The 72,089-nt window shown below is 34.5% G+C and overlaps 1 protein-coding gene across 1 annotated transcript; it reads left to right on the top strand.

The window, feature by feature from the left end:
- The first annotated feature begins 18,448 nt into the window (after positions 1-18,448).
- COL3A1 (collagen type III alpha 1 chain) lies at positions 18,449-57,047 on the top strand. The gene is made up of 51 exons (XM_032292673.1): positions 18,449-18,739; positions 28,686-28,888; positions 29,121-29,171; positions 29,595-29,708; positions 30,953-31,033; positions 32,796-32,849; positions 33,317-33,370; positions 34,189-34,242; positions 34,919-34,972; positions 35,130-35,183; positions 35,828-35,881; positions 36,303-36,347; positions 36,486-36,539; positions 36,997-37,041; positions 37,684-37,737; positions 38,136-38,234; positions 38,768-38,812; positions 38,962-39,060; positions 39,264-39,317; positions 39,434-39,541; positions 39,775-39,828; positions 40,411-40,509; positions 40,836-40,889; positions 41,010-41,108; positions 41,364-41,417; positions 41,535-41,588; positions 41,896-41,949; positions 42,459-42,512; positions 42,824-42,868; positions 43,440-43,538; positions 43,625-43,732; positions 43,997-44,050; positions 45,569-45,622; positions 45,708-45,761; positions 46,471-46,524; positions 47,126-47,233; positions 47,586-47,639; positions 47,925-47,978; positions 48,169-48,330; positions 48,446-48,553; positions 49,510-49,617; positions 50,374-50,427; positions 50,513-50,620; positions 51,100-51,153; positions 51,598-51,705; positions 51,988-52,041; positions 52,139-52,246; positions 53,043-53,337; positions 54,289-54,476; positions 54,939-55,181; positions 55,919-57,047. Exons 1-51 carry the CDS (start codon positions 18,661-18,663, stop codon positions 56,063-56,065), a joined length of 4,398 nt encoding a protein of 1,465 aa, XP_032148564.1. The 5' UTR covers positions 18,449-18,660; the 3' UTR covers positions 56,066-57,047.
- The last annotated feature ends 15,042 nt before the right edge of the window (positions 57,048-72,089 follow it).

Raw genomic sequence — 72,089 nt, 5'->3', positions numbered from 1 at the left:
TCCTACATCACAAACTCGTTCAGTACTTTTTTCCATCTGAAAATTCAACTCCGACTCAACTCCTCTTCCAAGTTATATTATATGTTAATTACACATTCTTTCCCCTCACTTCTAATATCTCACTTTCATATATCAAGTTTTGTTAGTCATGTCATAAGTCTACAAATTACATTGCAGTAAATTGACAATTTTGAGGTGAATCAATATCCAACATGCTATGAAATCATTTTAGTAATTTCGGATAAAGCAGAAAAGGCAGTAAGTAACCAGTGTCAGACATTTGGATTTAAATAACAAAATTTGATTAAATTTAATTTTCTTAGCATTTTATAACTTAATGCTTCTTCCCACATATTACCCCTTTATTTAGTTAGAAAATAGTTATCTTTGTCATAGATATCTTATCTAAGCAGAACTGTAAGAAAAGCATTACATTAAAATGTGATTAGAGATATTTTGGCTGCAGCAAATAAAATTCCAGGCACAACAAAAATAAAAAACAAATAAAATGTTCCTGTGTAAACTGTATTTTTAAACTGTTTCTGTTGTCGTTGTTTTGTTTTCACTGTGTATATAATTTTGCTAATATGGTATGAAAGAGAAAGTTCTATTTACTAACATATGAGAAATTCTCATCAGCATATTTGTCTTCAGCATGAAGATTAAGTTTAGTTCTCTAATAATGCCAGATGGTCTGCTATCCTTCTATATTAGCTCATAGTCTGAGGAGAATTCTAACACGTGGCAGACTCAGTAAAGAGATGAATTCCAAATTCTTAGCAGAGATCTGAAAGATGGCAATAAAACTGACAAGGAAAATAATACACATATTCTCAGGCTCCAACTGGTTCCTCCCTCTTTCTTCACCCACGTTTCCAACTTTTTTTCAAATTGGAGTTTTGGTTTTGAGAAAAGTGCACAAACAAAAAGTCTCTTATTGGTCTACACATCCTTGAGAGTCCGCACCACCCTATCTGTATCACTCTAAGGAGCCATTTCTGTTCCATTTAAAATAGCAAATTCTTACCATCCCTCTAGCTTCTCTTTACTGCTTTATTTTTCTTTTCCCCAGTTATGACCCTTTGATATACTATCTATTTTACCTGTTTAATGTTACTGTCCTTATAAATGGAGATGTCAGGTCCATGCAGGACTTCCAGGTCCATGTGTACCAGGAATATTTGCCTCTGTTTCCTTGAAAGGCAAAAGCAAATAAGAAATTTGGGCAAACTTAAGGAAAACAAGGGGAGAGGCTAAGCCTTTGGTGGTTTGGAGTGGTTTGGGAAGTCCAAAAATATTAGAAGTATCCCAGAGAGCTTGAATAGATAGTTTTAGAACAATTGAGAACATTTATTTAACACAGTGACTGATAACTTGATTGCCCAAGAGTTGATGCTGCCTGAAGATGTAAGCAATTTAATAGTAACTCTTATAGTAAGAAAATTAAGGTAAACATACAGTTCACTTAAAATTACTTGATTAAAACATCATATTGAGACAACCTTTGAGAATCAATACATCCATTTCTAGCTATGGTGTCATTGTCAGTCTCTTGGTGAATACAAGTCTGGCTGTACCATGTTCTGGCCTGGAGGGCATTTTGAATACTCTCACTGGAATATAGTAAATGTATTGAACAAACAATCTATGTGCATTCACAGAGTTTGCCTCTATCTGTCTTTTGTATTAATTTTCAGATATTTATTTAGCACCTGTTATGGGCTAGGGAGAAAATTGGTTATTTAAACAATAGAATGACTTAAAGATAACTGTTGAAATACTCTTTGCTGCATTTTAGACATGTTTTTATTATCCAATAAAAAACTTTAAGAAAAATTATTTCCATGGGTAATCTAAGCTTACCTTCTTTTAAAACAATAAAATCTAATTCCACATCCTCCCTTCCATTCATTCTTACTCTTACTTTCTTTTCCTTTCAATAAATATCAAACACATACTAGAAGCTAGGGGCTATGCTACCTTTTAGGGATCTAGGTGTGAGTGAAACAAACAAGATGATTATCTGCTTGATTCTTAGACTCTATTACAATTAACACAGAAATCATCAATTTAAATAACATGATAACTGTTTTGACAAAATGTAGGTACTTATGGGAAACAACTGACTTTTCTATGCTTCAGAGAAAACTCACAGACTATCACCATCTGACAATGAAAAATGGTTAGGATATAGTCTGATAAAGTGGGTTGTGGGAAGCAAGTCAGGTAGAATATATTTGACAATCTGGAGATTAAGAAAGAAGGTGACTAGTTTTGAGGAACGCAAGCAGGTTCAGCATGATCAGAATGAAGACTAGCATGTTGAGACCTGAGACAAGAAAGTGAGTTGAGGAAGAATTAGGAAATTCTTCTTAAGGTGTAAGATTTTATACTATGAGTGGTGAAATGCCATTGACAATTTATGATTTGGAGAGTAGAAGGATGAGATTTGGATTTTAGGACAATTTCTCAAGAAAGTAAATAAAATAAATATTTTTTAAAAACTGGAAATAGGGCTAGAAACTTGGAGGATGTTACATAAATCTAGGCAAGAGATAGATTATAGTGATGATCTCTGGGTTAGTGATGTGCATAGATTTGAAATAATAAATAACAATGTTTAGAACATGGAATTTAAGTTGCCCATGAGATATTCAAGTGGATGTATTTAATAAACAGTTGGATATGTGGCTTAGCAAGTGGAAAAGAAATCAGAGGTGAAGTCAACGTTTGAGTTTATTTTGTGATTCATTTATTTTAAAAGTATTTGTTTATGACTTACCATGTTCCATACTGGGGACTGAAACTAGCCATTGGTGATGCAAAAGAGAAAAAAGTAAACAATGATTATAAGTTTTTACAAGCCAGCTGGAGAGAGAACAACATAAAAAAATGTTAAAATAGATAGTATATCAAAGAATCACAAGTAGTGAGAAGAAAAATAAAGCAGGACAGAGAAGGAAGAGTGCTGAAAAGAATATACTATTTTAAATGAATGAGAAAAGTACTCACTAGAATTATGTTTGAGTGAAGACCTGAAGAAGATGAGGAAGCAACCCATGAATCCATTGGGAAGGAAGAATCCAGGTAACAAACCAGCAAGTGCAAAGTCTTAGGCAGGGATATGCCCGGCAAGTGCAAAGCCCTAGGCAGGGATATGCCCAATATATACATAAGGATACACTGGTAATTAAAATAATAGGATATGGTTTCAGGTCTTAGATTTAAGTCTTTGACCCATCTTGAGTTGATTTTCGTATAAGGTTAGAGATGAGAATCCAGTATCATTCTTCTACATGTGGCTTGCCAATTATCCCAGCAACGTGTGTTGAATGAGGTGCCTTTTCCCCACTTTAGGTTTTTGTTTGCTGTTGAAGATCATTGACTGAAAGTATTTGGGTTTATTTCTGGGTTCTCTATTCTATTCCATTGGTCTATGTGCCTATTTTTATACGAATACCATGCTGTTTTGGTGACTATGGCCTTATAGTATAGTTTGAAGTCAGGTGGTGTGATGCCTTCAGACTTGTTCTTTTTGCTTAGTCTTGCTTTGGTTATCTGGGCTGTTTTTTGGTTCCATATGAATTTTAGGATTGTTTTTTCTAGTTCTCTGAGAATGATGGTGGTATTTTGATGGGAATTGCATTGAATTTGCATAATGCTTTGGCGGTATGATCATTTTCACAATATTGATTTTACCATCCATGAGCATGGGTTGTTCCATTTGTTTGTGTCATCTACTATTTCTTTCTGTAGTGTTTTGTAGTTTTCCTTGCAGAGGTCTTTCACCTCCTTGGTTAGGTATATTCGCAAGTATTTTATTTTATTTTTTGCAGCTGTTGTAGAAGGATTTGAGTTATTTATTTGATTCTTAGCTCTGTCATTGTTGGTGTATAACAGAGCTACTGATTTGCATACATTAATTTTGTATTCTGAAACTTTGGTGAATTAATTTACCAGTTCTAGGAGCTGTTTGATGAGTCTTTAGGGTTTTCTAGATATACAATCATATAATCAGCAAACAGCAGTAATTTGACTTCCTCTTTATCAATTTGGATGCCTTTGATTTCTTTCTTTTGTCTGATTGCTCTGGCTAGAACTTCCAGTACTTTGTTGAATAGAAATGGTGAAAGTGGGCAGCCTTGTCTGGTTCCAGTTCTCAACTTTATCCGCATTCAGTATAATGTTGGCTATGGGTTTGTCATAGATGGCTTTTATTACCTTAAGTTATATCCCTTCTCTGTCAATTTTGCTGAGGATTTTAATCATAAAGCATTGCTGGATTTTGTCGAATGCTTTTTTCTGCATCTACTGAGATGATCAAGTGATTTTTGTTTTTAATTCTGTTTATGTGGTGTATCACATTATTTATTGACTTGCAGATGTTAAACCATCTCTGCATCCCTGGTATGAAAACCACTTGATCTTAGTGGATTATCTTTTTGATATGCTGTTGGATTCAGTTAGCTAGTAATTTATTGAAGATTTTTGCATCAGTGTTCATCAGGGATATTGGTCTGCAGTTTTCTTTTTTTGTTATGTTTTTCTCTGATTTTGGTATTAGGGTTATAGTGGCTTCATAGAATGATTTAGGGAGGATTCCCTCTTTCCTTATCTTGTGAGATAGTGTCTTAGACAAAGACTTCATGATCAAGAACCCAAAAGCAAATGCAACAAAAACAAAGATAAAAAATAGGACTTAAGCTAAAAAGCTTATGCAAAGAAAAAGAAATAATCAGCAGAGTTAACAGACAACCCACAGAGTGGGAGAAAAATCTTCACAGTCTATAGATCAGACAAAGGACTAATATCCAGAATCTACAAAGATCTCAAATAAATCAGCAAGAAAACAAACAATCCCATCAAAAGTAGGCTAAGGATGAATAGACAATTCTCAAATGACCAAAAAGCATACGGAAGACTGCTCAACAACACTAATTATCAGGGAAATGCTAATCAAAATCACAATGCAATACCACCTCACTTCTCAAAAAACTAATAGATGTAGGCATGGATGCAGTGAAAAGGGAACACTTTGACACTGTTGGTGGGGATGTAAATTAGTACAACCACAATGCTAACCAGTGTAGAGATTCCTTAAGAAGCTAAGAGTAGATCTACCATTTGATACAGCATTCCCACTACTATCTATCCAGAGGAAAAGAAGTCATTATATGAAAAAGATACTTGCACACTCATGTTTATGGCAGCACAATTTGCAATTGCAAAAATAAGAAACCAGCCCAAATGCCCATCAATTAATGAGTGGGTAAAGAAAATGTGGCATGTACATACCATGGAATACTACTCAGCCATAAAAAGAATGGAATAATGACATTCGTAGTAACCTAGATGAAATTGGAGACTATTATTCTAAATTAAATACTCAGGAATGGAAAATCAAACATCATATGTTCTCACTCATAATTCAGAGCTAAGCTATGAGAATGCAAAGGCATAAGAATGATACAATGACTTTGGGGGCTATGGGAAAATGGTGGGAGTGGGATGAGGGATAAAGGACTACAACATTGAGTACAGTTTACACTGCTTGAGTGATGGGCGCACCAAAATCTCAGAAATTGCCACTAAAGAACTTATTTATGTAATCAAACACCACCTGTTCCCCCAAAACCTATTGAAATATAAAATTTAAAAAAAAGAAAAAAAAGTCATAGGATAATAAGGAATAGAAGAGGAAGGACAAGGAGAAGGAGGAAAGGAAGACAGGCAGGCAAGAAGGAAGGAAGGGATGGGGGAGGAAGGGAGGGAGGGACAGAGGAAGAGGAGAGGAGGGGAAAGGATGCAAGGAAAGGAAAGGCAAGGGAAGAAAACAGAAAAGGTATTCTTTACCTTAAAATAAAGGATACCTGTATTACTGCCAAAATATCCATTTAGATAAAGTCTTCTTCAAATGCATTACAAAATTGCCTGTCTCCTTTATGTCGTATATAGCATTCCACTTTTACTGGTAAACATTATTGACAGAACTGTGGGATAGGGTATAGTCAGGCTTTTGTAGATGTGCTTGCTCCAACGCTGAATGTTTTAAGGATGCTGGGATTATGATCTATACATTAAAAAAAAAAAAAAACTAGTCTGCCTTTTAGAGTGATTTTATCTATCCTATTTCCCATTTATCTCATAGACAAACTGTTCTGAAGTCCACCTAATTTTTTTCATATCAACTACTGCTGTGCAACCATATTTCTCTTCACCATATTTTTGTGCAATCAACTATTTTACAAATGCTTTTGCATTTATCTCTTATACAACTTTATTATGTTGGTATTGGTGACAATAGCCTAATAGAAAAATTTTTTCTTTTAATCTTAAGGCTATCATGCAACGTGTAGCTTTGTCATACCTACAAACTTGATATGAATTTTTGTTATATCTACTAATTATTATTTTATGGAAATATTAGAAAATAATTTCATACATCTTATTTCAATAGCATTTCACCAAGAGGTGTTCACTTACCTATCAAGGGAAAATCTGGGCTTTGCCCAAATTCACTAACATGAGCCCTGCAGTATCAGGAAGTAGGCTGAGCATCTCTGCTTAGTCTCAAACACGTAGAATTGTCCAAGCATAAGGTAGTACTTTGCAATTTATGCCCCATCATTTTTAAGTACATTCACTCTTCTTTACACAAATAAGTTTACATCATGTTTAAACTTGCCACTTTATAAGTGAGAGAATTTATACCAAGAGTGTACAAATAATCTGTTTAATATTAGCTAGATTATAATGTCTTTAAGGCTAGGGCTTATGCATTGCTTTTCTGCTTATATCCTGAAAAATTCAGTATGGTTCTTTGCATACAGTATGTATTTGAATAGCATAGTTAACTAACAGAAGGAAAAATCTGTAAAGTATACCACTATACAACCAGAGGGACTTACATGAAATGGTTGGAAAGTAATTAGGAGAAAATATGGACAAAGTGGATAATGCCCTTGAAAACCCAATAAAGTGAGAGTAAATGTCACATCTATCAAATGATTAATGGCTAAAAATAAATACTATAAAACTTGGAATTTGGTTAGCTGTCTTTATTTATTTAATGTACAAAGTCCTTCAGTTTAATTGTCATTCATGTTCTTCAACTGCTTTTTGGCACTGTATAATTTTTATATATGTGTTTATACACATATATACATAAATACACATATATACATAAATATATATATATACACACATATATACATAAATATATATTTATACATAATTTTATATATGTATATATACACATATATATATATTTATACAATATATTTTATATATGTATACATGTGTATATATACATATATAAAATTATGTATAAATATATATTTATAATTTTATAAATATATGCATATATATTTATATGTATATATATATATACACACACATATATAAAAATTATACAGTGCCAAAAAGCAGTTGAAGAACATTAATGACAGTTAAACTGAAGGACTTTGTAAATTAAATAAATAAAGACAGCTAACCAAATTCCAAGTTTTATAGTATTTAAAATATTTACATATATACATTTATGTATATACTGTATGTATACACATATATACATAAATATATATTTATACTATATATATTTATATATGTATATATATGTGTATATATACACACATAACTATATGCACATATAACAATTAAAATGTTTGAAGCAAAAACTTTTCTTTGAAGAAACGGGAATTTATCAAGCTTGAAAAAGTGATAAAGAGACGTCTAAGTTGAGAAATGTTGGAAAGTCTGCAAGAGTGTTGTAAAGAAAAACCTATGATCCTTTTGGAAATACTTGCCTAAGTATGTCATTTCAGGACAGCTCCCTGCCACATAAGTAAGTTTTGCTGGAAACTGTGTTCATTTGTGCATGGTCAGGATGGGATCATTTTGTACAGTTTACAGCATGGACAGGCCCTAAGGGGAGGGAAAGCCTAATTTTTCACTTTCTGGCTTTACTTGACTAACCTAAGCTTAATATTGACTACAGTAAAACTTGGATTATCCTAACAGATTTTTTAAAAAATAAAAAATAGGATTAAAAAATCTAGTTTAGTAGAAGGACAGGATTCTACTTATTTAGATCTTTTGTTTTCCATTGTATAGTTACAACACCTCAATTCAAAGCAACAAATTTAAAGGACCCTTCCACTGACTTTTAAATTTCATAGAGTACTGAGTTTTTCTCTTTTCTATTATTTACTTTTATTTTTGCAATCATAACAGAAAGGACATGTGTTTGACTGGATCCTCACATATTTTTCAAAAACACTTTTGGAACTATTGTATGGAATTTCCTTTAGGATCATTTTATGAAATATTCAAAAAATCAGAATCGTTTCCACACATTTATTTTTTTAATACAATGTCAAACCGCAACTTGTAACAAATTGCTTTTGTCACTAAAAAAGAATTAAGCCTGCCCTCAATGGTTCCACCAATAGAAACATGAAAATAATATGTTTTGAACAAATAAATAATTGAGAAAAAATTGAACAAAATGTAGTTATTCAAAATTATTCCATTGAAGAGGAAACCATTCATTTGAATATATAGTTTTGACATGTTTAAAAGCATATAGGGCGTGGTGGCTCACGCCTATAATCCCAGTACTTTGGGAGGCTGAGGCCAGTGAATCACCTGAAGTCATGAGTTTGAGACCAGCCTAGCCAACCTGACCAAATTCCTTCTCTACTAAAAATACCAAAAACTAGCCAGTCGTCATGGCCAGCGCCTGTAATCCCAGCTACTTGGGAGGTGAAGGCAGGAGAATTGCTTGAACCCAAGAGGCGGAGGTTGCAGTGAGCCAAGATTGCGCCATTGCACTCCCGCCTAAGCAACAGAGTAAGACTCTGTCTCAAAAAAAAAATTTTTTTTTAAAGCATGGAACTACTAAATTCACATAATATGTGGGGATTAAAAGAATGGATTCCGGAACCAGATTTCCTGGATAAACATCTTGGCTCTGTCATTTACGAAATGTGTAATCTTAGGCAAATCAGTTTGCTCATTTGTAAAACAGACATAGGTTGGACCCGGTGGCTCATGCCTGTAATCCCATGACTTTGGGAGGCCAAGGCGGGCAGATCACGAGGTCAGGAGATTGAGACCATCCTGGCCAACATGGTGAAACCCCATCTCTATTAAAATACAAAAAAACATTTAGCCAGGAGTGGTGGCATGCACGTGTAGTCCCAACTACCGAGGAGCCTGAGGCAGGGGAATCATTTGAACCAGGGAGGCTGAGGTTGCAGTGAGCCGAGTTTACTCCACTGCACTCCAGCCTGGCTATAGAGCGAGACTCCGTCAAAACAAACAAACAAAAAACAAAAAAAGTACCATATATATGAAAGCAGTACACATTCATAAGATTGTGATGAGAGTACTTTGTGTGTGTATGTCAGAGTGTGTGTGTGTGTTTGTGTGTGTGCGCGCGTGCGTGTGTGTGATACTTAGTATGCATAAGCCCTATTCTAAGACAGGCTTTATTGTTTTAATTATAAATAATCATCTACAATTATTTTTCCATAACAACTTTTTTCATACTAATAAAATCAAAATATGTAGCCCATTTCATAATTCATCATTAAACAGACATTCACTGAGCAGCAAACATGCCAGGAACTGCATCAGACATTAGATATTTAATATTTCTCAGATTTTAGTTTGAGATGATTGAAGCTCTCTGCATAACACTTTTTAGGGCTAACTACTTAAATCACAGAGTCAAAAACCATTTCTGAGACTATTTTAATTGTGAAAGACTGTCTTCCTCTTCTTTGCTCAACCCCATTTTTCCCCTTTATCTATGCAAACTAACATTTTCGAGCCAAGCTTTTTCTTACAAGCTTTTGGGAAAAAAAAAAAATTATCTCTTGGATAAGGATCCAAAATAAACAGCTCAAATAAGATAGGCTTTGGGAAAATGTTAATAAATTTGCCCCTGGCAAATTATTTGAGTTTCCTTGTATTTCTTTCACTTGGCAGGGCTTTTAATTTTGAAGTTAAAAAAAAGAAATGAAGAAAAATGTCACAAGAGGTAGTATTTTTTATTATAAAGTGACAATTTTCTCATAAAACCACAACTCAAGATTGCAAATTTGGGGGCCTTTAATTTAAACTTAAATTATATAAAATGGACTGGACAAATAATGATATTGCCAGAAAACTTTGAATCATCCATATTTGACTAGAGTCTCAGCATCTCATCAGTCAACAGGTACTTACCAAATGCCTGCCCTTTTGGACTGCTTGCTAGGTGCTAAAGAAACAGTGGCCACCAAAACAGACACAACCCTTTCCCCAAGGAGCTTCCAGTCTTGTAGGAAACATAAAGTAATAATTATAGGCAAATTATTATAACTATCAGAAAATAAATGAAGCACTTTGTGAATGTAGCCAATCAATATGATCCATATTTTGGTATTCTTCAATATTTTAAAATATCTTTACCCAAGATATTGATGCCCATTGTCCCTAAATTCTAAACTTTTGAGAAGAAGAAATGAGAAGCATTATCTTTATCTTTTCTAGTGAAGAAAAAGAAAAGTTAACTACAGCAGTGTGGTGATGGGAATAACAGTGAAGAAAGCTGACACGGTGATGGGTACGTTTAGGCACTGGAGATGCTGATTGACTGTCACTACTGCTGTTGTTTCCTCTGGTTGTCATACTTTCTTCTTAATAAGAGCTAGGGAGGATTTTGCTAACTAGTGGGCTGCAATCATTAAGGATTTGGTGCAATTCCAAAATCCACAACCCCTAGGAATTTTCCTGGATCCCCTACTTGGAGAAACATTGTAAGCAACTTGCAGCACACTAAATCAGAAAGGTTGGCCTGTAAAACCATTTATGTAATTTCCCTGCTTTTGTTTTGGGGAATCTTCCAAAAGAAGTGTCTAGAGAATCAGATATAATTTGAGCAGAGTATGCTAACGTGGCTTCAACAATGATTGTACTTTTCTTGTAATTTTGTACTCAACAATCATTTTTTCCAGTGATGTGTCATGCTGTCCCAATTGACTGTCTGGCCATATTTTGCCCTGGTGTTTGCAATAGCAAAAAGTGCAGCTATAAAATAATCTTCCTCAGCTTGATGTTAATTTCAATGAAATCTTCCAAGATGTGTACCCTCTCTCTTTTCCCATCTATATAACAAAAGATCCAACAGTTCTTGATCATATTTTGAATAGGAAATATTGGTATCTTAAATAATTCAAGACCTTTATTTTAGTTACTTATTTCTTCGTAATTAGTCATCATAACAAATAACTGGCAAATATAGTTTTGTTCTTCCCTTTCTCACCATAAAAAGTGTATCACTTATACCACTTCAAGTTAGGAAATGGGGTCAGGGAACTCTCACACAATCCTACCCAGTTTGATCACACATTACCTCCAACTGCTAGCCTTCAGCTGTTGATCTGCCACCATCAACCACACCCTAACTAAAATTTCAGAAGTCACTATTTCAGCAGGACACAAGGACACAATCAATGGAGACACAATCTGCTAAATCTAGGTCAATGTGGTTGCCCGCTTTGTAGCTAACCTCGCCCTTAACAACCAAAAATGGATGCAATTCCTATAAATAAAGGGACCACTCTAGAACACCATTACCTGCTGTGTATATACCGTTGACATGCTCAGCTAAACAGACTGAAGTTCCCACAATTCTCACGAGAATTGAAACTAATAAATGAAGCAATAAAAAATAAAGCTTTAGACATTTGTCTTACATTACATGTGGGGTGTCTGTATTTGTGGGAAGGTAAGGAATTTTCAGTATTTTAATTTGACATTTTGTCTTTTCTTTGACATTTTGCACAATTTTTTCCTTTTAAAAATTTCACTGTAAGGAAATTAAGTCAAGAAAAGTAAAAACAATTTGAACAAAAAGTGTAATAATTCCTCTTTGAAACATTTTAATCTCATGATATTCATTTTATGCCATTTTTTCTTTCTACTCTAAAATTTGAATTGAAATTATAATGCATTTTTTAGTTCGATTATTTCAGTTTATTTGAAATTAACTTTTGGCTTTTCTGTCATTCTCTTTCATATAGGAAAATTACCTGTGTTTCTTTCTATTTTATAATTTTTTTTAGTGGTCTCTCACTTGTAACACTTGTGGTGAACACAGAGTTTGACTGCTTTCAATTTATTTGCTAACTAGTTCTATTGTTTATTTTTTTCTATTTTATAAATAAATTCATAACATCTGGAAGTTTTTAAAATCCATTATAAATCCAAAGACTTCCTATGCTGGAAAGAGTAACCTTCCTTTTTGTGAGTGATGGAAATACTGGAAATAATTAACTTCTTGAAAATTACATGAGTTCTAAAGGGTACAAAGGAAATAGATTACTTCAGATGTGTTTTGCTGAATTAAGTGTTTCATATTTTAAATCACATGCCATTTGATTCTTAATTTCCTACTATGCACAAGGCCGCAAAATAGCTATGATGGCATATAAAGTGAAGGATAAATCTTAGTTTTTCCCTGGAATAGCTTTCAGCCTAGTAGAGAACATAAAAGGCTGTAAATTAAAATAAACTAAGAGGCATAGGAAAGGCAAGGTAAATTAGAGGAAGAGTAAAATGATTTTAACAGAGAGGATCAGAAAGATTTTGTAGATCAGCTGATCTTTGGGTTGAATCTTCAAAATAGATAGGATTTGAACATATAGAATGGGGAACAATTATCTTAGATAGACAGCATATGCAAAGGCATAGAAACCCATAAATATATATTAGGTATTGGAAAAAGAGAGCCATTTGATTTGGTAAGAAGGTAGTACTTGAATCAAGATGAATTGCATATTAAGAATTATGTAAAATAGTGTTTCGTCTCTTGCTGGGTTTGGATTGAGAAATGGAGAAATGGAGAGGGTGGCTGGACGTGAAATAATAGAAATCAAATTATGTTAATCTATTTAGCATCATTATGGAAAGGTTGGCACTTCAAATAATCAATATGGCATCATTTTTATGTGAGGACTTTCTACTTACAGTTATTTATTTTCATGAGTCACATGTTTTACCTTAATTACTTCATGAAATGTATTTGATATTTATAAAATAAAGAGGTGAAGGGCAGAAACTGATCCATAGTCTGGGTGCTATAATTTTTTTAAAGAAATGCTTATATTACTAAACACTGAATATTTTAAATACTATTTGATATCATTCTAATTCAGTCGTTCTCCTTTACATTCATCAGCATCTGTTATGTACAAGGGACTGTGTTTACTACTGTGCGTGATTTTTAAAAGCGGGTGAGGGTGGAAAACAAATAAGTTATAAAAAGGAATAAAATAAGTACATAAAGAAATAGTAAACAACTCTTCTAGAATGGATGTTGCCACAAGAAAGCCAAGACTCCGGAGGGCAGCACTTGGATCCTTGGAAACAAAAGGAGACTATTTGCTATGGACTCCTTCCTCCAAGAATAATGTCCATATACCAATAACATACCTAAATATAGAGTTCTGTAAACATGTTTAATGTTTAGACAAAAATGAAGGCTTTAGACAATTTAGTAGACTGTTTTTCAGATGAGCAATAATGTCGACCTGACGAGGGGCTGTGTGAAGTAGTAGTCATGGCAAGTTAAACACAGAAAGACCACATTTATGTCTGTTTATTTTAGGCAAGGGAGCCTGATGAGGAGGCATTCAATTTTTGTGTACTTAAGAATTATTTGGATTCAAAGATCCTAAATCTGAGCCCCCATTGTGTATCTGAATAAAAAGGATATTGGTAGGAATTAAAATCAGTCACCATTTGAAGCATGTAGTTTCCCTGTTTGGCTTTGACCTATCTCATGCATCTATCAGAAGATCATGATTTGGGCCTTCCTTTTATCTTTACACAGAATTGGCTACAGCTGAAGAGCTGTTACAGCTGTGTTGGATATTGCTGAAAATTCCTAAGGATGACTCAGATGACAAATTACATTTGATAGAGAGTCTAGTGGGATTTGCAGAGTAGAGCTTCAACCCTGAGAATGATTAAGTTAACTGAAGACTCAACAGGGAACTCCTAAGCTGCTTCACCATGTGGCATCCCAGCTTCTGTGTCACCCCTGTGGTAAATTTATAAAGTAATCACACTATTCAGGAATGAGATTAGGTAAGGCGATGAATTTCAATTTTCTACGAATTTTCAAATATAATTACAATAGTGATGATAGCACATAAAACTGTAATTAAAACATAAATATAGAAGGAGTTTTTTCAAGAGAACATGCTTACAATACTTCAGAAAGTTTCACAATTCAAGTAGGGGCTGGCCAGTAGTTTCTCTTTCAATTATTAATAGTCTGTTATGTAAATAAGACTTCAGGTGACAGGTTTATGTCTACATAAGAGAAAAATCATAGACACTTATCTACTTTTGTGAAGCAACATTGATATAACAAATTCAAATTACCTTACATGTATATTAAGGCAGTTTCCTAGAAATTTTTACTTGCTCCAATTTTTGTCATCTTTTATACATATATATGTGGGGGATATATAAACATATACACATATACACACAAAAACACGTATGTGATTTGTTTTGCATGCCCTAAGATTTTACTTCATTCATAAGTGTAAAGTAATGAACTTTTACTTAAATACAATACTGAAAATTACTGAAAGATTAATGACAAGACAAAAATCAGAATAGTAATTTTTGTAAATTGGCCACTAACTCTATAACGTTATCATTTTTTTCATCCTTTCGCAACACCTCATTAGAAAAAATGCAAAGTCAAGTGTCAGATTTGTATTTACCACACTCCTAAATTGCATAATAACACCTTTACCACAATCAGTGACTAGTGGAAAGCATGGTGAAAATATTCGGAAAGTGTGCTAGTTAGTCCCAATTGCAATGAGTTATTTTGAGGGTCATGTAACCTCTTTGAACTTTCTGTTCAAGCTTAGGATACTTTCCAGCTGCAAAATACAGATACAAAAATTCAGAGCCTTAGGTTTAACAGCAAGAAACAGGACTCAAGATGCTTAGTTTTTTCTAACTAAGCTTTACTGAAACTTTTTTTTACTAAATGTCAAGAAAATATGAATTTTGTAAAAAAGCAATTTTTTTTAGTTAATTCCAATTCCAGTGAGTAATTTTGAGAGCCATGTAACCTCTTTAAACTTTCTGTTCAATCTTGGCATAATTTTCAGCTGTAAAATACAAGATAAAAAGTTAGAGCCTAGGGTTTAATAGCAAATAATAGATAGCAATTGAGATATTTCATGTTCCTAACTAAATTCTACTAAAACTTTATTTTACTAAATGTCAAGAAAATATGAATTTTGTAAAAAAGTGAAATTTCTAGGCTAAAAAGAAATGGTTATGAATATAGTTGATAAGAACAAAAACAAGGGGTCAATGAACTCTACCTTGGGGACTAGAGGGAAATTAAAGAAAAGAGTCTTGAAGACTTGGTCATATAATCACTCAAATACTGGACTATCATGTCCCACTGCCATTGTAATTGCCTCAATCTTGGAAATATCTAGAGTTAAATGTATTTAAGTCCTGCAAGTACAACATGACTTTTCAACCATATTTGTGGCTCTACCCTGCACATACTAGTATTTGTTCAAATTCTTTTAAAGGAAATACAACTCTTCAAATGTGGTTTTACCCTTATAAACTGAATGAACTGATCCACCTTTCTGGGAATAATAAAGAAGGCCTGGGTTGTATTTTACAATTGTATTGGTAGTTATGTTATCACAAGTACTTTTCAAAAGGCTTTACGGTGATTTGAAATCTAGAAAATGTCCCTAAAAATAAAGCATCTTGTTGGCTTCAAAAAGAAAATCACACATAAAGCAGCACAACAAAGTGGAGGGGAATGGAAAGAGAGAAAGACTGAAACATTTCTGTTCCATGTGTTTTCCATGATGGAGATAATTGATTTTCTTAGTGCTCTTGTAGAAAGTGCTGCTGGCATTCACCGGCCTACTGAGTTCATCACAGCTGTGCTTGTGCATCTCTCCCAAGCTCCACTTTCCACTGAATTGGAAAAGATTTGAATTTTTGGTTGATAATCTGCCACACCCTTGCTTTGCCTCATCTTTCCAGGCACTCTCTTTGTTAAAGGAGATCCAGATTAACCAGTGCTTTATTTGGTGCAGGTATTTACATTTGTGTTAAAACTCCAAATGCAGTCCAAAAAGCAAAATGACATGTTTATGTGTCCTGGTTAACATCACTGAAGTCAGGGAGGTGTGGGAAGAAATGGGTGTCTAGATAACAATGAGGACAGCAGATCCTAGTTCACCTAGTTCAGACCCCGTATTAATAAATGCTTTGCCAGGAGGAGAAGACATAGGATCTGAGACACAGGATAAAAAGGATCCTAGTGCAAAACCTCCAAGTAGTGAAGAATGGTAAATCAGAATATCTGGAGAACGAATTCTCTAGGTCTTATCTGAAGACCCTAAAAGACAACAATCCTTCCATATGCAAAATATCAGCTAATATTTTGTAAGTGATTGCATCAATCATGAATTTTTGTCATGAGTATAAGGCTTTTATATGAAATAGGAACCAAATTAAGAACTTCAGAATAGTAGTAATTTTATTTATAATGGCTAAAATAAAGCATAACAGCATTATTTTTAAAATAACATTTCTAATTTTTTATGGTGGAAAATACATCTAATGAAGAAACTCAATAAATTTCAACTTTTATAGACCATCTAAAACAATGCGAGAAATCTATTTAATATAGATACATCAATTATACGTAGATACAGAGACATGAGAAAACTAAGATGTTTCTGAATTGGTTTGAACACAGGAAATATTTTTTGAGTACGGGAAAAAGATGTTTGAAGGACAGAAAGATGCATATAACAGTCTTTCCCCAACATCTCTACTGCGATCCAATAGAAAAGCTTATATTCATGACCATTCTCAAAAGTTACTTTCCCCCCACGCCCCCAAGCAAAAACTCCCCAATCCAAACTAAGAAGATACACAGGAGGTTGGTCTTGTTCTAGTTTTCCTTTCCTGTCATCAAATGATGTCATTACATTGAGATGTCTTGGTTTGTGCTCCTTGTGATTAAAGATGTAAGAAAGCAAGTGTTGGACTGACCATGCTTACAGGACTCATGTACATCTGGGAATGTACAGATGACATGAATTGAGTGAAAATTGAGTAACACAAATTGGAAGAAAGAGAAAGATGAAAATAAATTTAAAGGAGGTATTTTTGAGGTATTTACTTAAGGAGCAAGGTTTTGCACTGAGGCATGAGGAAGTGACTTCCATGAACAGCTGTAAAATGGAGAGAATTTCATGTGCACAGGCATAGAGATGGACATGTTTAGGTTAACATGGAAAAAATTCGTTCAAGTGACCTCAATTACAATTGAAATGTCCACTGTAGATTATGGAGATAGATGAACTTACAATTAGGGTACAAAGAGATAGATAACTATGAACTTATGCTTAGGGTATAAAGAAATATCTGCATTGCCGGATATATCCTTATACTTTGGACAAGCATATTTTTCCTGCAGAGATTTATCAAAGACCTATAAATGGTATTTGCCCCTCTTTCAAATATGACACAAAAATTGCTGCTTAGATAGATCCTGAAATGCATTGGAAAGTTTTGTGGATGAGGATCTGGAAAGTATCCACATGAAAGTCTCAATTAGAAATATTTATACTGATCTTTAGAGTAATGCAGAAAAAAATGACAACTTTCTCTGGTACTCTTTTGCCATTCTATGTGATAAACTCTTTCTCTTCCAGTTTCCTAAAAAGTTATGTCATGAGAAGGCTGAATTTTTCTGTAGAAAAATCTGTTCTATCTTTCCCAGGCAACATAAAAATTGGAAATCTCACAAGAAAGCACTCTAGCTGGCTAAAGAAATTTGTGAGAAATGGAAGCAGCTATAGATAAGTATCTCACTTTCAGGAAGCCATTCAAACATAGCCCAAATACTTTGTATTTTGACATTTGCCTGAAACCTAACTTCTGGGACCAGGGTGGGTGGATGAGTCGAAAGGGCAAACGGAGGCTTTTTTATTTCAGTGAATCTCTTACAGTTTCCTATTTAAATTGAGTTAGGGTTAATTCTGGCAAAATCCCAACATAAAAATCTTCTGGGAAGATCAGGTCTGCAAATTAGACCTACCAGAGAAATGGGCATCAAACAACCATTCAAAATTATGCAGTTGTTAACTTTATAAGGGAAAATAAAAATATATACCTTTAAATTATATATATTAAAACATAAGGCAGAGCAAGCATTTCTATATACATTCCTAAGTTATACAAACATATACGTAAGACTGAAATATGTAACAAACTTTTACATAAGCAGATGTATACAAACTCCAGATGTACTCTTTCTTACTGTGGGTTGTGTGTTCTATAAGGGAAAAAGAAATATTTATCATTTCTTTTACTGCTGAGGGGATGGGTGCGGCTCTCATATTTCAGAAAGGGGCTGGAAAGTGAGGGAAGCCAAACTTTTTCCTATTTAAGGCCAAAGCAAAGGAATCTCAGTGGCTGAGTTTTATGACGGGCCCGGTGCTGAAGCGCAGGGAACAACTGATGGTGCTACTTTGAACTGCTTTTCTTTTCTCCTTTTTGCACAAAGAGTCTCATGTCTGATATTTAGACATGATGAGCTTTGTGCAAAAGGGGAGCTGGCTACTTCTTGCTCTGCTTCATCCCACTGTTATTTTGGCACAACAGGAAGGTGAGTAGGTACTGATTTCAAGAAACTTTATGGGATTTTTGTCTTTTCTTCTCCTCACAAAGAAGGGTATAAAAGGGAGTATCAGCTGCGTGATTAAAAATAATTTTCTCTATAAGCTCCCAATTGTGAAACATTGAACTGACCATGACTGTGTTTTTCACATTTGTTGAAAAATAATAGTATTATGTTATGTGTGTATTTAAGAGTTCTGTGGTAGTTTAAGAAAAGATGTTCTTGTACTAACTTGTTTTCATGTTAAAGGCACTGGAAACTTTTTAAAATGGCTTTAAAAATTTTCCCTCCTGGATTGTTAACATCTTGGAATGCTTCCCCAGGCAGTCTGGAAGTTATTGGTCTCTTGTGATAATTTTATGTTCCTCTTTGTCTGCTGGATTTTTTTGTAAGGTTAGAATATTGAACATTGTTTTCTAAATAAGAATGCATTTCAAGTAGCATGGATTAAGAACAGTCTAAAGGAAGGTACTATGCATTCAGAATCATTGAATATATTTCTGTAAAATGGCAACAAGATATCTATAAACATTCCTCAAAGGGATCAGACTGCTAAAATATTTTATTATTCCTGTTTTATTCTGTTTCAAGAATGACTGATTAATTCATATTTTTAGTAGCTTGTTGTTAAGGGACTAATATTTTCCACATATTCTACATTTTAACTGCATTCGCATTAATGAAGAATATCCTTTTTAAAAAATGTTTTCAACAGGAGTTTTGACTTTTCTACAAACAAGGTAAAGATACTAGTACTGTTTGACTTCAGAAAGCTGTTTTGCTGTATTTTCTAATAATCGCATGTAATGTTTTTCATATTCTATTTTCTCCTAAAAAAGATATTTGTCTCATTATTTATGTAAAAATAATATTTTATTTACCATAGTCATGAAAATACTGAACAAATTGGAATACAAACTTCCATAGAAATAAATAATTAAATGTTAAATGTAAAGATAGGAGAGCTTATTAGACAATTTTTATTGTACATAACTAAACATGGTTACATTTAAAACTATAGATTTTGCAAAGACATTGTATGAAAATTTGTCTTTTGTTTGTAATATCAAATCTTTGTTGTCCTCACAAGTAATACATGTAAATGTATGTAGGGGGGGCAGGAGTAGATATACAATGAAATGTCTTTAGTTACCTTCAGCTCATGGACACAAAAGAAAAGAAACACCCATATTCCCTGTTCCCTTAATTTCCTCTCCTCCTTACCCCTCCTCTCCTTCCCTTCCCCTCCTCCTTATCTCTCTCCACCCCTTTTGGCTCCTTTAGACTCCTCTTCACTCATCACCCCACCCCGTCCTAGGCAAGCCCATCTCTACTCCTCCTCTGTCTTCCCTGCCTGTTATTCTCTCCCTACTCCCCATGTGGCCTCCTTATGTCTCCATTTCTTTTCTCAGTTCTCTCTCTCCTTGCCTCCTCACCCTTTCTTTCCCCAGAACTCTCAATCCTTCTTCCTTTCTTATTCCTTTCCCCTTTTTTCTCTCTATCCTGCTCCTCCCAGAAGATGCCTCAACTGCCAGCCCTTTCTTAGGATAACAAATGACTGCTATCCCCCACCACCCATTTATTGAGAAGACTACGAACTTCGGGATTTTAGCTCTAAAAATTGCAACACATTTGTAGTTGCCTAGTGGTTACAAGCTTTTTATAACCACTGTGGCTCTTTTTTTCCCAATCTAACTTTAGAGGGGGAGTGTTTGATACTTACATCACATTAAGCTCTATTTATTTTCCTTTTTCTCTTTAGATGCAAAAAATAATATTTTGCTGATATGTGTTTGTGTGCTCTTAAGCTCAAAAAGAATTGAAAGAGATCTTGTTCAGCCAATTTTTTTTTGTCATGAATAAAATAAAGTTTCAGTGATTTAAGACAGTACATCTTATGTTCCCTATGGGTTTTACAAGAAAATTGTGTGAGTAGATAAGCTTTGGAAAAGTTATAATAGGTATCTGAATATACAGCATACTGGGAGCTGTCATAAAATTCTGGGGTGGGGTTTCTTATATATGCCCTCATAACTTCGGAGACAGCACAGCTCTAATGGACACTCACTTCTAGTTCACACACGGGCAATTTCTGGAACATTACTCCTCAAAAAGAATTTTGGTCTTTTTACAAATTTGTGAAAGTTGTATTTAATTCACGTGTTTTATTTCACCAATGGAGAAACATGGTCTGTTTTATATTTCCCGAAGTTTTTAAACATGTCGAATTTTAAGAGCAAAGATGCGTCACCTAGTGGCTGACAAGCCAGGTTACCATTTACATGATGAATGCCAATATTAATGCTACATAGCTGGCTTCAGTAGTTTATAATGTGCTTTAAAAAAATAACATGCATGAATTTTGAATGTTAACACTGCTTTCCTAAGGAAATTAGTATATTATGGATAAAATAATATAAACACACATACTGACACAAAAACACAATGGTAACAATATTCAGAGACTTTTTGGAAATTAGCTTAAATGTTATGTCTATTAAAAAATTACACATATGACTATATTTTAAATAAATTTTTCATATCTCTGATATAGCCTTTATTTGACATAAGTATTTTATTCACTCTATTTGCTAGATAGATTATAGACAGCTGTTACTAAGTAATATTGCTTCATTAGAGCAAAAACAAGCTTTATTTTAATTAAATGTGTACTAATATTTGAGTTTCTATATTTTGCTATAGTGATAATTCCAGTAAAATGAACTGTGGGCCTTTAGTTGTTTTAGAATTTTAAAACTGTAAATAAACTCAGAGAATCAGTTTCTTATTAGAGGTCATGAGAGTCTATTTTTCATTACACTTTAAGAGAGAATTTGTAACTTAATCAAGATTTCTGCTTTGTGTTTGTTCCTGCAATTAAACATACTGAACTAACAGAAAAATGAAGCATCAATTTAGAAACAATTGCACTTTTAAGGGGAGAGGATGCATCCTTGCTCACGTAACTCAGGGTCAGTCATCTAACATGGATCAGTGCTTCATTTGAGATTACAAAATTAGAAAATGACAGAGTCAAGGTTAGGACCAAAATTCTGTTAAGTCCTAGATAATTACAGAACACACATTAAAATCACAGTATTTGAATTTTTTTAAACTATTTGTCATTGAAAGAAGATACTAAAAAAATTATCATCCTAGAAAGTACATGAGCTAATGATACATTTCTAAAGGTCAAAAGAGTAGGTATTTTTCTGTTTAATACTCAACTTTATAGAGAGCAGTAAATTTAACCCCAGAAGCTCAGGATCTTATGATTTTAAAAGAAATTATCAGTTCCATGTGAGTAAATAAAGTATTATAATACAAAATTTTGTGTTTTTGTATCCATGATACCTTGCATTTCCTTACCTGAGCTTGGAAAAGTTTGGATTTTCAAAACTGTCTATTTATGTATAGGCCTTTAGATCACCTGATGTTGAATATTCTTTAGATGATCTAAAGGCCTATGCATAAAAAGATACTTTTATTAAATTCTGGAATTAAACATTTCAGCATTATAAGAAAAGAAAGCAAAGCCACTGAAACAATTCTAGGAAAGAAGGAAAGACTGTGTGATTAAATGCCTTTTAACTAATTCAGATTCCTGGATCGATGTCTTATCTACAGGCTTCTTTTTAAAAATCAAGAATGGTTGGCTGTGAGTTTGCCAGGATTATAGTTGAGACTAAAGGACAGCTCCTCAGGAAATCCCTGTTCTACATCCACAGTCACATGCTGGACCTTGAGTTGTCACTCAGAGAAAAGAGTGCCATCTACCGAAACGCCACGGTTTCCATTGTGAAAAAACTCTGAAAAACTCTGGCTTCTTTGGTGCAGAGTTCCAAAAATTATGTAGCCCAGCTCTTTTATTTTGTAACATCTAGTGATATCACCGTCTTGAAGTGATTAAAGTAGATTGCTTAAGAATTAAAGCTTTAAAGATGAAAGATGTTATTGCTTTTGCTGGACATGAGGAACAGTTGTAAAGTTTCCAGGTCTACAATAACTTTCTGGAACCCTCTCAGTGAACTGTTTCTTGTAAAACAGTTTTCCCGAGGAAAAAAAGCTCAATCTCATTGTTTCCACACTCCAAAAAAAAAAAAAAAAAAGGTCATATAGTGTAAAAAAACTATCCAGACTTTTCAAAGGGGAAACTTTGCCTGTTTCATGTCAAGATGACAATGGAAAAAATGAGATAGCTATTCTTACATAAATCATTTGTGAACTGCAGTTTGGGGAGTTACATTAACCACTAAAGTTTCAGTCTGTGTCTAATGAAAACACAGCAGAAGTGGATTCCTTTCAGATTAACTAATAAAACCCTTGTTTTTTTCCATGACTGAGGTCAAGCCCTGCTGTTTAAAATGTAGTCTTAATGAACAAAATGAAACATTGAAAGAGGATGAGTCAAAATGTCCAAAATATGTAAACATAAAAGAGAAAAGATCCAGAAATTATTAAAAGTTAAATTTGCCTCGAAAACTAGTATTGAGGAAGTACTGCTTCAGTAAAATGACATATTTTTCTGAAACTGTTTCTCTATAGTATTTCACATTGGAGGATGACAAAGACTGCATTTATCAAGTAAATGAAGATCATAGAAATACTCTTTGGAGTTGCATAGCATATTCACAACTTTCAAGTTTCATTCAACAAAAACATCTAACGAACATAGATATGCATTAATATGAATCATTTAACAACTATAGTTTCTGAAAAATAAGGTGCTAATGAGACATCTTAAATATATTTTTGTGTTGGATCCAGAAATCTTGTCTGTTATTAGAATCCTACTTGTGTGTATATAGCAAAACATATGCTGGGTTTCTGAATCACACATTTATTTTGTTGGTGGTCTGGATGTCATCAGAGCGGCTTTAGAGATATAACCCTTCTTCATAAGGTCAAGAGAAAATAAACAGGAGAATTTAACTCCAAATGGCATCTTCCTGTTTTGAGGCCAGATAGAAAAGATATTTTGCAGAGAACTGTTTTCCTTAAAAATACAACTATCTAGACTCAGATTTTAACCTTGCAGGGATAAAAAAAAATCACATAGGACAGAGCTTTGAAGCTGGCTTCTTTAATTGTACTCAGTTTTGAAATAGCAGAAAGAAAATAGAATGCAGTAATTAAGAGTATCAAATTTAGAGAAAGCCTTCTTACACTCAAATCTTCTTTTTTACCCTGGCTGTGTAACCTTGGGAAAATTACTTAATGTTTCTACGGTTTAGATTCCTCACCTGCAAAATTAGGATTATGACAGCTCTAAGCTCACAGGGCCTTTGGGAGTATGAAGCAAAACAGATATGCAAAGTACTCAGACCAGTTCCTACAAGACAGAAGGTACTATACAAGCTCTGCCTACCACTAGTTTTACTAACACTGGCAAATAAAATGAAGGAAGAAATTAAAGTACCTTAGTAACTCAGTGATAAGGATGGTGAAATGTAAAATTTTATTTATAAGAATATAACATTTAAAGTTATTTTCCAACTGTAATGAGACAAGTAGAATATATTCTCTTCAATGTTTTTATAATTTGACTCTAAGCAGATTTTATTATATATGCAATGGTTGGTGGTTAGATATATGATACTTTAAATTTTCTAATTATCTAATTATTTTATTTTAACAGAATAAAATACTAATCAACTTAAAGGAAATTTCTAATTGAAGATTGAAAATGATATATTTATAAAATATGAAACAAGAAAAGATCTACGAATGCTAATTTGTCAATTTATTTTTCCTGGAGAGAGCAAGAATAAATAGAATCTTTTTTGTTGTTGCAAAACAATGCTTTTAAATTAAAATTATTCACCTAGAATGTCTACAGATATTTTCTTCAGAGTCCTTTTTGTTAAGTCATCTAACATATGTTAAGATACTCTAACAGATACATAAGCAGCAGAAAAAAATATTTTGTTAAAATTTATGTTTTCCAAACAGTATCATTTTTTTTTAAACAGTATCATTTAAAAACCAAACCAAACATGTTTCAATTGGAAACTATATGAACTCCGATTACCCACATGTACAAAATATTCAGCTTTCTAAACTAATAAAAATAAATTATGATAATCTGTATATCATATCTGTGATTCTAAGATTTTAAGATTAAAGAACACCTTTTCTCAGATAAGGGTTCAGCAAGAAGAGAAAAGGAAAAAATATTCACTTGCTATTTAAGTCAAATTAACAATTGTATCAGGTGCTTTAGGGAATAATACTATTGCTCAAAAAATAGTATTAAGATAAAGATAAGTTGCATTTTTTTGGTCCTAACAATATGATTTCTTCAAGTCAGCATGATTTAACATAAAGAATAGAAACAAAAATCACAAAAAAGTAAGCTTTATGCATGTCTAAAAATACAAAACTATGTTATCTGGCTTTATTTTTCTCAAAAATTCCAAAAAAGAAAACTAGGAGAGAGCTAAGAGTGGTTTAAGTCATGTGATAGCTTCAATATATTTTATGTTATAGATCCCAGCAAGGAGATGATTGAGTTTAATGCATTGCTTGTGCGATCACAAGTAAATTTCTTTCAGAATTTACTCTGTAGTAAGGAATAGAAACACCAAACAACATGGGAGATGGAGTTTAAAATTAATTACAAATTGGAACAGATTTAGTTTAAACAACAAAAATAAAGGAAGTAATTGGAAAATCCATTAATTTCCAATAGTAAAATGAAATCATTTGCCTTTTATTTAATCTTTTTGGGAAAAAAATAAACTTATTTTTTTACCAAAGCTACTCTGAATACAGATATCTAAGAAATGAAGAGAATAATATGAGATGACTTATTTCTGAATCCCATTTTCTATTCTATTTCTGAATGTTGCAAATGGCTAACTAGAGCATTTTTATTCCTCTTGAAACAAAACATTTTCTTCCTTGACTTTGCCATGATTTTCCCACATATTACCAGGTATTAAACTAAGGTCCATGAAACACCAGTCTAAGAGGTTTAGCTTTCAGTAGAATATATTACTAACCATATTTTTTCATGCATAGAATAATAAAGAAAGCTACACAAAACTCTATTTATTCAGCAAAGGTAAATAAGTTTGAAAAACACAGAAAGGCCTAATTTTCAGCCACAAGTTTTTACAGGAACTGATTTTTCAGGAGAGCCAAATTTATTTCAAGTGGACGTGAAATAGATATGGCAATAAACAAAGTTGCATTAATTCTTATTTTTTAAGCATTCCAACTCTTTTCTTTTTTTACTTAAAACAATATGACTTTCTAAAGTAAAACAAAGTATGCACACACCATGTTGACTGTCATGTGCAGGTCAGGAAGAAAAAAATACCTTAAGAATATGACAATGTTTTAAATTGCACTAAAATAATCTTTATATTGAGACCTCTGTGTTTTAAAAAAGTACTATAATATGTTTCTAATAAAATTTGGAAACAATAAGCTAAATAACTACTTAAATTTTTATAACATTGAGTTTAACCCAATTTTAGCAAATTCATTTACAATTTTAATGTCAACATTGTTCTCGTTTATTTAATAATTAGCGGAACAAATGGAAAGTACTGTATTTCTAATGATGTGAGGACACCCTTAATGAGGCATAAACATAGAAGAATGAATACATAGAAGGTAAAAGTATTTATGTTAATTTCTAGGCAGATCAAGAACATACAGAAGATATTTAACATAGGAAATGTTTGACCCTAACTTTAACTATTATCCTCATTTGTCTTTAATATGCCTTTAGTATTTAAGAGCTGCTTTTTGTAACCCACATGCTGTATTAAATGTAAAAAGATATTCCTGATCCAGAGGCAAAGAGCTAAAAGACTCATCAGTGCAATCTAACTATGTTTTTGAGGATGGATCTGGGAGGGCTTAAAATATACATTAATGGGAAAATCTTGAGTTGAAACTAATCTGTAGGAACATTTCACATAAAGTTGATTTAGAGAAAATTTTTAAGTGGTTCATTTTAAGAAAAAGTACCAATGCAAGGCATGTGTTCCATGTAATTTTACTGCACAATCTTCCAACCCCTAATCTTCAGGCTTTTCCTGTAAACTGGTGAACTTAGGATTTAAATAAAAGATGCCAGTTCTGTCTAGAAAACAAATGGGTTTAAAGCATTGACCCTCCTATGTTATTGGTGTTCACAGCATGTGTAAATGATTACTGTGTTATTCTCTTAAATATATTTTCCATAACACCATTCAAATAGGCCTACTTCATTTGCACTGAGATAAGCTTTTTGGTGTTCAGCTTTTAGATTCACTAAGAATTAAGAAATGCTCCTTTAAAAGCTTAGGAAATGTATATAGAAAATATAGCCCGTCTTTTCATGTATGTGTTTCAAGCATAAGGGAGGAATTAGAATAACTTTTTTAAATAAACAAATTACTTGCCTACTTAAAATTGCAATTAAAAAGTGAAGCTTTCCTTCAGTAGCTGTAAGCTACATTGAGAAATTGTAACACAAAGAAAGAATGGATTTTTTAAACTTCTCGAATAGATCAAGTGTGTTGTATAGCATCATTAAATTTGTATCAGAACACAAAAATGGAAATGAAATGGGGAAGCAATTTCAGTACTCTCTAGAGTCTAGGCTTTGAAATTCTTTTTGGTAAACATTTAGTAAATCAGCTAAACATTTCAACTTATTTAAATATGAACCTAAATTATTATTTCCCCAGATAGAGTGATGATATAGAAACAAGAATTTGAAAAGGTAATCTTTGTGGATGCATGTAGTGCCCAGATGGAAAAATCTCAGGAACACTGAAAGTCCTCTTGACCACTAGGTAGTAAAAAGTAATTTTGAACTACTTGCCTACCCAGAAGCAGACCTCCTTCAGTAGACATTTTAACGGTCATGGCTTTGAGAAATAAGTTTCGCTGTCTCACAAAAATATAAATTACTGAACAGTACATCATTTGTTGTTTGCAACAATTTTTGCAGATGCTTAGAGACTTATTTATTTACTCAGTTACTGGCAAACTATCACACTAATTGTCAAGAACTAAAGTTGTGTTTAAGCACAATCCACAGCTAATGCTTTAAGAATTGAGACCAGGTTTTGTTTTGGCAATTCCTAAGCTGATTCATTGTTAATAGCTGCTGAAATTTCAGGACCTTGCATATAATTATGAAGCAAGTCTAAAATTTTGGTTGAAGCAAATTTTTTAACATTTCAAGCCACAAATACAGATGGTTGTGATTCATATTTTCCCTATTATTTTTACTAATTCCTTGCCAATATTTATTTTAAAAACATCTTTTTCTTTCTTTTTGGTGATTTGGAAATGACTTTCCATCCATATGGGATATACAGTATATTATGTCATATCATGTTGACCTACTAATGCCAAACAGAGCTAACAGTGACATTCAATACACACAATAAGTTCTGTTAAAGCTTTCCCAAGAAAATCTGGCAAAGTTTTATGGTGCCAAGATTAGCTCAGTTTTCCCCTGAATTGCTCAACTAGGTTAATAAAATCCAGAAAGTCTTCAGAGTTAGTGACAAAATCATCTTTTTAGTTTAGTTTAATGCTCCCATCTGCTGTTAAAGCAAAGAATAGCAATGGGTAGAAAAGCTTATTTTCAACTGTGCAATTAATCCATACATGTTTAAATATTGTGTGATATACATTGATGTTAAATCTTACTATAAATGAAATTAAAATACCTGCTAGTATTAAGGAAAATTGACTGTGGTGTGCCAATTTTATGTTAATAAGCAGATATGATATTTTAATTAATTTCTTTCTACTTTGCAAATTATGCAGGGAAAATACAATTTTCTAATGAAAGGAAGAAATTATTTGTTTCAAACCATCTCAAGTTTGGCTATTGTTAATTAATAGTCCTGACAGAGTAACGAATATCAAATTTCAGCAAAACCTAAGGGAACTTCATGTCATCTATCTTGTTTTTCAGCTGTCGAAGGAGGATGTTCCCATCTTGGCCAGACCTATGCGGATAGAGATGTCTGGAAGCCAGAACCATGCCAAATATGTGTCTGTGACTCAGGATCCGTTCTCTGCGACGACATAATATGTGACGATCAAGAATTAGACTGCCCCAACCCAGAAATTCCATTTGGAGAATGTTGTGCAGTTTGCCCACAGCCTCCAACTGCTGTGAGTTTAAGATAAACTGTACATCTTCAATATTCATATTTAGACACATGAATAGTTCCTATATCATAGGAGCCTAAAGAAAATGAAAGTCATGTCTGTCAAACAGCCATGTTGGTATTCCAAGTAAAAAGCAGACGTTTCAATTTAGAGATAAGGATTGGTTAGAATCTGGGTTAAGAAATAATGCGCAAATTCTATGCCTATTTTAAATTGTTTCTTTTCCATTTGTTAGCCTACTCGCCCTCCTAATGGCCAAGGACCTCAAGGCCCCAAGGGAGATCCAGTAAGTAAACATTGTTCAGTGGAATAAAATTAATACTAATGATAATTCTAGTAAGAGTTTCCTTTTTTCTTATCATATCCCTTCTAGATTTGAACGTCCATCATACATTCTCTTTAGTACCACATATTTGAATAATGGCACCAAACAACAAACTGAGAATCCATAATTGTACATGTAAAGATTTCAATTCCCCAAAATTCATATTATGTCTTTACCCCCATGATCAGTTTGAAGAAAACATATAGGTCAATATACAAAGGAATACATTATACTTAAATTATTCACAGATTTTGATTTAAAAGTATATGAAGAAAATATATTACTTACATTGATTCCTAATATTATAAAGCAGGGAAACAATAATATGATAATGATTCTGAATCACCAGGATTTTTCACTATTTACCTCTTTTTTTTTTTTTAGGGCCCTCCTGGTATTCCCGGGAGAAATGGTGACCCTGGTATTCCAGGACAACCAGGTTCCCCTGGTTCTCCTGGCCCCCCTGGAATCTGTGAATCATGCCCTACTGGTCCTCAGGTATAATAAATTACAGTATTTCCTTATAAAGCTATCTGGTTCATCTTCTTTCTTTATATCTCACTATTGTGAGTTCTTTGTATCTGTTCTCTGATTCTATGTATTTAATAGATCCTTATTTAGTGTTTTTATGTATTAGGCACTATTCTAAGTGCTCTATAAGTATTCATTCTTCCTCATAATGCTAATGTTATTGCTACTATATCCTTGGAAAATTTGCCAATTTCTCAGTAGATATATAGCAGACACATTATGTTTAAGAAGCGAACTATCAACTTACAAAAAAATTAACCTACATAATTCAGTTAGTACTACATCTATACTTTATTCCCTTAGTAACATCAATGCCAAAGCCTCTAAAAGTTTAGACAAAAAGCAGTTGAATAACTGCAAACATTCATATTGAACTCAAATCAACAGGAAAATTTCTGCCTATGAAACTTTTCTTGCTAATACTTCAGAGCACATCTTGGTTCTCCTGAAGCATAGCAACCAATTAACTCTACATGTAAAACAACCAAACAAATAAATATGACAAAATTTCTGTTGCATGGAATTAGGTAAAATAAGAAAACGTATCTTTAGGAGGTTACAAAGTGCTTTTCAAAAAGCAACTCAGCAAGAGCCAAAGATATTGTCTAAATTCTTACTCTGGTAACCAAATAGAACCTAACTCTAGGCCTAGAACTTAGAATAAAGTTTTGAAGAAATCCAATAAGCATATGAGCTTTTCTACTATTTTTTGACTTATTTTCTACAAAGATGTTTATTTGAGTGACTCTTTTAGTCATATTAAGCAGAATCCAGGGGATATGAATTTTACTTGTATCATTCACTGTTGGAAAAATAATTTGACTTCATTTTTTTTTTTTTTGCTCAAAATGAAAAGGTGTATTATATGATCTCAAGATTCTTTTGGCCTCAAACAGCCTATGATCCTATGTTTGTACTGATGGAGGTACTGCTTAGAAATAATAGCTGTATAATAGGAAAATTCGGAGGAATTAACATTGAGCACAGTGGAAAGATCTGTGCATCAAACAACAAAATGTTTCTGTAGTATATCTAATGTCTAAATCTACAAAAAGACAGGATAAACAAGATAATGAGTTAATACATACCACATCTTTTGCCACACAAAAATCTATCAGTGGATAGTAGATGTTGCATGCCCTTCTAAATGCTTAAAAGAATGATGAACTGTATATTAACATGATCATATCTGTTTGGTCTCCTTGCCACAGAACTATTCTCCCCAGTATGATTCATATGATGTCAAGTCTGGAGTAGCAATAGGAGGAGTCGGTGCCTATCCTGGGCCAGCTGTATGTACAAATGTTTCTTAGCACTTTAAAGCTTTATTATCTTTCTGGTTTGTTAAATTTTGAATGGTTGCTCTTCTAGGAATTCAGCATTTTTATGGAATTGTGCAAAATAGCTTATTCTTACTGAGGTTGGAAAAGAAAATGATAGCATTATCACGTTTTTTCGATCTCAACTCATTTTTTCTCATATTATGCCTGTATTGCCACTTCTCCTTTATATAACCACCTGGTGTGCAGAGGTCCATCTTCCTTCATGCTTAGGTCTCACACTCATATATTCTCTAATTTTAATCACATTTTGTTACTTCCACATTTCCTGTTTCTCACCTAAGTTCTTCAGAATCTTCCTTTTATGTCTTTTCTTTCATTAAATGCTACTTTCCAGATGACAGTCTAGATAATTAATGTCAAATGCCACAGTCTCACCTCCAATTCTCAAATCAAAAATAAATATTTCCAGAATTCATTGATTCTTCAAGTTTATCTTCTTTAAATAATAGCTATTCATCTTGTACCTGAAGGGTTTTCATCATTGTAAATGACCTAGAGTTTTTATAGAAGAGAATAACTAAAATAATCGAAATCTGGGCACATGTGCACAATATGTACTGGCCCATGTGCATGACCCTGGTTATAGAACAGGCTCTCAGGAGAATCAGTAGTAGTGAAAGTTATAATTTCACTGCAGACAACAAGTATATAAGTGTAAATAAAGCATAGCTCTGGATTCTCTGTTATTGAGGAGGATTGCTGCTCAGACCATTGGATTGTACATTCATACCTTCCAAAATTAGAGAGAACAAAATTTTTTCCAATAGATTTAAATGACATATAAAGGAAGACCTTTAGCATTAACATAAAGCATATCACAAAAACAGAATTTTATGTATCTTGACTATTTTAGGAACTGTGATATTTTTGTATGTCTTTCAAAGCCAGAAAGAAAATTATGTTAATTTATGTATATGTTGGGTCTTACTCAGCTACATTCACATTATTAATCCTATTTTTAATCAAATATAAAGTTTTTACTAAAAAACAAAAACTAACGTCAACACATACCGACATTTCAGAAAAGTGTTTTTAAGAGAAAATGTAAATATACAAACTATTGTTTTATAAATTTACTATTGGTATTTAGAAACAGCATGCTACAAAACTGAAGCATGCTGCTTTCAGCATGCTGAAGGTTTTCTAGTTTAATCTGTATTTTGGAACAGTAATAAATCAAGTGTTCTATGTAATATGATTCTTGTGTGATCATATAAATCTCTATGTCAATTAATTATGTGATATCTATATCAACATAATTATGGATTTAGGGTTAATTTACATTATTATTTTAGATACCTGATACAGTATTTATAATGTGGCAATAAATATTGCTCCACACTGAGTTTGACTGCCAAGCGAGAAATTGCTTCTTCACCAGTGCAATATAATTCTCATATTGCAGGGATTTTCATAGCATTGTGTACTAATTTTTCCAGATTTTCAATTCCCCTCCTTAGGAGTTCAGGACAACATTTTATAACATTTATTAATAATTTATATGGAATCAGTGAGAATTTCATTAATGTTTGCTTGCTAATATCTTTATTGTAGATCTTGTGAATCAAAAATAGTTATTAAAAATGAGGTATAATTGGTCACAGCTTTAACAATGCCAGTATTATTCCCAAAGAGTGTTATAGCTTTGAAGCATGGATAAAGTGGATTTTACATTCATTTATTTTGTTTTTCATTCAAATTTACATTTCAGGGCCCCCCAGGTCCTCCCGGTCCCCCTGGTACATCTGGTCATCCTGGTTCCCCTGTAAGTATAGCCATTAGTGGTGTTTTCTTCATTTTTAGAAAAATCAAATTAATATATATTCTGCTATACTTTAGTCATTCCAGCATGCATAATCCCAATTAACTAGAGAAGTCATACCAAGAAAATGCCTAAGGCTTCAAAGAAGGAATTCCATATTTAATTCCTTTCCACCAACAATTATTAGCAATTAAGACCTTGGTAAAATTAAACCACATTAATTTGCATGTGATATGGCTTTTAGTCCAAAACCATTCTTTGTGAACTAAAAGCCATATCACATGCAAATTAATGGAATGCAATATATTAACTTCATTCTGATCTGAAAAAATTTTGGTCTCAATATTTATAAACTGGAGTAAAATTTTGCTGATTACATTCACAATCCTGATTTCTTACTGTCAAGACATAAGTGAATTATATGAAGATTTTTTGTTACTTTTAAAATATTTACATATTCTACTCACTAGGGATCTCCAGGATACCAAGGCCCCCCTGGTGAACCTGGGCAAGCTGGTCCTGCAGTAAGTAACAATTCAATTTATATTTAATAAGCTGATAGTTCCATACGGAACCTACCTTTGTTTTCTCAAACAAGTATAGATCCTTACAAAATGAAGATTACATTTGTCTTTAAATGTGTAAATAACAAAAGGCATTTTATCATGTCTTTTGGACTCTTTCAATTGTTTAGCCATCTTACAGACACTCCTTAATAAAGGAATTCCCTCATGATTAGCCATCAAAATAGTCTACTTCCCAGAGCTGATACGCATTCTATATATATTAAATATAGATTTCATTTTTCTGTAACCACTCAGTTCACATTATATTTACCCTACTGAAGTAGTAGTTCATTATATCTACTCTACTGAAAAATATGTGTAATTATATATATTTACATATGTAAATATGACATATGTAAAAATGTATATATGCATATATGTTAGACAGTAACATATGATCTAAGAGAGTCCTCCAGAAGGATATACTGTGTAAATAAGCAAATAAAATGGAGTTATTTAAATACAATATTTCATGAAATTTAGAAATACCTTTATATTTAAATATGTTTAATATTCCAAAAAGTGTAAAAATACATTTGAATTTATAAATACACACATGTAATATCAAATACAGATATATGATGCTTTTAATTTTTATTAACAATAAGTTGATATAATGGATGTATAATATTAACTCAGTAAGTATCATTTTCATTATGCGAAACATTAAATGTTTTTTCTAAAAGGAGGTTCCTTCCTGGAATACATACTGTTTAATAATAAATTGTAACAGAAAACCTTACCAGTCTGTTTGATTTTTATTTCCTTATTTTCAGGGCCCTCCAGGACCTCCTGGTGCTATGGGTCCTTCTGGTCCTGCTGGAAAAGATGTAAGTTTTTAAAAATTCAATAAGAATACAGCAAAATTTAACTTGGGATATTCTAAACAGCATTTGCTTTATGTCAGAATCCCAGAAGAAAAAAATATTATTCAAAATATTGTTGTCTTAACACCATTTTAGCTCATACTAATCTTTGAGTAGCTATACAGCATTTGCATACATACATATAGATAGATCTCATTTGTGGAATTCCAAAATAAAGCCTCAAAGTGCTTTTTGACTGTTGAGATGGCTCATCCATTGAATATATTATTTAACTGGAGGAGAAGTAAGCATTTCTGTGTGCCTTTTGTAATCATGAAATTGATACCACTGCTTAATGAACTTGAGAACTTACAGATACCTTTAGTTCTGTGGCATTCTTTCTTTCCCTTTTAATTTCCAATAGCAAATTATTTCTACTGGGTTGAGGAAGGGCTATATTATTTCAGTGATTAAAAGCACCTGCATTATCTTTCATAAGCTTATGGCAACTTAAGCTTATAAAAGGTGGGAAAGGGCCTCATCATGCCTTCTACCAAGAAAGCTGGTCTCAACTATACGTTTTGGGTAATGATTTTAATGAGTCCTTCATGAGAAAAATGCAAAGTAATCACTCTGCTTATTGGCTGCAATGTATTTTCTCATACATGATCACCTAAATATTCTTTATTTCTCCACCTAGGGAGAGTCAGGTAGACCCGGACGACCTGGAGAGCGAGGATTGCCAGGACCTCCAGTAAGTCTTCAGCATCTACTAAATTAATTGTAGTAATCTTAGCTTGAAAACTATTATGCAACTTAATTGAATTAAACTTAAAAACAGAAAGTGTTTTACTACTAGATTGTGATTCTATTTGAAGGTTCATTAATATTTTTTCATTAATTACTTTTAGGGCATTAAAGGTCCAGCTGGGATACCTGGATTCCCTGGTATGAAAGGACACAGAGTAAGTAGTTTCTCCCTTGGTTACAAGATATCCCACTGGGCTATGTTTACTTGCCTAATGAATTTTACTGGACAATTATGTACCGAAAAAGGTAATTCTGACAATGAGTTAATTTGGGTTTTTTAAGTTTACGAAGTTTATTTGTTGACCAAACTAGTCATTTTATGCAAAATAAAGGAGTTGATTTCTGATGTATAAAATAATCTTGAAATATATAGTTTTCTTACTACCACTGTAAGAAAAAATAAAAACCTTTTACGAATTATGTTTTTTTTTAACTTACCATGATTTATAGATTGAGCTGAACAACTTTATTCTATTCAAAACCTTATGTACATTCAACCAACTGGGCCTAAAACCTATCAACTTAATTATAATAAAATCTATGAAACTCATGTTTGCTACTCTATAGTTAAGACAACTTTCTTATGAGACTAAATTGCACTTCCTAGTTAGTTCATATATTCCTGCTGTAAAATCAGTGTGAAATGTCTTCAACCCATTTAAACAAGTTTTAAATTATTTAAGTTAATTTTGCAAGTAGTGTTATAAAGATCAATTATAAAAATTCAATGTAAATTTTATCAATCATTCTAGATTATTAACAGATTTTAATAATTTTGCTATTTTTATACACTTTCTAGGGCTTTGATGGACGAAATGGAGAAAAGGGTGAAACAGGTGCTCCTGGCTTAAAGGTAAATCACAACAAAATCATATTTTATAAGTAAATTCATTAAATATTAAAGCTATATTTAAGATTCATGTTGTGAGGCTTAACTTGTTTTCTGAAATTTATCTGAATTTCCCTATTGGGTGTGAATAATTGTAACTAATTGAGATATTAACGCTTCCATGAAAACTGATAACTTGAAGAGTCTAGATTAGAAATAGTTGAGCATCTTAGTATAATTTATCAATTACTTCTCTTTAGTCTTTAAGTTTTTAAATACAGAAATTGAGATTTCTGGTAAATAAAATAGTAGCAAAAAATTAATATTGTTAAAATGTATATCTTTTTCTAGGCTCTGTAAACTTTTCCATAATATTCTATATTTAAAAATCTATAATGTTCTCTTCCTCTTATATAAAATACTAACATATTTTATATGTATCTAGGGTGAAAACGGTCTTCCAGGTGAAAATGGAGCTCCTGGACCCATGGTAATTATGTTTTTTACATATAATGTTCAGTTTTATTACTAGCCTTATGGTTACCTAAAACTGGCTTTGCTCCCACCCCAACTGTTCTTACACATGTTAAGATTAGAGTAAGACCATACTATAAATTTTTTTCTGTAGGGTCCAAGAGGGGCTCCTGGTGAGAGAGGACGGCCAGGGCTTCCTGGAGCCGCAGTGAGTATTGTTACTAACATTGCTCAACTACACCCAAAGTGACACGTCAGTGTCTCAGTAGTTTCAGGCTGTACAAATATGCTAGGAAAATGGCTTTCCTACAAAATCATACTCAAAGATACTGTGATAAAGTTTTGGCTATAGTTAAAACGAAATAAATAAATGTTTTACAATTATTATCTATCTCTAGTGAGAATTTTTGTGTTAACTTTTCATATGCCATTAGAGCTATTATATCTGCTTTCATCCCTGAAAACAGAATCCGATCTTTCTACATTTGATTGTTGCTGTATATATCAGAATTGTAACCATTGACTGTAAAATGTATCATTAGTAAGCATATTTTAATGTACTTGAAGAAAACTCAACTCACTTGAGTCAGAATTTTAGTCAAAATATTACTCACGACCAGTCATTCAGAATTAAAAAGATATTTGATGTAAACTTCTCTTTTTAGGGTGCTCGGGGCAATGACGGTGCTCGAGGCAGTGATGGTCAACCAGTAAGTAACTTTGTATCTAACTCTTATTTGCTCCAGGATAAAGAGAAATTATGGATTGTGGATTATTTAATATTTTATAAATATCAACTCAGGTATATACACATATGTATATGTGTGTATCTAATACACACATTAGCATCTTTAAAATTTAAAAAGTGAAAAAATATTATAGACCCAATATTCAATATTGTATATATACATGTGATTAAAACTGGCACTGAGCCAGTAAACAAACCTAGGTTCTGATACTCATTCTGCTTGACCAACTGCTAACATTTGAATGGTGCTCTCCATGTTAGTTAATATCCAATATAAGACACAACACTTAAAAGAGCCCTACAAATGGATACAATAGATATTATGTCCATTTTTAAACTGGAGTACAAAAGCTCAGGGAAAAGTAACCTGCACTAAGCCACAGAATTCATGGCAAAGTAGGGAGAAGCCAAAACTTTCTAACTTTAGATTTCACTCTCTTCCTATTTTACCACATTGTTTCTCCACATTATATCCATAAATTATAAATATCATTTTAATCTGCATAAATATCTTTTTTACTTTATGTGTGCTCACTTATTTACTAGTATGTCAGCTTTCATTTATTTGAAAAAGAGCTCTTGAAATTGTATTTAATTTTTTCAGGGCCCTCCTGGTCCTCCTGGAACTGCCGGATTCCCTGGATCTCCTGGTGCTAAGGTAAACATGTGTTCCTATAGAAGGGTATAAAAATATTTTGGAGACAACAGAAAATCATTAGATTGCTTCTTGCAACTGATTTTTTTTGATCAGTCAAATGGATAGCTTTTATCTATACATGTCTTTAAAGCCCTATTCTTGATTCTAAGAAAGGTGTCCCTAGCACTCAACTATCTTGACATTTCTTCTGATGCCTTCTCCCTTTCCCCAGACTCTTTCTAGGAAACAGATAACACAGTTACACACATAGTTATCATTTTTCTCTGCCTTTATGATTAATGATTACTTGCTTTACCAGCAGTAACCTTTGGGAGATGTGTTTAAACAGAACTGAAGGGTGAATTGGCTAAGTGAATAGAAGTGGTAAGAGAAACTGACTACATAAGGTTTCCCATTAGGGTGAAGTTGGGCCTGCAGGGTCTCCTGGTTCAAGTGGCGCCCCTGGACAAAGAGGAGAACCTGGACCTCAGGGACATGCTGGTGCTCAAGGTCCTCCTGTAAGTATGGTGGTTGAAGGAAGAGTGCAGCTACACTTACTCCATGAAAGCATGTGCTTCAATACCGCTATCAATGAAAATTACTTTGAAAAAAAGTTGCTTAGTGTTCTACAACGATCCTCCTGTGATACATATTGATTTGATTAGGGGTAAAAATGATAGTTTTTGACTGTTGTACTATTCTATAATTCATGATTTTTTATGTATATATAAAAGAATAGAGGATAGTTTTCTGATGTTTCAAGAATGTGCCCCAAGCTAATCACCAATCAAAAATTCAGAGAAGAACCAAACTCAAAATCTCTTCTATTTATGTATTGTTTAATAATTTATACCAAGTACATATTATCTCTAATTTATTTAGATAATGATTCTTCTGACTACATTTCATATGTGTGTTATAGTTTGAGGATTCGCCTAATTTCTACAAAGCATGACGCTCACCCATAAATTTATTTTCACACAAACAACTTCAAATATATACGAACTATTTGCGTTACTATTAATACATTATCTGTTTTTTGTATACTTAGGGCCCTCCTGGGAGTAACGGTAGTCCTGGTGGTAAAGGCGAAATGGTAAGCTGCCCCCACTACCCACACTTACCTCATCCACACATTTGTGGCTTTTACATTTTGCGTGACAATAGATTTGTGATATTTAAGTGCGATATTCAGAAAAGAACATTCAAGTTTGGCTAATGTTAGTGTCTTTGGTTTGTTCTCAGGGTCCTGCTGGCATTCCTGGAGCTCCTGGACTGATTGGAGCCAGGGGTCCTCCAGGACCACCCGGTGCTAATGGTGCTCCTGGACTGCGAGGTGGTGCAGTAAGTTCCCTTCTTTTTTCTCTATTGTCTGAAAGTCATAGTTTAATTCCAACAACAAAAACTTAATAGCAAACTTTTTGCTCCTGTTCAGTTGAATTTATATTGATTTCATTCTTGTCTTATAACTGAATTATGTGTTATTGATGACAATTTTGTTGGTTGAATCTTCCCTGTTTTTCAACCAAGACTTTGTTATACTTTAGGGTGAGCCTGGTAAGAATGGTGCCAAAGGAGAGCCAGGACCACGAGGTGAACGCGTAAGTATTACTGCAACAGATCTGGTTATTTCTTGGGAAACTGCAACATAATTAGAAAGTAAACAGGTAAAACTTTGAACTAAGTTGATTATTTTACCTTTTTTTTTTTTCTTTAGGGTGAGGCTGGTACTCCAGGTATTCCAGGAGCTAAAGGTGAAGATGGCAAGGACGGATCACCTGGAGAACCTGGTGCAAATGGGCTTCCAGGAGCTGCAGGAGAAAGGGTATGTTTTCCATGGGGCATAAAAAAACAAAAAACAAAACAAACCAAAAAAAACCAGCATCATTGTCATCTACATAAACCTAACTTCAGGGTGAAATAGCCAATATTTCTTATGTTGAGTGCTCAATGGCAAATATTGTTTAAAGCATTTGTAACATAAAAATATTATTTGCCACTCTATAAAAAAGAATTACAATCTTTTGGACTGAAATATTTGTCTTTCATTATTTTCAGGGTGCCCCTGGGTTCCGAGGACCTGCTGGACCAAATGGTATTCCAGGAGAAAAGGTGGATAACTTTAGTTTCTATATTCCTAAATGCTAGCACCACAAATAGGTATTTCTTCTATACAATTTCCCATTAATGAAAACCTAAATAACTGAAAAATATATATTGGAGCTAAAAAAAATTCCTAATGTAAAACAACAATTGCATCTTCTGTTGAACCAGTTTAAGCCACTTACTTACCCTCTATGAGAATCCTCACTTATCTGTTAATTGAAAAGTATTTATCTGAGCATCATTGCAAGAGTACAATAAACTAAAATGCCTGAAAGGTCTTTAAAAACTCTAAAGTTTTATGCAAATATGATTTTATATCATTAAGATATTTGATTTTAGGTGCACAAAGTATGTTTTTAACCACACTAAATATTGTTTTTTTAAGCATGTGATGTTCACGCAGTTGCTTCAAAATTTTTTCAATATGGCAATCCAAGCCAAGATAATTGATTTTACATAGAAATTTTTCAGCAACACATCACCCCTTTTGAAAAGTCCAAATGATGTTCTCTATTTGTAACCAAAATATTGTTGATATCTAGGTCAGTGAAGGCCATGTTAATTTTTTTTATTTCTTTCACTAACTAGGGTCCCGCTGGAGAGCGTGGTGCTCCAGGACCCGCAGGGCCCAGAGGAGCAGCTGGAGAACCTGGCAGAGATGGTCTCCCTGGAGGTCCAGGCATGAGGGTACAGAGAAACATTTGTTTGAATGACAATTTAGTAAGAAAAAATACAAGACAAATGAAGACAAATCAAAAGTAACTTAATCAGATTACGTCTTTTGTAAGGCCCAAAACAAAGCAAAATTATTTTAAGTTAACTAAAGCCAGGATAGTTCAAGGAAAACAGAACATAGAACACTTCCCTAAGATTCTTTATAGACAGGGAGAGGATGTGCAAATCTGAGGGCTTCACATGTAAATGAAAATATCAAAATTGTACAAATAGTATATGTTGTATTTTTTTTTATGATTTCATTTTAAATCGCCTAACAACTGACTTCTTTACTTCAGGGCATGCCTGGAAGTCCAGGAGGACCAGGCAGTGATGGGAAACCAGGGCCTCCCGTATGTACATTTTTTAAATCTCATTTTAAAAGGCCAGTTAAAATGGAATGTATATGTCGGCCTATCCTTGATGATGTTATCTTTATCAAACCTTTATTAAGATAATGTTTTTCTCATTAGGGAAGTCAAGGAGAAAGTGGTCGACCAGGTCCCCCTGGGCCATCTGGTCCCCGAGGTCAGCCTGGTGTCATGGGCTTCCCTGGTCCTAAAGGAAATGATGTGAGTTTCCTCATTAATTTATTCAATAAATATTTGACAGGAGGGCTTTTGTTTTCCATATGCAGTGTAGAGATGGTCAAATCTCAGTCTTCTCTTCAAAGCATGGAGGAGTATATGAAAATAAAATTGTATGTAGAAAGGGAGCTGAATATATAATTGGTTACGGTTGTATGAGTATACATGGAGCAGGCAGATAAAAAATATGAGACAATGATATGACGAGTTATTAGTAAATACTGACCACTTCTTCTTTAGGGTGCTCCTGGTAAGAATGGAGAACGAGGTGGCCCTGGAGGACCTGGCCCTCAGGTATGCAGCTTTCATCAATTTATTTCTAGTCTTCAAATAGATGCATTCATCTCTAACCTTAAGACTTCTCTCTGTAATTTGTATTAATTCTACTTCCCTAACGGCTCTTGTTTTTAGGGTCCTGCTGGAAAGAATGGTGAAACTGGACCTCAGGGACCCCCAGGGCCTACTGTAAGTTTATTCACATAAAATTGGAGATGAAAATAGGGTGGAGGGGGGCAGGAGGAATACTTCAAAAATTACATAATCTCTGACACTATGTTATTATAGCTTACTAAAGCAATGACGAAACTTGCTGATCTAGTTATCTAGCTAAATGCTGCACTGAGTTAGAGCTTACATGTGTGCTTTGGGCCCAGATCCTCTCATTTCTTCACATCACTACTTTTAAAATGAAGCAATAGGCCTGTTGAAGTGGATACTGTAGACTAGATACAAAAGGATGTTTATAATAAAATGTATCATTATACTTTTGCAGGGGCCTGGTGGTGACAAAGGAGACACAGGACCCCCTGGTCCACCGGGATTACAAGTAAGAATTTGTTTTTGAATGCCATGGCATACCTGACTGTTCAAATTGTGTCCCTAATAGATTATAAATTATCTGAAGCTTAATCTGTGAGTCTGCCTTTCATCTGAAAATAAAATGTCAGGCAATATTAATAGATAGGCATATCTTCCATCTCCATTCCAGAGTACATTAATAAGTTATTTAGAAGAATTAATGGAACTCATATAATTCTATTTGCTTATACTTATTTTTATTATAATATAAATCTATATAGCCAAATCTATCTTGCCGTGCTTGTCAATACATTTTTATATGTAGCAACTGAAAGAATAGAGAGAGATGAGCATGGATTTGTAAGATATGATTATCACATATGTGTCACTGGATTTTGAGTGGCACAACATTTCTACCCCGAAAAAGATCACTGAAAATATTTTTTTAATATCTTGCAGAAACATGTGCACATATGAGAAACTTTTCTATAAGCCATTTTTGAAGTAATTGCCTGACACAATCATGATTCTTTCTAGGGCTTGCCTGGAACAGGTGGTCCTCCAGGAGAAAATGGAAAACCTGGGGAACCAGTGAGTAACATTTCATTTTTGAAAACTCAGAAAACGAAAGAATACATAATAATTGTTTGTCAACTATTAACTTTTTAAATTTCTTATGCCATGATATCTGAGATTTAACATTTAGTTTTGAAATATTATCAAAACAAAGACAAATTATTTAAAAGATAACTATTATATAGAGTTTGAATTTTTCCATAGAGTTCATAGTTTCAGGATTTGAAAAACTATATAATATGCCAACATAACAAATGTGTATTTTGCTTATATTTACATAAAATGCATTCTGATGTGGGCCTAACCATATAATGCCAACCTCCTAGGGTCCAAAGGGTGATGCCGGTGCACCTGGAGCTCCAGGAGGCAAGGTAGTATTTCAATTTATTCTCTAACTTCTTCAGTATGTTATAGAGCAATTGATTAGTGGTATATTTTTAGTGTAACAAGCCAAACACTCTTTCTTTAAAAGAGCATTATTGCAAATATTTGATAAGTATGCTTAGAGAAACCCAAGACATTTTCAATACATTAAATTTGCTTTAATCTGGAAAGTCCAATTCTCTGACATTCATCATCACTACAGAATCAAATACGGGCTTAAAATTTCAAATGGGAAGTACTACCAATATGTTGATTCTGTGTAGGAAAACTATTCTTGTAAAAGAATTTTAAAATGTTGCCCTTGTGAATAAAATAATAATATGTGTTTCAATGACAGCTCACACTTAAGCAGACTAAGTATCCAAGTTCTCTTTTATACACTCTTTTAAGTGTCCAGTTCCCACTCAGCTGATCAACTGTTTACAAGTATATAAATTTCCAAATTGTTCACAATATAAATTAATAACCTAGTGGCCTGCTTCAAAATGGTGCAATTTAAGGTGTTTTGGTTTTAGCTTTGGGTGTTCTAATACGGTTATTTATATATTTTTATCACAGGGTGATGCTGGTGCCCCTGGCGAACGTGGACCTCCTGGACTGGCAGGGGCCCCAGGACTTAGAGGTGGAGCTGGTCCTCCTGGTCCTGAAGGAGGAAAGGTACCTCCACGTAATTCCATTCACCTAGGTTTTAAAAATGCATTTGGTTTCCTTCTGATCATTTATTATTTCTCACTTATTTTCAGGGACCTGCTGGCCCTCCTGGGCCACCTGGTACTGCTGGTAGTCCTGGTCTGCAAGGAATGCCTGGAGAAAGAGGAGGTCCTGGAAGTCCTGGTCCAAAAGGCGACAAGGTATTGACATGCTTTCTCTTACTTCTTCAATAAATCAGACATTGTAGGTTTTTTTAAAAAGCAACACTCCTGGAAAGTAATTAACTATATTTTCAAAATTAATGTTATCATTTTATAGTAAGTGCAATTAAGAGGGATTCCTAGAGCAACAATGAATTAGAACACCCAATATATATATCAATGAATGCCAATGGTTACTCCTCTTCTTGGCCAATTTTCTCTGAAGATGCTTTGAATCTGATGACACTGGATGTTATTTGACAGGGTGAACCAGGCGGTGCAGGTGCTGATGGTGTCCCAGGGAAAGACGGTCCGAGGGTAAGTATTTGCAGTGAGGAGAAGCAGGCCTTATCTATATGTTATATGGGACAGTCCTGCACTTCAACTTTTATTTTTTCCAAAAACTACTCAAGATAAATTAGATCGTTTACCACATTTCGAGCATTAAAAAACCCAAATGACGTGATTTATAATTAAATTCTTGGTTTATATCTATGGCTACCTGATAGGTCTACAGTGATCAAAGAATGAAAAAAAAACTCAAAAGTATGAAAGGTCACAAACTAGCATTTGTAAGTCACTAAAATCTGAGATAATCACCAAATTTAAGATAATCAATGCTGCTCATTAAGAAACTAAAAGTCATCAAAATTCAATATAATAAGTGCTCCTCATTAATAGACTTTATATTAAAGAATTATAATAGTATGATGATTCTCACTATGGAACCGTATTTAGCAACAAAAGGGGATGAATAGTTGATGTACACACAGCACATTGTACGAACCTCAAGTACAACATAGTCAGTGAAGAACATTCAGTCTCCACAGGATACATACTACATGATTCCATTCCTATAATATTTACAAAATAACATGCTTTTAGAGCTGTAGATTAGTGGTTGCCAAGAGTTAGCAATGAGAAAGAAAGAGATGAATGTGGCTATGGAGATGTGACACAAGGGAGTCTTATGATGACTGAACATTTCAGTATCTTGGTTGTGTGGTAGCCATGCAAGTCTACACATGGAATGAAATCCTACATAGCTGCATACACATACACACATCAATGAGTGTGTGTATCACTGGTGAAATCTGAGCAAGCTCTGTGGAAGGTATCAGTGTCAATTTCCTAGTTTTGATATTATACTATAGTTGTGTAAGATGTTAACATTAGGGGAGGCTAGGAGAAAGGTGTACAGAAAGTCCCTGTGCGTTTCTTTGCAACATCCTGTGAATCTGTAATTCAAAGAAAAAGTCAAAACCAAAACAAAAAACATATTCTAAATAGGATTATAATTAAGTCAATTAATAAATGTATATAACAGTTACCTTAAAGAAATTCATAACTACTTCACTTTTGACAGACTAAATAGATAAACCATCATTCAAGAAAAAAAAAGTGCTCAATACTTTACTTATGTAATATAAGTAAAACTACTATTTGGACATTTCAAGTTGAAAAATTTAATATGTATGATAATACTTCGAGAAAACATTTAAGTTATCAATCAATTGAATAAAGAAATGTACTTTAAAAAGACATTACTGGAAGATCTTACATGACATCCTATTTATCTTCTACAATAGAGATAAAGGTAAATGAATCAATAAACCACTGCTGAATCCTATTTTCTTCTGTAGTCATCTCCAAAGAATCTTGTATTTACTGAGCTCTGCAGTATTTACACATTAAGTGAAAAGCATAGCATTCAAGCCATAACAAATTTAAAAATTATGTTATCTAGTTTGTTAGATATCTATGTCTGTACACTCACTAATTATTACAAAAGAAAGTTGTATCTTCAAAATCAAAATGTATTTTTATTTTCTCTAGGGTCCTACTGGTCCTATTGGTCCCCCTGGTCCAGCTGGCCAGCCTGGAGATAAGGTAACACTTAGTACTCTCTGGAAATAAAAAGAAAATATCTGTGTCTATTGGATGCAAGACAGTGACACTCTTTCTCTTTTTCCAGGGTGAAGGTGGTGCCCCCGGGCTTCCAGGTGTAGCTGGACCTCGTGGTGGCCCTGTAAGTGTTAAAGACATTCTCAACATATTTTTAACCCCATACAGACAGTATGCTTCCCTTTTTAGCAATTCTGCCCCGGGTTCCCTGAGCCTCAATTTGGAGATAACTATCTTCAGGAACCATATAGCATGCAAGGGAATGTTAAATTTCTTAAATCTAAAATTCACAAGAGATCATTTTAAATCAGGATTTCTTTCCTAAATAACTTTGGAAAAATATAGAGATCGTACAAGTAGTATATGTTTGTAATTATGAATTTCTTAATGTATAGAATCTCTGCCTGAGACTTCTTTTGGATTTAAAATTCTTGACCCTCAGGATTTAACACTCTGGAAAGATATTTAGTAAATGTTTTCTAAAAATAAATCAGTTAATTAACTTTTCAATTGAGTCTCTACCATATATTGAAATACATATATATCTCTATGTATAATTAAATATGTTAAGAACTTTAAAATTCTCAAACTATTTTTCTTGCAAATAATATCACAGTAGGAGGCAGAAGGAATCTGTGGTTCTGATAATGGCCACTCATAATTTTGTTGAGAAACGGAAAAGTCTTCAGAAGTTTATTCATTACTCTGCACATTTCCTGCTTAAAGGAAAGAAAAGATAAGATGATAAGATGACATTTCCTGCTTAAAAGACGTGATGCACACTCCCATCAGGATATCTTCACTGTGACTAAGGAGGATATTTTTCTCTTCAGGGTGAGAGAGGTGAACCTGGCCCTCCAGGACCTGCTGGCTTTCCTGGTGCTCCTGTAAGTGTGAACATTTACATGTACATGACTCATAGCCCAGAACCTCCATCTTACTGAAAAATCACAAAAGTACAGTCAAGTTTGGATTCTAGTCCCATTTTAGCCACTCATTCCTTATAAGATTATTGTACCCCTATTTTTTTTTTTTGCTTTACTGCTATTGTCACTCTAAAAGATGGAAATTAAAACATCTGTCCTGCCTTTATGACTGGGTAATGAACTAAAGCAGCACCATAGATTTAAATTCACTCTGAATTTTTGTGAATCCGTCCCTTATAAAGTGGCACTAATTAAAATTTGCTCTTAAATCCAGTCTTTCTCAAATAAATTTACTGGTGCTGATTTTCAAATGCTCAATCCTTAGAAAGACTTCCTCCCTAAAGGCAAATAATATACAGTTTATGCTTTCTGGGTCATGTTCTTTGATCATGAAAATAATTTTGATTGGCTTTGTTTTGTCATGTCTTCAGAGAGCCTTATTTTGAAATTTTATTTCAACTCCTTCCATCTGAAGAATTCTATATTCTGAAGAAAAATAATAATAAGCCAAGTGAATCATAAAGAATGTCAGCTGAGAGATTGTTGTTGTTGTTGCATGTAGGGACAAAATGGTGAACCTGGTGGTAAAGGAGAAAGAGGGGCTCCAGGTGAGAAGGGTGAAGGAGGCCCTCCTGGAGTTGCAGGACCCCCTGGAGGTTCCGGACCTGCTGTAAGTTCTCTCCTCTGTCTATCTATCTATCTATCTATCTATCTATCTATCTATCTATCTATCTATCTATCTATCCTTCTCTCTCTCCCTCTCTTCCATCTCTAAGTGCTAAGTGTTCTAATGGAAAAATACAGAGGTTTTTCAGTAATTTAATACTTTATACTGAGATAGCATGTCATAATGGCAAGAGTATAACCTTTATATGAATATAGTCGGAGTTTGAATCTCAACACCAGCAGCCTAAATGTTATTTTAACTTCTTCACAGAGTTACTGGTTTTCAAAGGCTTAATCCTTTCCCCAAATTTTGATGTTGGTACTATACTTATCCACCTTCCTTCCATTTCATATAGGGTCCTCCTGGTCCCCAAGGTGTCAAAGGTGAACGTGGCAGTCCTGGTGGACCTGTAAGTATTGATTCTCTTCACCATTATTCTCTAAACTATTACTGAAATGCATTCATTGATATTAACATGTATAAAAGCTGCATTTGTGATACTAGATCCATAAAGAGAAAGTAAAAATTGTAATCACTCATTCATACATGAGTTATATGTAAATTCCAAGAGGAAAGAGCAAACCATAAATGAATTTCAGGTACAATGCAGATCATACCACACATTGTACTTTTTGTTTGTTGTATAGCTATTTGTTCTACTTTTGAAATTCAAAAATGTATTACCATTTCACAGGGTGCTGCTGGCTTCCCTGGTGCTCGTGGTCTTCCTGGTCCTCCTGGTAATAATGTAAGTACATTTTAAAGTCTTTTCTCATCATATACTTCGGAAAAAGCATTCATATATGTATAGGATGAGAAACTTACACTTTGCTACTTATTTCTCTATTAAGTCTCAAACAAAATTATTTGAAGTAAAAAAGGAAAGAAAAAAATGCATTTTTATTATAAATATTCAAATTTCAAACAATTCTTTGTAGGGTAACCCAGGACCCCCAGGTCCCGGCGGTTCTCCAGGCAAGGATGGGCCCCCAGGTCCTGCGGGTAACACTGGTGCTCCTGGCAGCCCCGGAGTGTCTGGACCAAAAGGTGATGCTGGCCAACCAGGAGAGAAGGGATCACCTGGTGCCCAGGGCCCCCCAGTAAGTTACTTCATTTTTTTATTGATTGACAGTACTATTTTGGTTTTTATCACAAACTGATTAGAGAAAAACATTGTCACATATAGATGAGCTGAGTCTTCATTATCTGTATTAGGGAGCTCCAGGCCCACTTGGAATTGCTGGAATTACAGGAGCACGGGGTCTTGCAGGACCACCAGGCATGCCAGGTCCTAGGGGAAGCCCTGGCCCTCAGGGCGTCAAGGTGAGTATAGACATTTTTCACTACACTCTTGCTTTCTTTGGTAGCCTTCGGAGATCACTTAACCATATCCAGGATGAAAGGTTCTCCTGTAATTGGGGTACCAAGTAGCCAAAAAATTATTTTAAAAATATTTTTAGACTTTTCGAAGCACACATTTTACTAAATAACTCCAGAACACAAAAACAGCTCACATCACAGACCAACCTTGAATATACACACAAATAAACTGAAACAACTCTTTTAGGACACTTGTGAATACTCTTCAATTTGTCGACTGTCAGTTTTAAAGGAGGAAATGGTGTTAGCTTATAGATCTAGGAAAGTCTTTCATCGATGCCCGTTATCCATCCATTCAAGTCATCTTGCACTCCTGGTTCTTTTTCACTAGTATTATATTCTTATAATATTGTAGTGCTTAGCATCTAAAACATTCATTTGGTAAATAGAGTAATAAAATTGCATTTTTATTAGGGCTCATATTATGACACTTTAAGCACTTATTTCAACAAAATGTTATATAATATTGTCATAAAATTAATATTTAAGTGTATTCAATTGATATGATATTTCTAGTAAGTATATATTCTTAAGATAGAGATAAATAACCTAATTTTAATGGTCTCCATAAATCTAGTTTCATGATGGTTCATTATTATTTTTTTCTTGTAATACTCATGTCTATGTATATATCTCGTATTAGAATGTACAGTATTCTGAATTAGATAATCAATGTAACTTTTCAGCCCTTTGACATCCAGAGTCACTGGGCAAGTTAGGAAATGCAAGTGGCTTGCTCCCCCAAACTTTTTCCCCATAACTGGTATAGTTTTAATTTTACAGTTCAATAAAAGTTGAATCAAATAAGATTTTTTTCCTGAAAATAAAGATATCTGGTAACACCATATTAACTGATTTCTTAAGTTAAAACAAAATGTCTTTCATTCCTTTGTATACAGGGTGAAAGTGGGAAACCAGGTGCTAATGGTCTCAGTGGAGAACGTGGTCCACCTGGACCCCAGGGTCTTCCTGGTCTGGCTGGTGCAGCTGGTGAACCTGGAAGAGATGTAAGTAGTCCTTCTTGGGAAGTGTTCAACCAGCCAGGTATAATTTGATAATTTATTTAAGCCAAGGTGAAATTGAGCCTTAATGTCTATGAGTGCAAATATGGCCACATAGCAAAGTTCTTCTTTCTCTAATAATAGAAATTCTTTCATTACAGCTTAGAATGGCTTAAAGCCTCTTGTTCATTAATATTTACCCAATAAATAATCATTAGTGGAGAAAATATTATCTCTAAGTAAATTAGGAAAAAAGTTAATGGAGAGAACCACAATTTACGTGTTTTCTGAGTGAAAATATTCTGCAGTATCTGTGATCAGTCTTTTATTAATTTTAAATAAATATTATTTATAATTGACAAATCATAATTGTATACCTTTATAAGGGACAATGTGATGCTTTAATATATGTTTACAAGGTAGAATGATTAAAGCAAACTAATTAAACTATAGATTTCCATTAACAGTTTAGATAACTATTTCTAGACCTTTACTGTTAAGATTCTTTTTGGATATTATTTTTCTAATCACCTCTCCTCCTCTCGTCCTGTGAAATTTTAGTACCACAAATATACTAAATATCTGTTTAGATATTGTGACCCTTTGAAAGACCACACTTCATTGTAATATCTAAGAAATTTTACCCCTGAGAACCAATTTTCACCCCCTTGAAAATTATATTGCCCTGCTGACGATGCATGGCTTAAATGGCATTTTGGAAGGTTTCAAGAAACTTTATTTCCTTTCTCATTTTTTAATCAGGGAAACCCTGGATCTGATGGTCTTCCAGGCCGAGATGGATCTCCTGGTGGCAAGGTATAATAAACATATATGCAATAGATTTGTGTAATTAAAAAAAGTGATCATCATGTTTATTTTGGACCTGTGAATTTGTTCACAGGGTGATCGTGGTGAAAACGGCTCTCCTGGTGCCCCTGGCGCTCCTGGTCATCCAGGCCCACCCGGTCCTGTCGGTCCATCTGGAAAGAGTGGTGACAGAGGAGAAACTGTGAGTTCCTGGGAGCAGCATCTCTTGTTTGTCTATTTCCTTCAATAAAGATATTTGTAGGTAGAAGATACAATGTCAGATCTGCCAATCAAAATATCCACTATCATTTATTTTACAGTTTTCATGCTAATTGTTCCTTAGAAAAATGTGTTAATAAAGAAATACCAGAAGTACCTGGCAGTAGTCAATGAAGAATTCATTACTAAAACCCAAAATCATATTAATCAAACCGACTATCTATTTGCTGGGTGAATACAAGGCCAAATTAACAGGGCTCTTGCGTAGTTTTTCTGTTTAGATCACAATAAAGCTGTAAACAGGGATGTAGGACTTTGAAGGAAAAACAATATTAACTTCCAATAATTGCATACATACTATAATTCTATCCTAATGAAATTATTTACTTTTGAAAACAAAGTTGTGTCAACACGTAAAAATAATTCCTTGTATGTTAGCTCATTTGAATGTTTTCATCTTAGGGTCCTGCTGGCCCTGCTGGTGCTCCTGGTCCTGCTGGTGCCCGAGGTGCTCCTGTAAGTTTTGTCATGTTATTTTGTTGGTTTTTTTGTTTTGTTTTGTTTTTAAACTCATTCTACAGGCAGGAAAAATTTTATTTTCTGGCATGTTCAGGAACAAATGATGAGAAAAAGAAATATATATCTATATATACATATAGATATATAGATATATATGGAAGAACTGTGAACTCTCCTTTGATGATAATGATATGGAAAACAGTTCAGATCTAAAAGTTCTTTGGAGCCAAGGATATAAATATCAGTTGTTAGGGATCCATGCAATTATCAGTCCAAAATTAAAACAACCACAAAAACAGTCTCATTTCATATATCAAGTGTCTGTTGATGGGGGACTTTTTAGCTGATAGAAAGCCATATAATATAATTTTTATAAATTCTATTTTATTTTTCCAATACGTACGTGTGTATATGACTTCAATTCAAAATGTGTTTCTAAAGGGTCCTCAAGGCCCACGTGGTGACAAAGGTGAAACAGGTGAACGTGGCGCTAATGGCATCAAAGGACATCGAGGATTCCCTGGTAGTCCAGGTGCCCCAGGTTCTCCAGTAAGTGCATTCATTTTGTTGGAAAATCCCTTCAATGTATAACTGACAAATTTTAGAGATTAAGAGAAGAAAGCTTTCCATCTCTAAAAGAATGTGCTACAAGAGATGAGAAATTGACTTGAGGGCTAATTCGAAACAATGATCAACATGAAACAATGGGGAGATTAACGAAAGAAAAAAAAATTCATCATGATCCCCACGTTTCTTGATATGATCTTGAATGCAGAGTTTCCCAAAGTTTTTTAAGGCCTTCACTCATATGCACACTTCCTTTCCTTCCAGGGTCCTGCTGGTCACCAGGGTGCAATCGGTAGTCCAGGACCTGCAGGCCCCAGAGTAAGTAGTACAGAAAGATGTTAGAGGTCCACGTGTTTAAAATGCCTGCACTTCAGAAAAATATTCCAGCATTGTGGTATCATGATACTTTTTTTAGGGACCTGTTGGACCCAGTGGGCCTCCTGGCAAAGATGGAACCAGTGGACATCCAGGTCCCATTGGGCCACCAGGACCTCGAGGTAACAGAGGTGAAAGAGGATCTGAGGTAAGACATCACTTACACGTATGTGTATTTAATTTGCTGTAATCTTCCAATTTTCAGAAACACTGTGCATTATCTTTAAACTGAAACAGTAAGTTAGACACAAGGCAATCACTCAATTTAAAAAATGAACAATGACTTTAAGACATTCTCCATCACATTAAAAATTTTTCTACCACACTATAACAGGAGAAAAATATCTTTTTTACAATTTGATGAAGTAACCATGGTATCAGAATAATGACATCTGCCCAAGTTACCAAATGAACCCATGCCACACTTGTTATCACACTAGAAATCTCGGAATTACAACATTCATAATTATTTGCATTTATGTAGTGACTTTTACTTCTCAAACAGCTTCTCTGGTTTCTAATTTGTTAATGATACCATCACTCATAATACTGTCTATCCCATGCCTTTGGGGTAACTGACATAAAAACCATTATCCCAACAAATTACATGCCCCTTTGTCATGTCAATATTACAATCACAGCTCATGGGTATTTGCTTACATCATTCATCCAGAAGGAAGAATGATAGAGAAAACTTGTGCTCTGACACCACTGATTCTTACATAGTGGAATAACACCTTTCTTGGTAATGAATTGTAATTATTATAAATCAGTGATCGTGTTACCCTAAAAGCACCCAAATAAACCTTCAGTAAAATAATTATGATGACACAATGAGTGAATGATTTGAATTATTTTTAAGTCATTTTCTTGGACTGGCATTGTATTCTTAGATTGGCGACCAAACAAGCATACCTCATTGATGCATGTTTTACTCATTCTAGGGCTCCCCAGGCCACCCAGGGCAACCAGGCCCCCCTGGACCTCCTGGTGCCCCTGGTCCTTGCTGTGGTGCTGGAGCCGCTGCCATTGCTGGGATTGGAGGTGAAAAAGCTGGCGGTTTTGCCCCATATTATGGAGATGAACCAATGGATTTCAAAATCAACACCGATGAGATTATGAATTCACTCAAGTCTGTTAACGGACAAATAGAAAGCCTCATTAGTCCTGATGGTTCTCGTAAAAACCCTGCTAGAAACTGCAGAGACCTGAATTTCTGTCATCCTGAACTCAAGAGTGGTATGTTTGGGAGTCTTTCACCTTAATGGCAACAGGATTAGAGAGAAGGCTGCTTAGATTAGAATGAGAAAGAAAAAACATTCACTTTCAATGGAAAGCTGAAAAAGTACTTTAAGAAAGTTCAAGAAAGTTTACTTAAGAAAGTAAACTTTGCAGATGTAAAATATAACATAAATAACTTCAGAATACGCCAAATATAGAAAGATATAAAAATAATTTTGTAGAAGTTGCAATATAAATCATAAGTTATTTGAGTATAAAGTAACATATCATTTTTTCTCAGGATTAAATATACATAATTTGATACAGACAATTGTGCAATATTTACTAATAATAATTATTTATCTAATTATTATATTTTTAAAATTAAACACATGAAAAATTTCAGAATACTGTATAAAATTAAATAGAATATTATAACAGTTTAAGGTTTTGCATATATTGGGTTAAATATTTCTGTAAAGCAAAATTATTTCAGGTTTCCAAATATCTTGTATGGAACATTGCATTCAATAGGAGTCATTTCTATAAATTAATTAAAATAGGAGACAAGCATCAATCATAGGGACTTCTGCTTTAGAACTACTGGAATAAATCTAGGTTAGACAACCAGCTTATATTATTAAGCAAGATTACACGTAATAATTATCTTTTTTTAAAAAAAATAAGAGAGACTTTTGCAAATATTATACAACAATGAAAAGGTCTTAGCTTAGTGTATCATCTTTATTAGAAACCTTGACGCTACATTTTATTTCAGTGCTTTCTATGGTCATAGCTAACTCTTTTACCTCAGCAATTTCAATCAAAAAGTCTGTCTATCATTCTATACATAAAATGCAGACACATTAGCAGTCAACATTAGAAATGCTTTTACAGGTAGACAAACAAAATCATTTTATTGCTGGATTTTATAACCAAATCCCATTCTTCTTTTTCGTGACTATTCAGGAGAATATTGGATTGACCCTAACCAAGGATGCAAATTGGATGCTATCAAGGTATTCTGTAATATGGAAACTGGGGAAACATGTATAAGTGCCAGTCCTTCGAATGTTCCACAGAAACACTGGTGGACAGATTCTGGTGCTGAGAAGAAACACGTTTGGTTTGGAGAGTCCATGGATGGCGGTTTTCAGGTAAGAAAGGATATACATTTTTTTAAATAAGTCATCACCATTTTCTTTTTGTTCTTCCTATACGTTTATCACAAAGCAAAGTTATTAGGTTGGTGCAAATGTAATTGTGATTTTTGCCTTTGAAAGTGACAGCAAAAACCACAATTACATTTGCACCAACCTAATAGCTAATAACTAGAAGAGCTCAAATGATTTTATATAGCCAGGCGACTATACTTTTGTGACCTTATTCTCAATAAAACCTAAGCTATATTAAATTATTTTTGTATGCAGATATCTTTCTTTCGCATCTTAAGACCTTTTTTACTCTGGCATGCAATAAAAAATATGTTCACACATAAAATATCATACATAAAATATATAAAAAGCCCATACTACAATATGCATACACATACTACTTGAATCCCTTGCATGCAGTTCCAGCTAAAATGGTTGATCTGGTTTATTTCTTTCCTATTACAGTTTAGCTATGGCAATCCTGAACTTCCTGAAGATATCCTTGATGTGCAGCTGGCATTCCTTCGACTTCTCTCCAGCCGAGCCTCCCAGAACATCACATATCACTGCAAAAATAGCATTGCATACATGGATCAGGCCAGTGGAAATGTAAAGAAGGCCCTCAAGTTGATGGGGTCAAATGAAGGTGAATTCAAGGCTGAAGGAAATAGCAAATTCACCTATACAGTTCTGGAGGATGGTTGCACGGTAAGAAAGAACATTTTTCTACATATAGGTCATAATGCAGTCAGCATTTCTAGTTTAATCATGAAAGTTATTTTGAATAGATGAAAAAAATTAAAATTAATAGGATGAAATAAAGATAGCATTTGGTATGAATTACATACATTGCATCTCCTGATTCATTGCAAGGAGTGTTAAATGCAACAAAAAGTAAATGGATTTTAGACTCCAGATGAAAACCAGTTGACATAAAAGCATTTGAAATTTAAATCCATAATGCAAACGTCGTCAGATAATTGGGACATTTGCTACATGTTTTGAATAATATCTGTCACATTAACTAAATCTGAAATGTCTGCTTTTTTAAATTTTAAAGGTTAACTTCAAATCTCTCCTTTGTTATTGTTATTTGTGAACAAAAGGAATACTCACTTCTAATATTAGCAAATTTCATCCAGAGTGACCTATTATAAAACTGTTAGCAATGACCAGAACCAGGTCTCGTGAGGATGCACTGGTCTATAGCAGTCTCCCTGCTGCAATCATTTATTAAGAACCCCTACAAGGTATTTGTTTAAGAATAGTGTTTATCAACTAAGAAGATTACAGCTTTGAAGTGGAGCAGATCTCATATACATGAATAATAACATGGCACAATGAATGTTCCTTTAGAACAAAAAAGTTTTTTTAACTTGATCAGTCAGAGTTGTCTTAATAATTTTAAGGTCATGGTCACACTTATATTTTGTCCTTTTTAACAGAAACACACTGGGGAATGGAGCAAAACAGTCTTTGAGTATCGAACACGCAAGGCCGTGAGACTACCTATTGTAGATATTGCACCCTACGACATTGGTGGTCCTGATCAAGAATTTGGTGTGGACGTTGGACCTGTTTGCTTTTTATAAACCAAACTCTATCTGAAACCCCAACAACAACAAAATTCGCTCCATATGTGTTCTTCTTGTTCTAATCTTGTCAACCGGTACAAGTGACCCACAAAATTCCAGTTATTTATTTCCAAAATGTTTGGAAAGAGTATAATTTGACAATGAAAAATGATAGTTTTTTTTGTGTGTTTTTTTTTTTTTTGCTGTTCCTCCACATACAAGTCAAATGCTTTTTGTTTTATTTTTTTACCAATTCCAATTTCAAAATGTCTCAATGGTGCTATAATAAATAAACTTCAACACTCTTAACGATAACAACACTGTGTTATATTCTTTGAATCCTAGCCCATCTGCAGAGCAATGACTATGCTCACCAGTAAAAGATAACATTTCTTTCTGAAATAGTCAAACATGAAATTAGAAAAGCCCTTCCTATTTTAACTACCTCAACTGGTCAGAAACACAGATTGTATTCTATGAGTCCCAGAAGACAAAAAAAAATTTATAAGTTGACAAAACTTATAAATTTCATTGATTAATCTCCTGGAAGATTGGTTTATAAAGAAGAGTATAGTGCAAGAAATTAAAGAAATATTTTAAAGCCACAATTATTTTAATCTTGGATATCAACTGCTTTTAAAGGTGCTTCTCTTTTTTCTTGTCATTGCTGGTCAAGATTATTAATATTTGGAAGGCTTTAAAGACAAATGGTGCTAATGTACTTTCACTTCTAAACTCTAGATCAGAATTGTTGACTTGCATTCAGAACATAAATGCACAAAATCTGTACGTGTCTCCTGTCAGAAAGATTAATTGGCATGCCTTGGGGGATTCTACCCCTTCATCCTGTAAAAGTCAACAATAAAAACCAAATTATGGGGCTGCTTTTGTCACAATAGTATAGAGAATGTGTTGAAATTTAACTTTGTAAGCTTGTATGTGGTTGTTGATCTTTTTTTTTTCTTACAGACACCCATAATAAAATATCATATTAAAATTCTCCTGGTTTTTGTCACTTTTCAGAGATTTTAAAATTCATATCTACACTAATGAACTCCAGTAATCTTGAAAAAGTATGTTGAATTCTAATTCTATAGATTAATAATCCAATAACATTTAAGAATATGAAATAATGTAACATATGTTCAGACTAGAGATAATGCTCAGTGAGGAATCCTGTAGATTTTTAGATCATATTTGGAGACCCCCTGTGGGTCATATTGAACACTGAGAGCATTCTGTTTGAAAGGTTTAATCCCTGGAAATGGTAACATAGTAAATCAAGGTGTCCCCAAAGTGGGAACAATAAGAGAGGAAGACGTTGATAGTTTATCAGAAAGTCATTGTAATATGGATATCTGGAGAAACACATTAATATTAAGAAAAATTGATAAGTGGCCGGGCGCGGTGGCTCAAGCCTGTAATCCCAGCACTTTGGGAGGCCGAGGCGGGTGGATCACGAGGTCAAGAGATTGAGACCAACCTGGTCAACATGGTGAAACCCCGTCTCTACTAAAAATACAAAAAATTAGCTGGGCATGGTGGTGCGTGCCTGTAATCCCAGCTAGTCAGGAGGCTGAGGCAGGAGAATTGCCTGAACCCAGGAGGCGGAGGTTGCGGTGAGCCGAGATCACGCCATTGCACTCCAAACTGGGTAACATGAGTGAAACTCTGTCAAAAAAAAAAAAAAGAAAAGAAAAGAAAAATTGACAAGTACCACATGATCTCATTTCTATGTGGAATATAAAAGAATTGAATTCGTTAATGTAGAATAGAACGGGTGAGGGAGGGGTGAGGTTGGGAGATGTTAGTCTATGGATACAAATTTCCAGTGAGATAGGAGTAATAAGTTCAAGAGATCTATTGTACAATATGGTGACCACAGTCAATAATTATGTATTATGTTTTTAAGAATTACTAAGAGTGTAAGTGTTCTCACCACAAGAAACAATGAGAATATGAGCTACTGCATATATATGTATATATGTATATGCATCTCTGTCTACATATATATACACATACTCGTATGTATACTATATATGTAGAGAGAGACAGAGAAACAGAGAGAGAGAGAGAGAGAGAACTCAAACCAATAGTATGAATTAATAAACTAGATATAGATACTTGGAGTTTTATTCTAGGCCAAGAAAGATAACTAGATCACAATGTTCTGCCTCCTGTATTTGTAACATAATATATCATGGAAAGTAGTTCATTTCACTATATAGCTCTAACTTATTGTGTGTTATTGATCCCAATACTCAGCTTAGTGAACATACTAGAGTTAAAATTACTTGTTTGCCTATTTTTTTATTTATTTGCTACCAAGCATCTAAAGTCTTATCTCACTGCAGGGAATTTACAATCAAATGAGTCTTGGTTGAGGTTGGAGGCCATAGACCCTTGCTTTCCTAACCTCTCTTCAGTTAGGCTTTAGGCAAGTGACCATGTGACCTGAGCTTGACAAATTAGAGACACACGCCTGAAGGTTTCAATCTGTAGATAGTTGTATTCATTTCATCTTACTGTGATAGCAAGTTACCATAAATTTAGTGACTTAAAAACCACACAGATTTGCTGTTTTACATTTCTGAACATCAAAAGTCTAAACTGAGTCTTGCTGGACTAAAATCCAAGTGTCAAGCAAAGTTGTCTTCCTTTCTAAGGACACTAGGGAGAAACTGTGCGTTCCCATTTTCAGCTTCCAGAGGCTACCCAGCTTCCTTGGTTCATGAGCCATTTCCAGCATCAAAGCCAGAAATACTTGGTCAAGTCTCTCTCACATTGTGTCATTCTGACATTGGCTCTTCTGCCTTCCTATTTCACTTATATGTAACAGAATTATTGCATTGGGCCCAATTGGATAATCCAAGGTACTCTCCCCATTTCAAGGTCAGTTGGTAAGCAACCTTAATGCCTGCTGCAACCTTAATTTATCCTTACCTTGCCAAATAAGGTAATATATTTACTGGTTCTGTGGATTAGGATATGAACATATTTGAGGGAGTATAATTTCACCTACCAATGATAGTGATGCAAAGAAGTCAAAAGGATTAAAAATCCAGTTTGGAGGTGATCACAGCTAACAGTTGGGGAAGTGACTGCCAGATATCACAAGAAGCATGGCCAATAGTGCCAGAAATGGCATCCAGTGTCTTGTGTTTATGATGGCTTTGCCAGGTTGCTTTTAGGATATGATTTTGAAGATGGCTCTGAATGTCAGCATTCACTTCATTTTTGTTGATTTTATGAACCTGGATTCTATAGCTTTCACTGAGTTCCTCTGAACTTCAGATAAAAATCTATAAATTACATTTTTACTTCAGTCAGCCAAGCACAGTTTAGATTGTTTACAACTAAGAAGCCTGACTAGACCAGCAATTGGTAACAGCAGAGCTGGCAGGAAGCAAAAATGCAAGCAAATGGAAAGACTCTGAGATCATGTTTGTACTAGTTAAGGGTGAAAGTAAAAAATCCAGCTTGTATCCAGGAATGAGAAATTGGAAGCCCATGGAAACAGGATTAATCATTTATGATTGCATGAAGTGATTTGCACTTTAAAGACAAGGCTTAGGGAGATAAGTGGCCTCTACTACATGACAGTATGTTTGAATTTTATGAGAAATTGCAGGACTGCATGGGAATGTGGCTGCTGTGAATGGTGGTCAACCAAAAGAGAATGGCAAGTTCAAGTCCCTAACTTTTTTGGTTTAAGACACAGAAGAAAATCTATGCCCCTTCCCTGACTATGCTACAATAAAGACATACTATCTTTCTGGAAAAAATAAAATCATATTTTTCCAAAGGTTTGATATACTAAAAACCAAATACAAATCTTAATTCTGCAGATCACTAGACTTCAACATAAATCTAAATGGATTTTCCAATTCTCTATTTGATTGCTCTATAATTGGGAAATAGTAAGACCCTGGAAATTTAAATGGGGTTTATGGAAGAATTCCCTTTAAACATTCCAGTTTTACATTAAGTTTCTTTAGACATCTGAAATGGGATCTGCATTTCCTTGCCCGGTAATTGTTTTCCCATTCTTAAGATGCAAGATGACAAGAAAAAGCGAATTTTCTTCAGACCTCGTTCTCACCACTGCTTATTGTCTTCAGATTTGTAACTAAAGTCAGATCCCAGAATGCCTCAGGGGTAGCAATTTAAAGGTCAATCTCAAGAAGAGGTTTACACATAAAAATAGAATGAAAGGATTTAACTAATTTATATTGTTTATAATCTGAGAAATCTGTGTGGGTTTTGAGATACTAGACAAAAAAGAACTGTGAAATTTGGACAAAATGTATCAATATATGAATGTAACAAAGAGTTATAGGGACATTATAATTATTGACATGGTTGAACCGAACTCAGGCTTCAGAGGTTGCCCAAACTGAGTGAATTTGAGACATCACAAAGTTTCTGAGAGGTGGAGAATGTAATTCAAAAACAGAAGATAGAAATATTGGAGTGAATTTTTCATACGTGACACAATCATTCACCTTCTGAGTACATTCTCAAGGTGGACCAGTAGAGTGTTGAGAAACACTTGGTGGGCTTCATGCCGGCACCTTTGAAAATCTCCTTGTGTTTGTGCAGTCTGGAGATGGAAGTAGAAAAAAAAATCTAGCTGAAATAGGCTTCTTGATTCCAATGGAGGTGGCAGGATCCAAGCTTGCAGAGGACAAAGGGAAACTCTAGACTACCAGAGACAAAGTGAGGATGATATTGTACAAGATAGCAGGACTGTCATGGTAGAAAAAAAAATGGCGTTAACTCAGACGTAACGTTGTTGGTGGCTGATTAATAATGAGAATGAAGGGCTGCCGGGGACAGTCACACTTAGGTCTTTTATAAACAATAATAATTAACTTACTTAGTTCAGGTGCAAGGGATCTCAGATCAGCAACCACACAGGCCTCAATACTTTGCTCAATTCCCAGACTATAAGATGGTTAATAAACCCAGTGCCCTTACGGAAGCAGAAGTTCAGTGCTCTGGAGGAAATCTCCTGCAATAGAATCGCAATTGATAAGCACTTACCATGGGCCAAGCATTGTTCTAGGCACTTTAAACTGATTAATTTATGTATTACTCACTTTAATTCAATGTGGTACTAGCATTTTCATTTTACCAAAAAAGAAAGAAAGAAAATGAGGTACAAGAGATTAAGTAAGTTGTTCCAAGTCCCCTAACTAATAAGAGAGAGGGCTTAGATTTTAACCCAAATATTTTGGCTTTACAGCTAATACTCTAAGCCATGTTACTAAACAGTCTAAAATATTTACTATATTCTTTCTCCAAATGAAACCTATGTTAACATTTTTGTGATACACTGAAAAAAGATCAGTTGCCTGACTTTGGGGGAACTATGGAAGAGTAATGATAAATTATTACCAGTTACTACAGATTCATAATGCTGCTCTAAAACTTGAATTGGAATTTTGATTACTCACTTCTAGGGTTGTCATAGGTCATTCAGGTACCATAATTCAGGTAAGCATGCATTTACCTTACTTGGTAAGTCACATAATCATAAGAGGTTTTTTGAGCATCTAATGTGTACCATGTGTGGACGTCATTTCTTATCCTAAGTGAATTTCCTCCCTTTTTTAGGCCATGCCTTCTCTATCTCCATTATCTTCCTCTACCCAGTCATTAGAGTGCCATAGTCACTCTACTATCTCTCTTTGACAATCTCATCTATTTCCATAACCCTACTCATTAATTAAATTAAAGATAATTCACAAATTGACTTCTGGCTTCGTGGAACTAAAGATCCTTATGTTCTATGGACTAATTACAATTCCCATTGAAGTTTTGAAATATCTTTAGTGAAGCAAGTAATATAAAGCTTTTAAAGAAATTATTCCAAGAAGAGAGAAGAGCAATAGCATGAGGAGAGGAATGTTCCAGATGTGTTCAAGGAAAAACAAAGGGAACATGTTGGGGCAAAGTTAGCACCTGGGGGAGGAGTATAAGAGAAGGACAAAGAAAAAGAGAAGGAGACAAATCATGTGGAATCCTACAAGAGGGGTGACCATAGGTGCAGCTTTGCCTGGGAAAGTAACAGTTTATGCCTATGTTCCTAATGTCTAATAAGATTTAGCATTGTAGAGCTCGGAAATATCCTAGTCTGATGACATTATATGGTCACCCTAATTTTATTTGACCAGGGTGAGGATGGCCGTTGCCTCGGTGAGATGAGAAACCACTATGATAATGGATGACACGATTTGGCTTACAGCTTTGGAGTATTTCTGTGACTGCTCTTTTAAGATGACTGTGTGTTAAGGGCAGAAACGGTGAGAACAGTCATGAGTCCATGGCAGTATTCTAAGCCAAGAATGATAGTCGTCTACACCAGGATGGTAATAGTAGAAGTGATTAATAGTCATGTTCTGGATGCATTTTGAATACAGAGCCAACAGTAACTGCAGACAATTTAGATGCCTGGCTTAAGAGAAAGAGAGAGATCTGGTCAGGCGCGGTGGCTCAGGCCTATAATCCCAGCACTTTGGGAGGCCAAGGCGGGCGGATCACTTAAGGTTAGGAGTTTGAAACCAGCCTGACCAACATGGTGAAACCCTGTCTCTACTAAAAATTACAAAAATTAGCCAGGCATGGTGGTGCAATGCCTGTAATCCCAGCTACTCAGGAGGCTGAGACAGAAGAATCACTTGAACCCTGGAGGCAGAGGTTGCAGTGTGCCGAGATTGCACCATGCACTCCACCCTGGGCAAGCCAGACTCTGTCTCAAAAAAAGAAAAAAAAAAAAGAGAGAGAGGGAGAGAAAGAGACATATCAGGCATGAATCCAAGACTTTTGGTCCACGTAACTGCTGGGAGAATAGAGCTGTAACTAAGATGAGGGAGACTAAGATTAAAAAATTTAAGGAACTCAAAACTTTGAAGCTGGGCATGTTACGTTTTGGATGCTTATCACTCTTCTAAGCAGACTTGCTGGAAATCAGAAGAGAGGTCAAGGCTAGAGAAACAAACTTGAGAGTTTCAGTATATGGCTTTTACATCCTTAGAAGTAGAGGAGATCATCAAATAATGGAGTGTCGAATGACAGAAGAAAATACGAAAGCCTGGGATACTTTAATATTCACAAATTGGAGAGTGAAGAAGAAGCAACAAAGGAGACAGAAAAGGAATGAAAGGAAATCATGAAAGTGTAGTGAGTTAGGTGCCAGGTGAAAAGGTTTGTTGTTTAAATTTTAGGATTGTGGCAGAAATGAATTTAGAGTCAATGTAATCCAAGACCACTAATTATAGATTTTTAAAAGTGAGTCAAGTGAGGTTCTATGAGTTTTTCTGTCCATAAATGGCAGATAGTGATGCAATACAATCCTTTAATTCATAGTTATGTTATCTCCTTATTGTCTCTTTCGTGATGGAGGATTCAATACAACTTTCTTCACTCTCAAACTGGCATTTTAACAAAAAGTATTCTACTTCTTTGGCTGAAATAAAATGTGTTTTATGAGGATTGAGGATGAAGTTTATACAACCATTATAACATAGTTAGAAAATGCAGAAAACTAAGGAGAAAAATTGAGAATCATGTTCTAGATCAGTATCTATTTCCTTAAAGTCTTCTTTGCATATTCTAACATAACTGGGATAATATCACATATGCAATATTGTGTGCTGCTTATTTTACTTAACATAATATTATTTTATTCATAAACGTATTTTTAAATTTTTGGTCAAATTAGGAGAAATATAGAGGAAACTGTTCTTACAGAGTAACGGCTCCAAAGTTAGAAATCACTTCAAAGGAAACTTCCTTTTATCTAGTTTATACTAAAATCCTGTTTATCTAGGTTCTGTCCTAGAGGAATGTGCCTGTTTTTAAGAGTGAGTCAGAAACTATGAAAAAATATTTTCTTTTCAGACATAATTCGTCATTGAGTCATAACTCACTAAGATAGCTTGATACAATATTGGTGAAAACATTTTAAACAACACAGAATACTTGAAAGATCTCCACAAATCTCCACATTCTCTAGTCTGCTCCATTGAAGGTTTTCAGAAACCTTGCAAAGAATGACTTGTTGAGTCATTGCCATAAAAAAAAAAAGACTATGACCATGGCTAATATTTTTTATTAAACAAGATTTTCTCTGATATTTTGCTAATCCTTTTTCTTCTCATTGCTTAGTCTTCCTCAAAAACATCTTTACCTTTAAAATACCTGAATGCATTCACTAAAATGCTTTGAATTACTTTGTATTTTTAGACCATATCTGCTTTACTGTTTATTAATGGAGGCTGCCTTTAGAGGTCCATACAATTTAGAATTTGAACTTATGATATTTCACACCAGTTTCGTGATGATGTGAGAGAAATGATATGCTTTCTTATATCTTGAAAATGAGATACTTTATAATGGAGTAGAAAAAAAGCAAGAGTTAAGCTCTGTCTTTGGTTGAGTTCCCTGAAAACAGACTCTAGGGCAGCTAGATCTAGTGATAGGCAGAAGATTTAGTGATAGGCAGGGAATTACTTTGGGAGATACATCTGCAAGGAGATGAGAAAAGTAGGTTTAGACAGAGGGAGAAGCTGACCCCATGCAATTGGTGGATGTTTCAGGGGATTCTACAGGAAACTCTGGAACTAAGATGGCCCTTCAGAGTTGCTATAATTCACAGTAAGAGGGATAGGTCTTTGTATTCCTGAATCAGACAATCATTGACTGTGTGCTGAAATTTGGAAGGGGTGGAGGTTACATATGGTTAAGCAGTCTTTGTAACTGGGGGCAATTCTATATGAGAGACACTGCTGTGAACCCTCAGTAACAGCTATTTTCAGTGGCTGATCAATGTTTTGGCTTTGCAAAGGGCATACATGTGGACTGACAAATTATAGGCTCCTCCTATATGTTCAGTACTCTTCTGAACACTATAGGGAAATATAACACATGATTGTTCCTCTTTAGGTGTGTGTTGTCTAGGGTAAATAAATTGAACCCATATGAAGTGGCACAAAAGCATTCAAGACAAGCAATTAAGTGCTAAATTGTGCTGGGCTACCTTACCTATAAGAGACATAGGTAGTAGATGAGAAAAAGAATTGGCTAATGATGATTATATTTTCAAGACTGTCTTCTTTAAAAAGGTAAAATGTATTGTGCAATTAAAAAGGAGTGTTATTTGAATAAATAGTGGAGAAAAGGAAAATCACTTTGGACTAATAAAGACAAGAAGAGGACAAATAGAAGAATGATTATGTTCTGTCCATGGCACAATAAGGAACCCAGGCTACCTAAATCCATTCATTTTAATTCAGAAACAATTTTGAGCAATTACTAAATGCAAGGCTCAGAACCAAGTACCCAAGAGGACTCAAGGAGAATAAGATATTATGAATTTTAGTATAAACATGATGGCACAAGCATGTCACAAGACTTAATATGATAATTTGAATTAAGGAAATACAAGGTACTAGTGATGGCAGTGGCTGTAGTCATCTTGCAGGCTGCAGCAGGGAGGCACAGGGAGACATGGCTGGGGCTGCACACTCCATGGAGCTGGTGGGAGCCCTGCCTCTTCTGAGTTGGTGCAGGAGCTCTCCAGGTGCCACTGCAGCTGCCCAAACTGCAGCTGCAGACGCAGGCCTTCTACTCCGTGGAGCAGGCAGGAGCCCTGCCCTCCTGGATTGGGGTACACCCACCGAAGCTGTGGCTGTGGCTACAAGCCTCGCTGTGTTCTTGGAGGGGTCAGGGGCTTCTTGGATGCAGGTGCAGCTGCCCTCCCAGGCCCAGGACCTGAGCATCTCTGTAGCCTGCGTCCTTGGGGGCCCAGGAAGTTCCCTTTCCCTGCACATCCTTGCAGGCTTGGGAGTGTCTGCTCTGACTACCTGGCCTCTTTCCTCTGCCACCCTGGCTCTGATCTCGCCCCCAGTTGCAGCTGAGTCCTGGGGTCCTGAATAACAGTGAGACACAGAGTCTTGGATAGAAGTTGGTGGGTCCCTGGCAAGGTCCCACGGATGACCTGCCTGCGGAGAGGAGCTACTCATTGCGGGTCTCCTCTGAGTGTTGTAACACTCAGTAAAGCTCATCTTCATCTTGTTCACACTTCACTTGTCTGTGTACCTTGTTCTTCTTGCATGCAGAACAAGAACTTAGGCCAATGCACCATGGCCACAGAGGTTTCCAGCCAGAAAATCGACACCCCAAAGATCCCGTAACACTAGAATGACACAAGCAATGAACAGACATGTCTACTTGGAGGCTCTCAAGACAGGCTACATGAAGCAGGTGATATGTGGGGCCAACTTCAAATAATGCAATGTTTTTCAGGGAGCAAGAGAAAGGAAGACCACGGAAAATACTGTAAGGAAAGAGGTGCAGAGTTTGGAGGCATACTTGTCAATTTAAATTAGCCCAGTTTCAGATGGAGCATGGGTTTGAAGCAGTGGTGTTGTGAGAGATGAGGCTGGAAATACAGTCTAGACATGAGACCTTAGAACAGCAAGGTGATGAGCTTTTATTTTGTCTACTTGCCAATCTAGAGTCATAATAAGGTATGAAATATTGGAAGGCTAGAGGAGAGCACAAAATTAAGGGAAACACAGGGAGCTATGGTCAGATTTACAGGCAATGAAGAGATACCTATTGTGGAAAGAAGGAGGCAGACTGGATCTCCATTTTAGGAAGGATGAGGATGAGACAAAACAATTTTAGCAGGGAGTCAGAGCACATTTTCTTCAAAGACTAGACTGAAGAAAGAGCCACAGAGTGTAGACATACTTGCTGCGAAAATTAGGTTAAGGAGGGAAATGGGGTCAGGCTGAAAGAGAACATCAAAAATCAGGCAAGGGACGTTTCTTTTTCATAAGGACTGAGCGGAAAGTTACACAACTTCAGCCTTACTTGCAGCTTTCTACGTGGCAGTTAAACATGACAGTGATTCATTTGGAAGGGTGGTTGAACATGATAAAATGTGTGACTGATTGGAGAATACTAGGTCAGAGGCAGCTAAGTCAATTTGGAAATTATCCTTCTGCAGATGGTGTATGAAATCATCTGGCTCCAGAATGAAATCATCAGGGAGCAAAACTTTCAAAGGAAAGGGGAAAAGAACAGCATGGTGTGTACATGGTGAGAAGGAGGATGTGAGGGAAGCATCACTGAGGGTCTGATTAGGAATACTATAGCTTTTAATCATTTTTAAAAAGGAGGATTCAATTTTGAGGTCTGAGGTTGTGATTAATTCAAGGGCTATGAGGAGAGACAGGAAACTGAACAGAAGGAGGGCTTCATTAGTGCTATTGATAAAAATGGTTTGGGACTGATTTTCAAATTTGTCTTGAATTTAAACCACCTGGAGCCTGTCCTCAGCAGAGTCAGCAAAGCACAGCTTTGAAAGAGGCGATCACTTTCCTAAGAACCCAACAAAGCACAGCATTATGCAAGGAAACATGGCAAATGTCTCTGGGAGGGGCTTGTACTTTAGCTTTCTTTGAGTCTTTAAGGCTAAAATTCTAACTACAGATGTTTTCAATTTATATTGCATTTTTTTTCTCATTAAATTGGCTAAAAATTGTGATTATTCTGTATCTCCAGCTGCCTTTCATTATAGGCTCTATCACATAACAGTTTCAACTGCTGGGAAAATTGTTCACATTACCATTACAGTCCACCTATCTCTGTCTATTACCATTTGAATCTACATTTGTACTTCACATATATGCAGACAACTTTCTGCCCTATCAATTTAACCATAACTGCTTATATGCATATGCTTTTGGTATGCACTCTTTAAAATGTGGTGAATCATATTCTTTTATTAAAAATAAATGCATTTGGGAGGCCAAGGTGGGCAGATCACTTGAGGCCAGGAGGTTGAGACAAGCCTGGCCAACATGGTGAAACCCTAACTCTATTACAAATTAGCTGGGCATCGTGGTGCACTCCTATAATCCCAGCTACTCAGGGCGCTGAGGCAGGAGAATCAATTGAACCTGGGAAACAGAGGTGGCAGTGAGCCAAGATCCCACCACTGCTCTTTAACCTGGGCAACAGAGCAAGAGTCTGTCTCAAAGTAAAATAAAATAGGCAATTCTCAAAAGAAGATATACAAATGACAAACATATGAAAAAACTGCTCACCATCACTAACAACTAGAGAAATGCAAATCAAAACCACAATACAATACCATCTTACTCCTCCAAAAATGGCCATAATAAAAAAATAATAGATGTTGGCATGGACACGGTGAACAGGAACACACACTTCTACACTGCTGAAAGGAATGTAAACTAGTAAAACCACTATGGAAAACAGTGTGAAGATTCCTTAAAGGACTAAAAGTAGAATTACTATTTGATTCAGCAATTCCACTACTGGGTATCTACCTAGAGGAAAAGAAATCATTATACCAAAAAGATACTTGCATGTGCATGTTTATAGCAGCACAATTTGCAATTGAAAAAATGTGGAACCAACCCAAATACCCATTAATCAACAAGGGGATAAAGAAACTGTGGTATGTATATATGATGGAATACTACTCAGCCATAAAAAGGAATGAATTAATGACATTAGCAGCTATGTGGATGAGATTGGAGACTACCATTCTAAGTGAAGTAACTCATGAATGAAAACCAAACATTGTATATTCTTACTAATAAGTGGGAGCTAAGCTACGAGGATGCAAAGGCATAATAGTGACACTGGACTTTGGGGAATCAGTAGAAAAAGGGTGGAAAGGGAGTGAGCTATAAAAGTACAAATTGGGTGCAGTGTATACTGCTTAGATGATAGGCGCACCAAAAATCTCAGCAATCACCACGAAAGAACTTACTTATGTAACCAAACACCATCTGTTCCCCCAAAACCTATGGAAATAAAAAATTTTTTAAAAAGGAAAAATAAATGCAATCTCTAGGGCATTTTTAAACCTATAAGATAGTCACATAATGTGAATTAAATATCATTTGAGGTTTCTGTTGATAGCATCAAAAGAAAATCCAGCAGAGAATTATAAGCAAATTTTTATAAGACCTTGCTAAATTTTTAGTTTTATCTCTAGAGCTCCCTCATATGTCTCACAAATGCTTTTGTCTAGTTCAATTTTTAAATAGAATTTTCATTTCCTTTCATATTTCATTGTGTCGGTTTTATTGAATTGAGTCATGAAAGTATAAAAATGAGAATAAGAGATGCAGTATAGCGTTAGACACGGCTTCTAGCTCTCTTTTCTGACTTCAGTTAATTATAACAACCAAGGTTTAGAATTTTATGACTAAAAAGTAATATTCATACAATCTATTCCCCTTTTACTCTTTCCAGTGGTCTGTTCTGGGCCCACTATTCTCTGTTGTGAATGACTGCACTCACATTTCAATCTCCAACAACTACTGGATGAGATGGCTCACATATCTTTATGTATAACCCTGACTATCTCCAGCTAGATGCTCCATGGACGTAGAACACATGTCCTCGGGCAGCCCCCTTTGTTAGTCCCCATATCAGCATATGCAAGCACCTTTCTTCAGGATACCTAAACCAGAAACTTGCAAATGATCTTAAAATCCTTGGTCCCTCACTCTCACTCTTTCATCAGATTGTGTTGATGTTTTTTCTTAAATATCTCCCAAATGCATCTCTCTCCACCTGCAGTGACATGAACTGCTCTTTCCTGCTTCTTTAGCTTATATATTGTTCTAACCACTCTTTCTCTTTTCAGTTTTACTCACATTAAAAATTCTTCCTTCAGTATTGCTGCCGAGATGATCTTTCTAACATGCAAATCACAATGTGTCTTACTTGCCAAAACACTTCAATATTTTTCAGTGAAACTTCTATTGGTATTTTAGGTGGTTCGGATTGTTTTTTCAAAGGGATTGGCCTACATGCAAGAATTTCAACATCTTTGGCTCATCTACAAAATGCCTAAAATATTCCCCAATCTTTATTACAACCACAAACACCCTCCTCACACATTTCCAAGGGCCCCTCTAGAGGGTATGGTTACACACCCAGTAAGAACCACAGATAGTTTCCTTAAAACATCTTCAAAATAATTTTTAATTTCTTTATATCTACTTATAAATCCCTTTATGATACCTTTTCCTGCTTCTCTAACTTCTCCTACCAACCCCTTGCCTGCAATGAATCATAGAAACTGCCCACTAGTGGCTCCCCAGGCAAGGCCATGACTTTTAAGAACTTCATGCCTTGATCTATGTTATTCTCTGTGTCTTACCTTCTTTCATTGCTCAAGACACTGTCTTTTACCCTCAAAAATAATTAAGAAAGAGTGTATTATAACTACTCTTCCTTGCTTCCTCTCCTCTCCAAATTCCAGCCTAGTTTACATGGCTAGGTCCCATGCTTCCCACGTACATACCTAATTTATATTAGTTATCACCATGTATTTATTCAGCTTAGTTGGTATGTTGGTCTGTTTTACCCACTAAATGGTATTAACAGCATATAAAGCTTGGAGTGACCTCCTGTACCACGTGCTGGGTAATAATTTTACATTCCAAGGTAAAATACCAGTATCTGACATGAAATCCACATGAAAAGCATGTACCCACAATAGATTCCTAGTGGTGCAAAACCATTATGAAATTGGTTTGGCCATGTTAAGTTCTATTCTATCTTATATCTATATTTATTTTATGTAATTTGTTGGGGATTTTGTCTTTTGTTGTTTTTTGTTTTACAAATAATGTTTTAAGTTGCTTGTCACCAGGTAAAATCAACAGCCCCAGAGGACATTCTAGTGTGTACTACTCTATCCTCAACCTCTGACTCACTTTTGGGACTACGGCCTTCTCACATTTATGGGAACTATGAGTAAACCAACGAGAGAAGATGAGTTTAACTATTCTTTCCACATTCTGGAGGGAAAAACAGACAAAAGACATATATGGTTTTCTGCATCTTCTCTGACACTTAATACTATCAGGCATTTAATGTTAAGGTCTGATAGAATTTAATATCTCATTGTATCTGTTGTGTTTTTATTTCTAATGATATTAAATATCTTCCACATTTATCAGTTTTTATACTGTGGCTTTTGTAAATTACATGTGTAAGACTATGCATATTTTGGAGGTTTTTACAGAAACTGTATTAAACCATTTCTGTAATATATATTACATAAATTTTCCCAACTTGAACATGCTTTGAAGCGTTATATATATATTTTAGGGTAGGATCTCACTGTCTTGCCAGGTCTGGCCTTGAACTTCTGAACTCAAGTGATCCTCCCACCTCAGACTACTGAATAGCTACAACTACAAGTGAGCAGCATTGTGCCTGGTTATAGTACAGATTTAAGATGTATTTTAGAATCTGATCTTTCAACATTTTATTATTTATATATTTGTTTTCATTTCCATTCCAAGATTATTAAACTACTCAATAGTTTTTATGCTAATATATTGAGAGGTTTTAAAAATTGTATCAGTTCATTTGGGAACTGTTTTGGCATAAGAATTAAAGAAAGAAACATGCTTTAAAATGATACATAGTTATCAATTTAATAGCATTTACTGAATAAATAGGGATTTTTTTCTATGTTAATTCTAACATAGGTACGTAGGTTAATTTTGAAATATTTTTCTGTCCCTATGACCAGTAGCTTTTTTATTATTTTTAAATATTTACTTGGGCCAGGGCCCACCTTTATTCACCATTTCTGTTTTGGAAGAGATTTTTTTATCAGTTTCCTTGCATATTTTTCATTCTAATGACCTTCAGAATAGTTTTGTCATGTTTTCTGTTTTTAAGATCTTATAGGGATTTTTAATAGAAGTATTTATCTATTAATTTAGGAAAAAAATTACATTTTTCAAATATTGAGCTTCCCTATGTTAAGTGAGGTTTAGCCCTAATTTTATTTTGCATGTTTCAGTCAAGTGTTATGGATTTTTTCAATCAGGTTATGCAAATTTCTTGTCATATTTAGGAATATGTTGTATGTTGCTATTGTTGTTGGATAATAATCCTTTCTTCAATTGTGTTCCTGTCCAGTAGTACTAATAGCAACAGTAACATAATATAATGGTAATAA

The sequence above is a fragment of the Sapajus apella genome, unplaced genomic scaffold (assembly GCF_009761245.1).
Source record: "Sapajus apella isolate SASKATOON/1434 unplaced genomic scaffold, GSC_monkey_1.0 scaffold28, whole genome shotgun sequence".
NCBI classification, from domain to species: Eukaryota; Metazoa; Chordata; class Mammalia; order Primates; family Cebidae; genus Sapajus; species Sapajus apella.
This window is presented reverse-complemented; position numbering and strand designations above follow the sequence as displayed.

Excerpts from the sequence above, each read along its gene's own strand:
- COL3A1 (XM_032292673.1), top strand. The coding sequence starts at position 18,661 with ATGATGAGCTTTGTGCAAAAGGGGAGCTGGCTACTTCTTGCTCTGCTT. Across the intron at positions 31,034-32,795 it reads GTGCCTATCCTGGGCCAGCT|GGCCCCCCAGGTCCTCCCGG; the intron begins GTATGTACAAAT and ends TTTACATTTCAG. Across the intron at positions 53,338-54,288 it reads TCATCCTGAACTCAAGAGTG|GAGAATATTGGATTGACCCT; the intron begins GTATGTTTGGGA and ends GTGACTATTCAG.